Genomic DNA, 71,892 nt, shown 5'->3' on the forward strand with positions numbered 1-71,892 from the left:
AGATGCTGTCACCTCTCTCTCTCTCTTTTAATAGAGCAGTACTAGAGATGAGATACTTCCTACTAATGACAATGACTCTCCTTCCTCTCCTTCAGTGCCAGGGAGCCAGATGGTTTCACATGATAATGGGAAGGACATTTCTTAAATCTTAACATTCTGTTAATGTTTCTTCACTGATTTCTTTGATGCACACATAGAAGCTTAGTATCTGAGTAGCACAATGGCACTACACTGATAGGTTCAGCCTGCCCTAAAATCTCTTAAGTGCTATGAGAATAAATCTGCTGCTCTTCTTACTTTTTGCAGTTGGTAGTATTGGATGGGTTTCACACTTTCTTCTGTGGTGTTATTTAGTGAGTCATTCTGAAGCTAACATAAACTTCAGCTATGGCTTTTGGAACTTTCTGCTCTCAGTTAGAAGCAGATATAAATATCCTGAAGTAATTTATTAAGAAAAAAGTATTAGAAGATGATGCATAAGACTGGAGAGTTCTAAGGAGTGAAAGAAAAGAGAAACCCAAGCCAACAGTACAGTTTTATTTTAGTGCTGAGCAAACATTCACCTGACACTACAGTGAAAAAACCTATTCACTTCTATACTGTGAATATAGAGACAGTTCTGCAGTAGCTGCTGAGCAGGTCTATGCATGCCTGCATCAGTGGAAACTGGGATTAAAAGTGCTAGGAGTGCTGAATGCTGATGAGGACAAAGCTGCATTCAGCCACTCTTATTAGTGTAAACTAATACATTTTCTCAGTGTCACTGAATTTGCTTATGAGAGACTCAGTGGCAAAGAGTACATTTCTTCTTGTTGGTAATGCTGAACGTGATTCAAGCAGTCTCTTGTCTGACAAAGGCTGGGTGTGCACATCTTCTCATAACAATGATTAAGGTTGTAGCAATCATACTGTTCAGATTCTGTTTTAAATGACACTGGCCATAGGATAGTTTCTGGCTGCAGTGAAAAAAAACCAACAAACTGTAAGGTTGAAACCACAAGTCTTATGCCCCTCTAACATTGAAGGTGATGTTAAAAATGTGGTTTTGAAAGAAAAGTTATAAAAAGTATCCTTAGACATGGAAGTATCAAAAAAGAAGTAACGATTACGTACTGCTAGCAATTTGCATTGTGGTAAGTTAGAGAAATACATTTTTGACAGATGTTTGTTGAATCCCCATCAAAGTCATAGGGAATTATGTAAGAATTATCAATGTAGCCATATTCAGTGTGCTACAATGGTATCTCCATGTCAAGAAATGGGGCTGAGGCAACCAGCTCCTGGTTTTCTGTGTGAGATCACAGAGGCAGCCTTTGCAGGACTGGAAACCACCTGTAAGCTTCCAGACTTAAACAACTCTGTGTAACCAAAAAATTTTCCTTTAACCTTCTGTTCTGTAGGGCTCAGCAACTCACAGGTAAATTAAAAAGCTAAACAAAAATGAGAACTTTTTGTTCAAGCCTGATTAAATTTCACAGTTTGTGTGTAATGAGAGTACTGCTTCATTTTACATCTCCAGCAATTTGGGATGTCTTTTCTCTCTGTTGGTTTGCATGCAGCTCTCACGACTGTGTTACCAGAACGCCAACATGTCTCTGCTTGGAAGATACAGACACAGACTGCATATTCTTCAGCTTTGATACAGCTCCAGCTTCAGGCTTCAGAACAGACAGAGAGCAGTTTGCCTGGAAATAACAAGGAAAAGCCACAGACTTGTGGAACGCTATTAAAGAGTTGGGTGGCAAATTCTCATTAGGGATGTGTTAGCAGGAACTGAGGTGGTTGAGAAAAAAATTAATGTGTCATAAAACCTTCACTGAATAAAGGGAAATATGTTAGAAAAAAATATATTTATTGCTTAACACAGTCTTTGTTTGCTATATGTTCCTGAAAGGTTTTTTTCTGGTACTGTGTCTGGAACGCCTGGAGCTCTTTACAGGCAAAGGAGAGAGGAAGATTCTAGGAAACCGTAGTAAGAGCTTCTTTCAGTTTATGGTATTATTAATGATTTCCTGTATACATTTCACAATTAATCCTCTTAGGATATGTCCTTGTCTGATTAAGGTGAAGTTGTTCCTTCTGTTGTTCAGGTAGATGTGTACAAACATTGTGGGGGAAGGGAAGCTGCACAACTGAATAATCAAAATCCATGGGTCCTACATATAGGTATCACAGATCCGCTTTGCTCATGAGGCATTTTAATGGCTCTGTGAAACGGATGCAAGTGAAATAACCCCACAGCAGAATGAACTCATGGAGGCAGTCAGTAAGGAACAGAAACACCCAGACGGAGATAGGAACAAACCCAGTCTTGCAGAAGGAACTACATCATAATTTCAAAGCTAGGCCTGGGAGCTAAAAGTCATGACTCTTAACATTAAAGCCTGGGAACTACGTATTTGCTTAATGAATGTTTTATAACCAGTAAGTAATTTTTATAGGTTGCCTCATAGCTTGCCAACTATCAGGCCATTCCTGTTCACATAGATAAACTACCTATACCTGATCCACAGGCCTGTCATCTGTCTCAGTGGACACCTCTCTTTGCCAACCGTCTCCTCCCTCAGAATGTTGTTAACACTGTGTTATACCCAGTGCAGTCACTCCCAGCCTGATGTTTACTGTGTCTAGATCAGACTTACAGCAAGAATTATACTTTCTTCCCAAATGTCTGCTTACTGCAAATGTAGTAGACAGTATCTATCTCCACTATCTTGTCATTTTAGACATCACGGTTACCAAAGTACAATTAAGTCAGTAAAGTGCTAGGAAAACACAAGAATATGCAATCTATTCTACCAAAATACTGAACTGAACTAATGCACTTTGGCCTCGAGATGCTGGGATGGGGCCAGGGGAAACAGTGTGTGGGGTACAGTGCTCAGCCTGGCGTTGGGCCACAGGAGTTATGTTTGCCAGGGGCACCTCCTCATCTTCTTTAATCTGACTTTGGAGCTGCTGCAGGTAGTTTTAATTAGCAACTCATATTTATATGGCATCTGACACATGGTCTGAGTGACAGGACAAGGAGGAACAGTTTTGAACTATCAGAGAGGAGATATAAATTAGATATTAGAAGGAAATTCTTTACTCAGAGGGTGGTGAGGTGCTGGCACTGTCTGCCCAGAGAAGCCATGGATGTCCCATCCCTGGAGATGTTCAAGGCCAGGTTGGATGGGGCCCTGGGCTGCCTGCTCTGGTGGGGGCAACCAGCCCATGGCAGAGGGTTGGAATTGGATGATCCTTAAGGTTCCTTCCAACCCAAGCAATTCTATGATCCTAGGATTCTAAGATGCGTAAGAATCTGCCTTTAGATGAGAGTAAGACTGCCATTAGGTGAGATTAAGAATCAAATCCAAAACGGCAATTTATTCTACTATGAAACAAGTGAAGTATTCTCGTGCTTTCTTCTTTGTCATTTGCCAGTCTTATATCTCACTCAATTTTCCATTTGTCACTTGGAATGACTTCTTCTGGGATTCCACACATTCTTCCGTATGATGAAGTCCACCTCCTACATCTTCTGTTTGGGAAGTGCCAGTGCATGAAACAATGCAGATTTCAGCTAACAAAGAACGTTCTTTGTTTCAGTGTTGTGCCATAGATCCTGTGAATATGATGGTCAAAGTCATTACTATCTTCTGTAGTGTTGCATTGCTGAAGGAACCCTCTAATTCATTGTCCACTCTCATGATTTTTTGTTTTTCCCAGATACTCACCTTTGCTCCAGATGCATTCTCTGATAATTTCTGAAGAGGAATATTAACTCTAATTGCCTTCCCAGTGTCTCTGTCCTATCCTGTGACTCTTCTTATGCTTTATACCATTGCAGGCCTCACAAAGGACAGAGAAGACAATGACACATGAATTTAATTGCTGAGCCAGGATGGGAAGATAACTCTCCCCGCACTTTTTAGAAAAATTAAACAAAGAACTTCTGTGTCTGTTAGATGTCATTGAGCTTCACCTACCTGGAAGAATTGCTCAGACAAATGGGGCATGGATACATCTGCTGAGCTTGAAGTGACTAGATTAATCCAGTTTAATCTGATAACACAGGTAATACTTACTTTCTTGTAAATTATTTGGGGAGAAGGTTGGAGGGTTTACTGAAGCTGCAGCAGCAACTGATAATTTGCTTTGGAGTGGAGAACTTCAAAGAGATTGAGCCTCAGGCTGTATGTTCAGCAAAACCATTGCCGGTTTATATTGATGATCTAACATAAAACGTAATAAACAGCTTTAGATGATGGCCCCATGAGGAGACCACCGCATGTGGTCAGTTGATACAACGTTGAAGCTGAAGCCCAAAGAGAACTGCTACATATCAGAGCTAAACTGTTAGCCACAGATCCAGCATGCCAACCAGACTGAATGAGTGACCTGTTCCTCTTGGATTACTGGTATTGGAGTGGTCTCAACTAGATTGATGGAATGAATCTATGATCTGTGTATGACGTGGATGCTTGCAGAACAGGAATCATTATCCATCTGCTACACCCACCTTTCCAAGCAGATTAATACAACTAGATTGTTTATCACTAAGTACAGAACCACACCACCCAACATCACTGTGACCACCGGAGGAACAGTGTAGATTAGGGACAACTTTCATTCCAAAAATTGACAGTTGTCCTGCATCCTTACTTCTAGGGCAAAGGCTTGTCTTAGGCTTTGGAACTGCAAATAGATCCCAGGGTCTTACACCCAAAAGCCAGCCCCTATGCTGCCAGCTGGAGCTCCACCTTGTTTACGCTGGAGGATCACATACCTCCATGGCAGGATGTCCTCCCTCTCCCCATGGGAATTCCCAGGCTTTCCACAGGTTTGACAAATCCTGAACTTCCTCCTACAGCTGGCTGTTTTTGAGGTTTCTCCATGTGTAGAAGTCACACTTACTCTCTCTCTCTCTTTTTTTTTTTTTTCCAAGAGACAGGTGATGTCATTGTTGGCAATTCTCAAAGCCATATATTCTTCTGAAGATCCCAAATCTAAGGTTGGGTATATGATCCCAAAGGAAGATCAGCCAATAAAAAGAAAAATAAATAAACTAATGAGGGGCCCTGCAAAAGACAACAAATAAATAAAATTTACTTAGTTAGAGCATGATTAACCACCTGCCCCAAACAATAAAGTGGTTTTGGTGTGCTCAGTGAAACAGATAGCCAAGATAGCACAGATAGTTGTGCAAACAACCAGTGATCACCATGGACTGCAAAAGTGTCCTAAATGACTGGAGCAACCAGACAGTGACAACTAATCAGAAATAAATGGTTTTATCATCAACAGTGTATTCTTTAACCAACTCTGTAACTAAGGACACTGCAGGGTACTGCAGTAACTGGATATTTCTGAAGAAAGACTATGGGGAAGGAAGACCCAAATCTGGGATCCAGGATCATCCGTGCAACTTCTGGGGAACCCAGGGAGCAGAACATAGGCCAACTCAACCTCATTACCCCTTGTCAGTGCAATATACAGCATAGCAGGAACTACTACACTGACTCACCCAATCCCTCCAGGATTGCACCATCACTTCCACAGGATGAGGAGCTTGTGAAAGAAACCACAGATCCAACCCACACAGCTCCTATCCCTGGCTGCACTGTGGCACAGCGATGTCATGTAGCTTTTAAAATTGTATATGTCTGTGTATTGAACATAATTGGCAACCATTTTTTTTTTAGGAGGGACTGCAGTAAGCCCTCTGTGGAAAGAGGTCAGGGGTACCCTTTGCAGGACACAGTTGGTTCCAGCTGGCTTCAGTGACCCTGTCACACACAAGTGAGCCCATCAGCCAAGCTGGTGGCAAGTCTAAGCCCATCATATGTGTTTATAGTGTCTCTGTGAAAGACATAATTAAGAAAGGGTTCCTGGAAAGAACCAGGACAAAAGTAAAAAAACACAAGGCTGGAGCAGGAGGAAGAAGACCATGTCATGAGAGGCATGTCTGTAAAGGGACTGCTGCTGATGGAGGAGCCACCACACACTGATCCCAGCCTTCTGCACTGCCCATTATCTCACCTAACGGACTAGGCATGGAAGATGGGAGAACAAAAAGAGAGGAGAGAGGTGTGTGGAGGGAAGCAGGGTTGTTTTTCTGAAGGGTTTGCATGCCCTTGCAGAACCAGCTCTCTGAGGTCCCTTGCAGGAAGGAAGGATTTCACTTTCGCTACCCCTTCTGAAGCATTCTGTTACTGTCAGGGATATTGCGGTACCTCCAATCTAGACTGTTCTGGTTCAGAAAATATACAGACAAGCCTTTTGTCAGTGAAACCTCTTCACGTTCTGCCCCTGATCCCAGGGATGAAACTGAATGATCTCAGGGATGAAAATGAAAACTATTATCAGCAGGTGAAACCCTCACACTAACATCTGCCTGAGGTTTCTCAAAGACCACTTGAGCATCCTTGCCCTCAGCATTTCAGCTCTTATGGCCCAGAAATGGTCTGGGTTCACGAGGAAAAAGCTCCTTGTTAGAATAAAAGATTTGCAGGGGCTCTCAATGCTCAAATCCTGGAATGCTGCTGTGGCTGATTTGATACAATACATTGACACTAATGCAGATCTCTTTTTATCAGCTGGATTATAATGCAGTGAAGGAAAGGCAGCTCCTTGCCTATCAGATGAGCAGCACTACCCACCAGGTGGCAGTGGGAGACAGGGGAAATCTGGCCTGCGGAGCTGCTGAGGTGAGACGGAAAATGCTTCTGCCCAAATATGACCTCTAATTAGAAAGATGCTGAGATGTCCGGATGGAAAGAAACAGATATACTGGGCACAACAGGAAGTTTTGGAAGCAGGACAGGTACAAGGGTGAGCAATTTAGGTGAGGGTTGTGGCCTGTCCTTCAGTCACAACCAGTGAAACTACTTTTCCTTCCTCAGCACATACGCCATGGCCTGGCACACTGAGCAAGTGGGATGCATGCTGAGGAAATGGCTCTTTACTCTTTCAAAAACAATCACTAGCAATTAAATGGTTAATATTTAGCGTTAGCTACACTTGAATATTTTATACTGACACCAGAATTACAGATGGAACTTTTTAACAGAGGAGCATTTGCTCAACTTTACCCGCTCATTGTCATTATTACATGCCCATGCGCCCGCCTCCCTCGTAAGCGCGGGCTGAAAAAGGCGGGCCGCGGCAGGCGGGCTGCGGAAAAGGTGGGGCACGTTGGCGCGCTCGCGCCCTTTGTCCCTCCCCCGTCGCTGAGCGATGTGGTAAAGGCTTCATCTTAGCGCCAGGGGGCGCCCGCTGCTATCACGAGGGGCGCGCTGAGCGTCTTCCGTAGTGGAAGGAGAGGGGGCGATGCTGAAAATACGTCCTGAAGTTCAAATAAAAGTTTTTAAAGATAGACATTTTCTCACACAATGGTAGAAAAAGCCCATGTCTTGCCTGCCAAAATCTATGCGTTAATTTCAGGCATGTTCTGTTTACCCCATAGGTGTTCAACCTTTTCTCTTTCCTGGGCCACTTTGAGTGAAGACAAATTGTCATGGACTGCATCTAAGTATACATAATATACTTCATGTATATAAGTAACAAAACTTTTAAAATATTTTTTATTAAAATTGAACAATAGGGGAAAAAATTCCATAAAACTAGTGGGATATTTTGCCTTGTTTTTGTGAAACTAACACATCAGTCTGGTTCAATGGTAGTGCCTGCAGTTCTCAGTGAGCTCTCACAGTGCTCATCAGAGATTTCTGATGAAAGTTTAGTCTTCCAGTGCTTCATTCTTGAAAGTGGTTTTTCACAGATGTGCATGCTGCCAGAAAACAATGACATGAATGAAGCGGGGTTGTGAAGTGAGGGGTATTTTTCTCTGGTGATTTGAAGAAGTAGAGCACAATGTATTTTGCAACTTGTCTTTAGAAATAGCTGATTTGAATATCGTTGTTGAATTGTATTATATGATTAATTCTTGCTTGCAAAACTGTAATAGCTTTTAGATGTTGCGAATAGTATGGATGTAGTATTATAGAATAGAAAGCATGCTGTACGGCAATTCTGTTTTGATAAGAGACCCTCAGCAAAAAGAAACATGTTAATGAAAGCCAGGGCCTCCACACAAGGCTGAATTGTCTCACTCTGGGATTGGGTCAAGATACTCCCCTGTATCCTCCTTATCTTCTAAAAGACAGGTTGCCAAACTTATCTCTATCCAAGGCCGAGCAGATGTCCAGAAATAATGACCAAGTGCTGAGTGAGCAAATGTTATTATTTTGGCACCTATAAATTACTTATAATAGGCATTCTGCTACTGAGCATGTGTCAATGAAGAAAGTTCACCTAGAGGACAAGTGAGGAAGATCACTGGATGAAGTAAAAGACCATTGGTTGGACTGTCATGATGCTAAAAGGACGCTAGACGGTAGAAGAGACCATGGAATAGAAGACTGGAGACCTCATAAATCACTACCTGAGATAGGCGTGTATATGTTAATTGTCTCATGCATAATTGATGAATATGTACTATCTGTGGAAATATAATGGACCCTGAATCATGTAATCTTTGAAGTGCTTATGGTGGAAATATCCTCAGTGCTTCCCGGCACTGTAATAAACATACCTGCTTTATAACTGTACATGGGCTTTGGAGTTTGATTTCGCACATCACTGGTAAGACAGGGCTCTTAAGAATCTGGTAAAGAGACATGATCAGATCTTTCTTTGAGTTGAATGTCTGATTGCAGCTCTGTACATTCAATTTCAAAAATTCACAGGAAATGTATGTATGTCAACTGAAAATGGAGTCACAAGTATACAAAAAAACCTGGTGATTTTCCAGCAGTCTTGAAATCTATTCTCAGATTCCTTTATCAGAATGGAAAGTATGGTTGTTTTATTTTTTTATTTTTTGCTGTTCACAGGACTGTGTTTAGCCAACATATCAAAATGCATAAAATGATTTGCCATAACCTGAGCTTGACATAAGTTTCATTTTGAACACTGTTATGGTTTGAAACATAGCACAGGTAAGTTGATTTTCTCCTTGAAGACTCATGTCTAACTCCTTTAAATGAGTGGCCAAATCCATCAAAAATGCTAAATCTGTGAGCCATTTTTCATCTTCAAGCTCTGGCACAAATTTTGTAGTGAAGGATTTACTGGTATCAGTGGGCTGAGTAGTAAAGGAGGACTAAGGGATGCTGATGGATCAAGTGTGCCTGAAAAACTTGTAAGCTGAGCAGGCATCACACAGAAAAAAAACAAACAAGCAAACACAACAAAACTGAACATAATGAACTGGACACACACAAAAAATGGCAACTTTCATGAAATAGTCATTTTGTAGTAAAATTCCTGTAAATCAGTCTAGGCATTTTTTTTCTTCTCTCACAGGTGCAATAGAAAGTATTTATCTTGTATGGTATATTGCATACTCAAACAGAATGACAAAGCAATAGTCATAGCACTGTGTTACGTGGTCATTCAGTCTCGGACAGACACCAACTCATTGCTTGTGCATTTTCTGTGGAAAGACCTAACTTGTAGTGTCCATGACTGTTGGCCAGGAGCATAAGGAAAAGTTTTAAGAAAAAAAAAACTGAACAAAATTCTAGTCAATGTTACAAGTTGCATATCTTTGGGTAAGACTACTGAATTTCATAAAGCACTGCTATGTTGCACTGTTTTACATGAGATAAAATCCTGAACCAGGGAGCACACTTCACCATAAAACAGATGAGCTTTTGGACAGGAACACAGTTTATTTTGTAAACCCTCTCTCCTAACACATCTCTGAGGATAATTCCTTCATCATTTATTGGTTTTTCAATATAATATTGATTTTACTAATGTTGTGTTTATATGAAGACTATGAGATAAAGAGAATTCTGTGATCAATTTCAGTTCTAGGAATAGGAAAAGGAATGGCTAAAATAATCTGATTACAAAGTGTAATAGAAATGTATAGGAAAGCACTCCAGCACATAAAATACTTGACATTTAGCTTATGTGGCAGCTAAGCTTTGCCTGAATGTCTGGAAGAGAAAAAAAAACCAACCCTGCTCATTTTGTGTTCTTCTACAAGAACAAAAAATGTTAATGATATGTTAAATTGCAGGTTCAAAATGTCTTCCAATATCTAACAGCATGGTGAAATTTCAGCTAAATTAATGTTATGTTAAAGGTGCAGCTTGCATCATTTACTTATTAGTGGATTGTCTTGCCAAGATTAAAACAAAGAGTGGAATGTGGTTCCACAAGTCTGGTGAACACTCTTTAACTTTTGTTCTACTTTCATGAAAAGTTTCCTGCTCTCTCTTTACTTAAAGAAAGTCTTTAGGACTTCAAGAAAGAATTTAGGACTTCTGAAAATTTTAAGTATTCAAAGTAATAATATCAAAACAAAAATCCAATGATAACAGAATAGGCTTATATTTACAACAAAATCTTTGAATACTTAACAGTGAAATTGAATGTTCTAGAGAAAAAGTACTTTTTTTTCTAGGAGGGAATTGATGATCGTGTTATTTAAATAGATTTTTTTTTTCAAGTGGGCAATATGAAAAAAAATGGGTTTTGCATATGCAGGATGTTAGAGCTTTGAAAGGTCTTGGAGAACAGGAGAGGTTCCTGAGGACTGGAGGATAGCCAATGTCACTCCAGCCTTCAAAAAGTGCAAGAAGGACAACCTGGGAAACTACAGGCCAGTCACCCTCACCTCTGTCCCTGGAAACGTGATGGAACAACTTGTTCTGCATGCCATCTCCAGGCAATTGGAAGAGAAGAAGGTTATCAGGAGTAGTCAGCATGGATTCATCAAGGGGAAATCACGCTTGACCAACCTGGTAGCCTTCTACAATGCCGTCACTGGCTGGATAGATGTGGGGAGAGCAGTGGATGTTGTGTACCTTGTAACCTTCAGTAAGGTGTTTGACACTGCCTCCCACAGCATCCTTATAATCAAGCTTAGAAAGTGCAGGATAGATGAGTGGATGGTGAGGTGGGTTGAGAACGGACTGACTGCTAGAACTCAAGAGAATTGCTATCAGCAACCACTAGTTACAGGCCTCTAACTAGACTCTACACCACTGATAACAACTCTCTTGAGTTCTAGCAGTCAGTCCAGGTCAGTGCTGGGTTGTTCAACATCTTAATCAGTGACATCTTAAAACGTAACAAGGTTCAATAAGAGCAAGTGTAGAGTCCTGCACCTAGGGAGAAATAACCACATGCATCAGTATGGGCTAGGGGATGACCTGCTGGAGAGGAGCTCTGCAGTGAAGGACCTGGGGGTCCTGGTGTATAACAAGTTGGCCATGAGCCAGCAGTATGCCCTTGTGGCCAAGATGGCCAATGATATCCCGGGGTACATTAAAAAGAATGTGTCAAGCAGGTCGAGGGATGTGATCCTCCCTGTCTACTCTGCTCTGGTGAGGCCACATTTTGAATACTGTGTCCAGTTCTGGGCTCCCTAGTTCAGAAAAGACAGGGATCTCCTAGAAGCCCAGTGGAGGGCAACAAAGATGAAAAATGGCCTGGTGCATCTCCGGTACAATGGAAGGCTGAGAGACCTGGGGTTGTTCAGCCTAGAGAAGAGAAGACTGGGAGGGGATCTGATCAATATTTATAAATATCTGAAGTGCAGGAGGCAACTGGATGAGGCCAGACTTTTCAGTGGTGCATAGTGATAGCACAAGGAACAATGGCCAAAAACTGGAATGTAGGATATTCCACAGAAATACGTGCAAGGACTTCTTCACAGTGAGGGTGACAGAGCACTGGAACAGGTTGCACAGAGAAGTTGTGGAGTCTCCTTCTTTGGAGATACTCAATACCCGTCTGTCAGTACCCTGTGCAACCTACTTGAGGGAACCTGCTTTAGCAGTGGGGTTGGACTCGATGTTCTCTAGAGGTCCCTTTCAACCCCCGCATTCTGGTTTTCTTTTTTTTGAAAAAGTGTTTACAAGAGTTTACATCTGCATTATCAATCTAATAGTGATAGGACATGGGAGAATGGCTTTAAACTAAAAGAGGGGAAAATTAGGTTAGACATTAGGAAGAAATTCTTTATGCAGAGAATGATGAGGCACTGACACAGGCTGCCCAGGGAAGCTGTGGATGCCCCATTCCTGGAGGAGCACAGTGCCAGGTTGGATAGGGCCCTGGGCAGCCTCAGCTGGTGGGTGGCAGCCCTGCCCAGGGCAGGGGGGTGGAACTGGTTGGTCTTTAAGGTCCCTTCCAGCCTAGGCAATTCTATGATTCTGTGATTGCTGAATAAAGTGCAACACAGTCTGTAAACAGAAAACTCTAGGCTGTGTCTTTTCAAGCATTATTTTCAGTCATTAAAGCGATCAACTTAAAAAAAAAAATTAAACTAGTTTGTTTAGTCCAAAGAAGAGAAGGTGTATGTTGAAGAGGTCTTATTACAGGCTGCCGCTGCACAGATGGAAGTATTAAATGTTATTTCATGAAGCCACCAGAAGAATGTACTTCTGAAAAGTCAAAGCAATCTGTTAAAAGACTGAGAAACAGTTTTCTTCATTTCTAGGATAGAGTGTTTGGAACAAATTCATGTTATCAACATGTTCTAAGAAGATGAAAATGATGATGATCCTTGGGCTTTGTTATGTCTGCCTTTCCAGTGAGGCTGTAATCTCCATCTGCCCCTTGGCTCTTCTAGTATCTTTTATGATAGTGCCAGAGCTGGAGGACTGAACACTGGAGGCAGTTGTGTTTGAATGCAAAGCCAAGTGCTCTTTGAGATCTTGCTGACTATGACTGAAATTAGTGCTCATGTTGGCTCAGGCCTCTGGGGCACTATATTTGCAACAAAAACCTAATTTTTTTTCCTGGGGTCACACCTCAGATGAGCAGGCCAGTCCCAGAACATTGATGTTCTTAATGGTGAATGCTTGGCTCCCGAGATTATTTTCTGGTAACTTCTGCTCCTATAGAACATCTTTTTCAGGGCCTGATTGACCAACCAAAGGCAGCTGTGTTGCAAATATCAGTGAGGGACTGTCTTCTCATTTTCAGCCTAAAATTAGTAAACTTTAAGATATACATGCTTTTTCTTTACTACCAATCTATTTTATTTTTGAAAGTTTATTTCATTTTCCAGGGTTTGTTCTCAGTGCATTTTTTAACAGCAGCTTTGTCCAACTCAGTATCATTTACTAGAAAAACAAGCCATACTCCCATGGTCTCCTGCAGATCTTTTTGCATTTTTTGTATATTTTTCTTGAACATGGCTAACTAGCATGTATGCCGCATTTCAGAAGAAATCTTTCCAATGCTGTTGATATGCTAGTATATCTCTGTCTTGATTCCAGCTGATCACAGAATCTCTTCATCACAGGATGGTTGAGGTTGGAATGGACCTCTGGAGGTCACCTGTCCCAGCCCCTACTCCAGCAGGGACACCCAGAGCAGGACTACCAGGGCCACGTCCAGGTGGCTTTGGAAGATCTCCAAGGAAACTCCACAGTCTCTGGGCAGCCTGTGCCAGTGCTGTCAACTGCACAGCACAGAAGTGCTCCTGGTGTTCATAGGGAGCCTCCTGTGTGCCACTTTGTGCTCATTGCCATTGCGTGCCTTTTGTGCTGCTGCTAGACATTTCCATCTCATGGTCATCCTGAGAACAGCAAGTACTTCTCTGTCTTAGTTCCTAATTGTTTCCAAATAATGAGCATATGCTACAAGTATTTGTTACTAGTTTCCAGATAAGTGCTATCGTGTTTTGTAGAGATGAATTTAATCTCAGTCCTACTACTCAAGTTCCCAAGGTTGTGCAGTTCTTCCAAACAGCTTTCAAACATTTTTAACTGGCTTTTAACTTGGAAAAGTATGAAGACAGTCAAAAAGCAGCAGACAAAATCTACGTTCTATGCTCTTCTACTGTTTGATATGTATGTCCTGATTTGGGTCATTAGGCTTTATTTTTTTCTAAGAGAAAATTGGTTATGGTGGAGAAGTAGTGTAAGTTAATGAAAAATTAGAAATGTTACATGTGCAACTGTTGAACTAAAAAATAAAACAACATTTTATTTCAAAATAAAGCAGAAATCTCTATGAAAAATTCTGTTTGAAAAATCACCCTTTTTTTACCATAAAAATCTTCAGCAAGGAAAACCACTCTGTTACTCTAGGATTATATTATAGTGAAGAAAATAAATTTCTTTGTGGACAGTAATCTTTGTATTTAGCGCTCATATATTAAAAACAAGTAGAAATGATAATCTGACTACGGAGGACCTCTAGTGGTATAAATACTTTCAATAAAAAATCTCACCATTCTGCTTGCTTGTAATTCTATTCAGAATCACTTCAGCAGTTTCAGATTAAGTTCACCCATGATATTTTGTGTTTCCTTTTGTAGATAAAGTAAAAGCAGAAAACAGTAATATACAGTAAAGTGTCTGTGTGTACAATATAGCATTTCACTTTACTTAAAGCAGATGCTGTCAACTTAAAAATTAAGTTATTTATTTTAACCTGTGACCATTACAGAAATTACAAATATAGCCTAGAGAAAGAGTAGATTGACTGCAGACATTGAGCAGCTTTCTGCACAAAGAGAGGAGAGACTCATCCCCCTGGCTTTTATCACCTATCTCCTACTCAGATTCATGATTTTCTCCACAGGAACAGCTTGGTAGGACACACTGAAACAAACCTTTAACAAAAAGGACATGGAAGCAGATGAAGATAGGAGATAAGTCTGTGTCTCATTTGTTATGGCTGTGCTCATACTTTCATATCTTCTCTAAACAGAAGTAGTCTCCATTGGTGGGGCAGCACAGGGGAGCGGTAACGCCAGCTCCTGGGCTGCACGGAAGGTGTCCCTAGAGCCACTGGCACGGCTGGCACCTCGCTCAGGGCAGCCGTATGGCTAACATCCTGGAACATGCAGCCACGGTCACACCTGAGGCAAACACAGAATCATGGTAAAAGCAGGAGCCCGAAGCAGGAGTGTCTTATGCAAAGTCACGTTTAGATGTCTCAGATATTTCTGCATTCGTGGCTGTGCTTGTCCACAAGCCATAAAACCTTCCTCATTATCACGGTGTTTATCACACTGTGAACTGAACTTAGTCCCAAAGACTAACAAATGTACCTGTGAGATACAGCCCGCCTGGGCCGAGTGATTCCAAGAGAAGAGCTTAACTGGAGACAAAAAGCAGCAGAGACTCCATTCCCACCTCTGGAGAATCAGCAGAAGTTGGCAGTTGTGTGAAAAATGCCACGAAAGGCAAAGAGAACAGCACCGTAGTTGCGGAGATCTGTTGTGACAACATACGCAATGTCTGGTACTTTTGCTTCAGCTTTGCAATCTTATTTTTATTCTAGATTATGGAAAATCGTGACCAGCGTTACCTGACTCATAACCATCACAGCATTTAAGCTAATCTTGACAGACTGATTTCTTGTGAGAGTCACAGCAGGATTTTTTTTCATTAATTTTTATTAGGAACTTTGGGTTTGACTCCGTCACCTGTGACGCAGCCAGAGTGTCATCAGAAGTGAGTCACTAAAATAACCTAGTGCAAAATGCCACCGGGTCCTCCAGGTGAGCTGAGCGCTTTTTGCCAAGATGTGGGTGATGGCAACAAGGGAAGGAAAAATCCTTAGGGGTGGCTCTCGTCACCGAAGATGGGGACTGAAGGCTTAGAGGAGCTCAAGGCAGTGCAGAAATCTGGGAAAAATCGAAGGGTGAAGACCTGGGGCTACTGCTGGGACCGAGGAAGGATGGGACTCGGGCCGCCCCACAGGAGCTCAGGCCAGGCCTCCCTCCCCGGCGCGGCCGGAGCTCGCTACGGCATCGAGCCACCGGGAGCTCCGGGGACGAGCCATGCCCCTCCCGGGGGCGGCCCCTCGGCGGGCACAAAGCTCCGCTGGCCGCGAGGCGGCGGCTCCTCCCTTCTTCCCTCGCGGCCGTGCCGGGTTGCTGCGGCGCTCGCTCCGTTCCCGCGCGGCGGGCGCAGGGCTGCAGCAGCGCCGCGCCATGGAGGCGGCCGGGGCCGCTGGGGCTGCCGCTGGGGCTGCCGCTCAGGATGCTGCTGAGGCCGAGGCGCCGCCGACCGGGGCCGCCGCAGCCGCTCCGCGCCGGCTGCTGGCGTTGCTGCGTGACAAGATGTGCACATGGTGAGTCCGCGGCCCGTACCTTCCACGTGGAGCCGGGCCGGCATCCGGGGGAAGCGGGCCCGGTAGCGCGGACGGGCTGCGCTGGGCTCGTGTCTGATGGATGGGCTGGGAGCCCTGGGCGGGGAGGTGAGCGCACGGGAGCGGGACCGGCGGGGCGGCTGCTGCCGGGAGGGCGGCCAGGGGACCCGGCAGTCGTGTGCGCGGAGCTACGGCGGGCGCCGAGTCAGCCAGTGATGTGCGCGGGTCGGCTGAACTGTGGCTGTAATCTCACGTATCCGCTCTTGCACCGTGATTTTTTTTTTTCTGGGTAATTCTGGCTTAATGTTATTTTTCTGTTTTCGTCTGTCAACATCGTGGCAGTGAATGAATTGGGAAAAGGGAAACAGGAGGGAAGAAGGTAACAGAACAAAATAGCTGGGAGTAAGTGTGGATTCTGGAAAGACGGAGTTCCCCTTCCTCTCGTCTCTGGAATCGGCTTAGGGCAGAGTCCCATTAATGTATATCACTCACCATGGCAGCACTGGTCAAGCACAGAAAAAGTGGGGGAAAGCAAGTGGAGCAGGCATCACACGTGTCTCTGCACTTGTCAGCGCTGCCTTACCGAGTGCAGACTGCTTTCTCCTGCCCCCAGCCCTTGGGAGCTGCCTTTCACTTACAAATTCAGTTTTCTTCTGAGGGAGGAAATAAATCTCAGTTTAAAAGGCTTTTTGGGGCTCAAGACCCGGTCTCGGGTATCCACTGCACCGGGCACCCCCAGCTAACAAGGAGGTGCTGGCTCCTGCCAGCATCATGATTAAAATCCAGAGTGTGCTGGCTGGGATGTGCAGGGATCTGTGCTGGTTGAGTACAGACCTATTCCAAAGGATGAAACCTGCCTTTCTTTTTCTGGTTACAAGTTTTTTGTTCCTCCTGCATTTCAAGAGTGCCCCAAAATGCAAGATGGAACTAGCAGGAACTGCTCAGTAATCTCACTGGTACTGGTGGTGTTGCCAGATGTTGCCAGAGGGCTCTATTGTTCGAGTCTGGATGCTGCTTCAAAGAAAGTAAAGAGCTCTGTCTTTTTTTTTTTTGCAAAGGCTTCTCTGTGCTACTGAACTGAGTTTTAATTTGTTTTTTTCTAGGTGGTTGGAGGCTCATCCACTTGAGATTTAAGGGCCAGAGTCCTACAAAGGTTTAATGCATATAGTAGACTAAATGGACTTTTTTTTTTTGAGTAAAGTACATAGAAAAACCCACATGAGGTATACTTTCTGGTTCTTGGAACAAAACAAGTTGTTTTTTGTTGCTGTTGTTGTTTTCCCCCTGTTGTTCCCTGCCTTTTACAAATTAATTGACCTCAGTTTCAAAGCATAACACTGAAACACTGAAAAGGTTAACACTGGAAAACCCTTTTTCTCCTCAGCTCATTGTAATGGAATGGCTTCATCCTGTACCTGTGTTTCCTGTACCAATTCACATGACAGTGTGAGGTTGTTCAAACAAAATTGTCTCTCTCCTTTCTGTTTTCCCTGTTTTCAGGAAGGGTTCAGTAGTTGAAGCTGAAATGCAAGTAAATGCTCTGTATGAGGTGTGTTGCCTGGCTTTACCTATTAGTGTTTAACTGGCAATGTCAATAAAATTTTTAATTTCTGAAAAGAGTGATATTTTTTTGTGGGGAAAAAAAATCACATTACAATTAACAGAGTTTATTAAAATAGTAAGCAATAAAACTGTTAGCAGCGGGCCTATTAGGGTTTCTTCAACTTTCTTATCTATGAACTTAATATGTTCTAATGTTCTGACGTGTTTTTCCTCTGCATTTCACCCGGAGCCACAGAGCACCAGCCTGGTGTTCTCATGATGCTGAGAGCTGTATGCTGAGTGGGCTGGAGCAGCACTGGCTCTGGAGCACGTTGTGGCAAATCTTCGCTTGTTCCAAAAATGTCTCGTAGCCTCTTATAGGAATAGTTGGTAGGATATATGGCCTGACAGTGTATAGGTTTGGTTTGGTGATCTTAGACTGTCTTGTCCAACCTAAATCAGCCTATGGTTCTAAAGGGAGAAGTGACAACTGAATAGCCACTTGCCAAGCAGTTAAAACAAACAAACAAACAAACAACACAAAAAAATAAAAATAAAAGAACCCAAACCAACCAAACAAGAAAACCCCAGCAAAACAAAAACAACCACCCAAAAAACTAACACAAAATCAAAAATTACTGCAACAGCAAGAAAGCCCACGCCACCAAAAAAAACCAAACTATAACTAAAAGGCTGTCTCAGACCACTTTGTGTCATCAAAGCCCAGAGTGATTTAGTCCTTACCAATGCATTAAAAAAGAAAAAAAGAAAAGCCAATTTCTGGCATGGAAGAGTTAATTATTAATAATATTAAAAAAAAAAAACAAACAAACCTGATGAATTATTAATAAGAATCACATTAATCAATAACCATATCTTGAAATGAATGGAAACGGATGTCTTGCACGTGTTTTTCTGATACGAAGTTGTCTTGCAAAATGTAACCAATGGGATTTAAATTTTACTCTAAAATTTGGCAGAGGACAAAGCACTTTGTGTAAGGGTGTTTCATTTAACTTGCTGTCTAGGTTTGGTGGGCACTGAACTAATACAGCACAAGGAAAGCACTTGAGCACACGTTCAGTGAGGGTAGCCTTACCGTGATGAACTGCTGCCTCGAGCGCTGGGAATGTGCTGTTGGCCTCTCGGTTTGAAGAAGCTCATTTTGGCACGAAAATCTGTGAGTTAAAATGGAGAAAAATAAAGAAGGGAGTGAGGCAGCGAGAGTGACCCTGCCTTGCCACAAGCCTTCAGTGCTGTAGAAGGGAATGGGGTAGGAATGCCTTGGCATACATTAACCACATAGTGCGTCAGCCACCAAGTGAACTGCTCTGCAGGTTCTGGGCCTGCTGCTCTTCCCGTTGTAACAACGGGAGAATGTAATTCCCTGGATGCTTTAAGCAGGAGAAGCTTAGTTATTAGTATAGCTGAGGGTCAGCTCAATTGAGAACCAGGCTGGTTTTGTTAACTGGTGGTTGAAACTGAACGATTGTTAGCAGATTTGTGTGGCAGCAGATTTACCTCTCACTGGAGCGTGATTGTTACACAGTGTGCCAAAATGCTGCGTATAGAGACCTCTGCTCTAGACAAGTGCAGATGTCTGGGAGACGCAAGGCTGACTCTTGCAGAGCCTGCGAGAGGGCTGACAAGCTCGCCTCACAGAGGGCTGTGTTGAACAGGCCCAGGCCGGCAGGGTGGTCCTGCCTGTGCTGCTGAAATCCCGTTTCCCATTGCTCCTGTTCACCGTGTTGCTTCCTCCTCTGTGTTGTAGCAAGGCTTCTGTCCTCTCATCACCTATGGGGTGGCAACAGGAGAGCTGGGAGCAGTGTTCAGCCTGCTGGAGGGAGGAGGGAAATCTCATCTTTGAAACTTTAGCTCGCCTGTGTTATGTTCTTCTGAATGGCGCCGGGTGGCCTGAATTCTTCAGGTGAATGTCAAAAAGACATTTCTGCATCAGTCGGAAGGAATGGACAGGATGGAAGCAAAATCTTTGCTCGTATGTTAACTGAGTGATACAGTCAGATCTTTGCCAGAATAAAAAGAAATCCAATGTAACAGAAGTGGGGCAGCTTCACAGATTTTTTTTGCTTTTTATTTCTTTTTTTTTAGCAATCGCTCCTTACGTATGTGTGCAGTACAGCAGTACGTACTGTTAATTCTGTGCTACAAAGTAGCCATGATAAAATTCCAGCTGAAACATGGTCTCTGCTTACTTCAGCACTGAAAGTGCTAAAAATGAGACTGTTTTTTCAAGCACTAGAAAGAGGCATTCACACAAGGCTCAGTAGAATCTTATAAGGTTGTCACAAGATAAATGAACACTTACGGTGTGGATGCGCACCATTACTGGGATGCTCAAGGCAAGCTGCAGCAAAATGTGGTGCTTGTCTCTCTTGGAAGTGAAGCACCACTGGACTTCAGGGTGATTTGCTGTCTCATCAAAGTTGACTTGGAAAGAAATGTGTTTAGCAGCATTTTTAGATTTTTTAAGAACTTTGAGATCAGGCTGAACTGAAAATGAATTTCATGCAGCTGAATTTCAATCTATGCAAGGAAGTTGTGTTGCTTCCAAAGGGAGGCATGGTTTGAGTTGGCATTGGCTCCTCAGAACACACCCTTCTTTTAGATGACATTGGCAGCTGGATTGCACTTCATAGCTGAATCACACTGTAGCTGGATTGCACATCATAGCTGGGCTACCTGGTAATTACTACATTCAAGTCACACACACTGGAAAAAAAAAACAAGCAGTATTACTTTCTGGTAGTGTGTCTGGAATTACTTGCTGTATGTTGTCAGTGGAGAGCTATGGGCACAGGATAGATGTAGAATCCTAATGAGGTGCTCTTTCCTTGCTCAATTACTCTGTAGCAACAAATGAGTATGTTGTGCAGCCAGATAAATTGTCATCGGTAGTCTTCAGAGTAAACAATTTAGATGTGAACAGACCCGCGCAGGCAGTGCAGCACGGAGGTGATCTTGCTGTACGTTATTTGTGAGTGTGCAGGCAGTGAGTAGGGTGGTAGGACTCTGCATAGCTTCGGTGGCAAGAAAAGGATATACAGCAAGCTTTGCGTGGCTCTCTGTCTAGGAACATCTAGGTTAGTCACTTTATATTAGATGAGGAATTACTACTAAAAGAGCGTGAGGTTTTCTTTTCCCCTAGCTGTGGATTGCACTTTGGAAGGCATAGTAAAAGCTAGCATGCTTCTTGGCACAAATCTGCTCTTAACTCCATCCTCAGCTGCACTAGAATGTAGCAAAATATAGCAGAAAAAATCCACAGTAATTACTGATGTTTTTGTATTTCCATAGCATTGCTCACCTTAGGGTCTCAACTCACTTTCAATGGCTCAAGTCTCTTCTGAGATAACAGTTGTGCCATACTTCACACTGCAGATTCCTGTTGACCAAAGCTGAGATGAGGCAGTGGAGGACAGGAGGTGCATGTCAAAATCTTTTGTGATGAGAATAGATCCTTCATTGGGCTGAACCTGCCCAGCTGAGTTGTGTGGAGATGCTTGCAGGTATATTGCAGTCTTCATTAGCTGGTTTGGACCAGCCTCACCAATGTTTGCTGGCTGTCATGTGGTCGAGACCTTCTGTGTAGACACAACGCTGCTTGCTGGTAAAATGGAAAAATATTGATAGGTGGTTAAAAAAAAATCAATCTACAAAATGGCTTTTTTCTTGTAAAATAATTAATTATTAAAAAAAAATAATTGGAATGTTTAATTCTAAGCTTACTTTGTTGTCTTTTATATTTACAGGCATATTTTGAAAACAATACTTCTGGGCCAGATCCTGTCCTTGTTTATCTGTGGGACTGCTGTTACAAGCCAGTACCTGGCAGAACAGTACCAAGTGAATACTCCAATGTTTCAAAGTTTTATCAACTATTCTTTGCTTCTTCTAGTTTATACAACAATGCTGGCATTTAGGACTGGTATGTAAAATATGGGGTGGGAGATTCTGCTTCCTTTTTTTTTTCTACAGTTTGAAACTAAAGAACTTACTCAATGCTTGGCCTAGTTTTTTTAAAGAACCTGCAGAAATTTCTGCCTTGCAGTAACGCATGGGAGTGAATTTCATGGGTTAAACGTGCACATAACTTGTTTTCACTTCATATTTGTTTTATATTATTCTTTTTGATTTCAAGTCCTGTGTCATATTAGGGGAAAATAAGCATTGCTGTAAAAATTATTCTTAGTGAGAGGCTGTTTAATATTCCTTAATTGTATTAATCTACTCTTTAAACATTCCTAATTTATGTGTGTATTTCTTTTGGAGCAATGTCTGTGCTTTTCCCCATTTATATGGTCTTCTCCCAGGCTTTATTTTGCTTTTGTTATGCCTTTCTTAAGCAGATGCAACCGAAATTCAACATCACAATATTACTTATACTTCTAAAAGGCAAGATTCCATGCAATATTTGATTTGAAAGAAACACATTGACTGCTGCTCCCTTCTTCACAGGTGGTGACAGTCTTCTTCAAATTCTGAAGCAGAGGTGGTGGAAGTATATTTTTTTGGGACTGGCTGATGTTGAGGCCAATTACATGATTGTAAAAGCCTACCAGTACACAACTCTCACGAGCGTACAGGTGAGGACTGCTATCTCTATTTTGAACTGGTGCTTTGATTGCAGTTTTGGACTCATTTCTGAAATGAGATTCATAGGACAGACATGGAAGCTATTTAAGCCTGAAAAAGCCTTTCAATATCTATTTTCTCTGCAGTACAGAGAAGAGCATCCTGCATCATGAGTAACATTTCCAGGAAGCAGAGAAAATTGGCTGATATTACCCAGTGCCAACTCTTGAGTTGAACTCTAATTATTTTGATAGAAAGCACTTCTAAGAGTTTGCTGACAGCCACTCAGGCTTTTTTTTTTTTTCATGACACAGAATAAAGATTAAGGACCAGAATATGCTGGCTCAGCTTGGGGACAGTCTGATGGGAGTGAGGTGGATCTGCCTAGATACAGTGGGAAGCTTGGCAAGATGTAACCCCACATGTGAGGACATATTGGAAGTCAGCTGGTGTTTCTGGTGGGGAGCCAGCACTATGGCTTTTGTCTGTGGCACTTCAGAACCCTCTCTATAAGAGATGGGAGGGAGGTCAGTATGCCAAAATATCAGTCAGCAGTCATGTACTTAGCAGTGCCAGTGCTCGGGACTTCGATGCTGCACTCAGACACATCTGTTGTGAAAGAGCAGCAGGACTGTGGCAGCAGTTTTTGCCACTCTCCACAGACATGAACTGTTTCTGCCAGGACAAGGGAGGGGACAGTGCAGAAGCAAGAGTGGAAGGTGACGGGGCTGTGCTAGCCTATGTCTGCTCTTAACAATGGTGGACCTGTGGCTCGGGTCCTGGCCCATTTACCTAAATAAAGGCATAATGTGTCAGACAGAATTTGCTGTTAGTTGAAAAGGAGTGTGTTGGCATCGCTGTTCTTGAGTCAAAGTAACAAGGGTTAATATTTAAAAGAAGTACCTATAAAGCAATAAACACCTGTGGTATAGGCTCTGTTAGAGAGCTGTAGTTGTATTTTCTTGAGCTGTTAAAGGAACAGTAATGTTCCTTATGGGTTATTCTTGTCTCATTGCCTCTTCATAATTATGTATTATGGCTCATTAAGTCTTTAATTTACTTACAAATCATGCCTCAGAAACTACAGACTTAAGAATTACGTGTTTCAGGCCCAAGATCAAGCTAAGCTGATAATTCAGACACTGTTTGATCATACACTTTACAGCTGAAAAAGCCAGGACTTTGATCCTTCTCAGAAGAAGTAAAGCCGTTCCCACGATATCTTTCATAGACAGTAAGAAAGAATAGGTACAGTGGGTTATCGAGTCCAATTGCCAGATTCAAACATTTACTAGATGCGCATGTGATAACCTCCAGACTGGTGCTTCAAGTGCTAGTTCAGTGATTGTGAATTTGCTGTAACTACCAGCTGCAGTCAGGTTTCTTGCATGTTTTCTGAAGTTACCATGTTCTCATCAATGTCAGAAATGAGATTCAAGACAAAAAAGCCTGTGGTTTGCTCTCATACAAGGCATTTGCTGTCTGTCAGCAGCCAGCAGTTCTGCAGTTACATTAGAATCTGTGGTTCAGAGCCTCTGGCTTAGGAGTGGCTGTAAGTGGAAGCCCGGGGGTGTAAGAGCAAAGCAGGAGTATACAAGACCTTCCTGAATACAGCTTAATTACTATAAAAATTCTGGCTGGCTGAAGCTTCCCCTCAGCTCTATCTTTTTGTTCGAAGATAGGTTTCCTCTCAGCAAGGGACTTCCATGTATTTTCACACAAACACAGGAAAAAAAAATACAAACCCACTTGGTTTTCCTTTAGTTATGAAACGCTAGCATTGTAGGGAGGGGTTTGGGAGATTTCTAGAGATAATATCAGGATGGCAACTCTCCTTTCTCTGTAAATACAGAAAAAGACTTTGGTGCACAGCTGGAACTCCTGCTGGGCTGTGGCTGAGACTTCCTCAGTGTTGGTGTGCTCCAGGCTGGTGGGAGGATGTGGCTGTATTGCTGTCTGACCACGTATTTCATAGCAAAACACAAGCGGGGCAGCTATGGTTTCACGTTGTCAAACAGTTATTAGGCACAACTAGCATTTTCTCTGTTGATAATTCAGGTGGAGAAATTTTATAGGCGGAATATCAGTTTGTGGAAGGGTATGAACCTCAACAGGAGAAAGCACAGTCTGAGCGCTTGGCGTTTAGCAGGAACCTGCCTGTTGGGAACCATGTGGGGAGGTGTGCTGGGTGAGCTGCTGAGCTTTGGTGCTCTCAGAGCTGCCTGGAGCCAGCAGTTGTAACAAACCAATGACCTCTTGCAGTCCATGATAATTGATTAACCGTGTATTAAAACATCTTTTAATGATTTACTCACTCTACCCTTAAAACCTTACTATAAGCAGTGTGGCCGAAGCCTGGCTTGGGTCAAAACACTCATAAATCAAATCAACATGTTATCAGTTTTTTTTCCTCCTGTGTAAAAATACAAGCTAGAATTGAGTAAGGTGAGTTTGCTGAGGCTTTACTGACAGTAGTAATCAGTACCACAGTACTGCCATAAATGTCACAAAGCCTGAATAAATAAACTTTATTCTTTTAAACAGTTCCATCGACATATTTCATTGTGATGTTGCTACTGCTTTGTACCTCTTTGATCTTGATCCTCTGCAGAAGAGAGCATTTTCCACCAAAGAGCTTTGTAATGTGGTAGATGAAAGGAAGGTGAGATCCAGTAGTTGGAAATCAGATTTTTTTTTCTGTAACTGAGTGTAATTGCCTCCTGAAACAGATTGCCAGAGTGTGTTCTTCATCATTTGGTGACTGTGTGTCTTGACTGCAAGTCCACTAACCTGGATGCTGTAGCTCTACAGCATGTTATTGGTCTGGTTGCAGCAATTTCTGGTGTTACCAGAAGAGGTCATGGCTGATTATCTACTTCTTCCTTACATCCAAATTACCTTTTTTTCCCAAAGGTTTTGGTTATGTTCTCTGTTTGGGTTGGAGAACTGCTTGGAAGTTAGAAAGCTGCATGGTAACGTCTCAATAAACGGGGAAGCTAAAGCTTCCATATTAACAGAAGAGATGTCTGCTCTTGGGGAGATGTGTGTGTAAACATTTTTTTTAATTAGTATTTTTGCAGTATTTCTTCTCATCAGAGAAATCTTTGTTTAAGACTCTGTGCTTTCAAATACATTTCTGTGTTCAGAATTGATTCAGAGCAGAAGTGGAAAATCTTAAGTTATGAGAGCTGAACCATACGTGTTGGTGAAACAGATAAATGATTCTTCTTGATACTTTTCAAACAAGTCAAATTAGGAGGAAGTACCAGAAGGTTGTAGGGCTTTTTTTTCTTGTTGATAAGTTTGTTTCTTTTGTTTTGTTTTTTGAGCCCAGACAGAAGTGAGATAGAGAAAAGGGCAGAAGCTCACAGCATATTACTTTTTCAATAGAGCAAAGTTGTATTGAAATACATGATATGATGTATTACAACTTGTGTGATTCTAACGTCTGCTAATACAGCCTGGGCAAGTGCCTGTTCCTTTATGCAGACCTCTCAAGCTGGACAAGCTGGAGACAATCCAAAGAACAGAGGCAAATAGGTGGAAGGATTAGGGAGCACCATTAGGGTTTAATCTGTAACAACCTCTTTAATGCTGTGCTGGTAAGGCTTTAATATTTGTAGCTATGAATGTTCAAACTTGCAAAGCTTTATTGAGTCTGTCTTGTTAAAATCCTTTTGGGCAATGACTGAACTAATGAATACAAGACCGTGGTGATAGGTAGAAGCTGGCAAAAGCTGACCATGGAAGGACTGCTGGCTCTTGTCCTGATCTGTAATGGTTCTGCCATGGTCCTAGTGACCTGGACCACATACTTGGTACTGATTTTAGGAGGCCAGGTTTTAAGGGCTTAAGACTAGTTTGTGAGCAGACTTTGGAAGGCTAACTGCGTGTTCTGCTGTAAATTGATCCCTAATGTATGGCACTCAGCTCAACTGAGGCAGATCAGAAAATCCATTTCATTTTTCCATAGTCAAATTAGGGAACAATGTCTATTTTGTTGTATTAAATATTGAACCAATCATGATTAGCTGAATGTTCTTGATATTATTTGGTTATTCTAGAACATTATGTCCATTTAATGCTGCTACTCAATTTTTCTGCATTAAGTATACAGCTAACTCTTGTTTCTTTCTTTTTTTTTCCACTGCAACAAGGGAGAAATGGGTATAGCATGAGTGAGGCAAAGGTGTATAAGATTTTGGGAACACACAGGGAGGGAGTAATGAAGAAAGGAAACAGAAGTGAGTGTCATTGTTTGCAGTGGAGTGCAGACATCCTTGAACTTAAAATCTGCTCAGGGCAATGTCTGCAAACACATCTGAAATACATCTATACTCCTGCTCTCATGCATCTTTGCTGCTGTGGCATGGATGAATCACACAATTACCTTTTTCTGACTCAGAGTCAGCTTTAGCATAGTGGACTGAAAAAGCATTGGTGAATTGTGCATAATTTTAGGAAGCTAGAAGACTGGGAAGGTGACTTAAGAAAGCTGTTTTTCTCATCTTGTTTTCCTTTCACCAAATTTGCACATGGTTTCCAGCACATTACCAGTGCTTTTCAGTAGGATCCACTTGAAGATAAAATAAAAAATAAAAAACCTGCATATTTTTGCCTTATTTGCCGTGATGTAACGTTAGATCATCTGTATCCTTTCGCACTTTTGGATTTAAACACTGTGTAAATGTACCCCCAAACTTTAATTACAGATTTGAGGAGGAGTGAAAGATGGGCTAGACAAAACCTGGGGGGGGGGGAAAAGAAGTGTCAGTGAACAACCTCCTTGTATCAGTGTCATGGAAAGAGACGTGGCTTCAGTGCGATACCCTAACACTAATTTATGAAGCTGCAGGGATTGATTGGATCACTGGAAGAGTTTCCAGATTAGCGAGTTTCTTCCAGGAGGCAGTGCCCCACCTTTCCCTCCTCACTTCCAAAATGCATTTTATGGTAAAATGTGGATGTGATCCCTCCTGCATTCAAATGAATCCACGAGGGTTGTTTTATGTCTTTCAGTAGCATCTGGTTGTGATGGAAAATAAAAGCCTGAGCGTTTGCTTTCAGGATAGCGAAATCCAGATTGGAAGTGGCCTTCTACTCAAAGTCATTTCTCTGTGTACACAGCTACTGGATTGTTTTGGGATTCCTGTGCTGATGGCTTTGTCCTGGTTCATTCTCCGTGCAAGGTACCGACTGATCCATTTCATCGCGGTTGCTGTCTGCTTGCTGGGTGTCGGAACAATGGTGGGTGCTGACATTTTGGCAGGGAGGCAGGACAGTGAAGGTAAGGAATTCTGTATCACATAGGGAAAAATGGGGTCGTGGCTTCCACAGTGGTCTAACTTGCAGAGGAGGAAGAGAAGCAAATGCAGGGGGAATGGGTTTAGCTTTATTTTATAAAAAGAAGGGAAGACACACTGCTATTTGTATTTCTTTTCCAGGAAGATAGTGGCTGAGGAGATACTAGTTAATGTGGAGCTGTGAAATTTTGTTTGCTTGTAGATGGGGGTTAAAAGGGAAACACTGGTGTTAAATTTCGTTGCTGTTGATCAGACCTGCAGGCCTTATTCTTGCAAGCTTGTTCATTTCACACGTGAGATGGTCTGAGAAAAGATGCCTCCTCTTCCTACAGACCTTATCTTAATTGCACCCTGTCAGCCTATGAGCGGACTTTTCTGATGTGCAGTTTTCTATGTGCGCAAATAGCAGGACAGGAAAGTATCATTACCATCATCAGGCAGTGTAAGGCTAAGCCTTTTTAGCATTATTCTGGGGCCTCTGCTTTAGGTAAGGTAGAAAGACAAATTCAGGTTAAGCTTTAATTTTGTGACACAAATATCTTGGCCCTAGGGGAGAAAAATGCTCTTACTCTGCAGGACACCTGAGCACTACCCAGTGACTTTCATGTCGTTACTGTTCCTTACCCTCATACTGCAGATGTATCTTTGCAGTGATTGCCAGCTGGCTTAGGGAAGGAAGTTAGAAATCAATTCAAGGTTTTAAACAACAGCAGTTGTCTTGCAGAATAGCTGATGCGTGATGGCATTTATTGATGATCGCTGTATTACAGGGAGTCCCACTTGCACAGTACACACACATCACAACATGACACGTGCTACCACCCATCTAGAGTGCCTGCTTTAGATCTGCCATAAACCTGAAACTCAGTCCAGGTCCCACTCAGATGAACAGATGCATTTTTGCCTTCTGGCAAAATCAGGGGGATAGTCAGAAAAGCGTAGAGCATCTCTAACCTAGACTTTTCTCCAGTTCTTCTGCTTAATGTTGGCAGAAGCAGAATTGGCCTACATTGTACAGAAGTGGCTTGGTCAGGATATGATGTGTCAAGCTCAGCTCCTTCATGACTGTGCCAGAGGTGCGAGCAGTTAGCAGGGTCAGCCAGCAACCTGCTTGCACATAGGCATTTCCTTTCCCCCTACTTGCTAATAAAATAGATACTAGAGATACATTTGCTTGTCTATTTAAGGAAAGTTGTTTTTAAAAAAGTGTTTGCAGCATTGCCCTTATTGTGGATTAATATTTCTGTACAGGAAGTGACGTGGTGATTGGAGATGTCTTAGTTCTTCTGGGTGCTTCTTTGTATGCCATATCTAATATGAGTGAGGAATACATTGTGAAAAATCTGAGCAGAGTCGAGTTTCTAGGAATGGTGGGCTTGTTTGGGACTATTATCAGCGGTCTACAGCTGTAAGGATCTAATATTTATTTTAAAACTAATTAAGACTATTCTACAGATGATTGCTTGTCTTCAATGAAATGATGTTGTTAAATTAATTCTTTGTTGCCTGTCCATTTGGCCTACATGGGACTCCTTCTATATGAATTTTATTTTTGTTGCTGATCAGCATTCATTTTATATCCTTTTTGTTTGTACTGCTGTTATTACAGCAATTCTAAAGCTCAACTTCTGCAACTGAATACATACGATACTTGGCTTTATTTTCAATTTTGTTGACCTTCATGAGGACATGTAGTACACTGAGGACTGCTTGCAGGAATGTATTTCTTAATGGCTTTTCTCTGTGGAAAGGTTTAGGAGGTAATCGTTAGAGGTCTTCTGTATTAAACTTCAGTTTAAAATGAAGCCATGCATACACTTACAAGTAACCATAATAGACCACATGCACTTAAGCCGAACTAATGAATTTTATGTTCTTCATTTCTCATCATTATAGTTAATGATTTCCTCAAATGGTATATAAAATAAAAGTAAATCTCTGAAGGATGAAAAAGCCTGGGAAGAAGGCATAAGAATTAAATAAAAGTGCTCTTGTCTTTCAGGCACTTTAGTTTTCAAGTCTTTTTTCAGGCTTGTTAGATGCTGGAGTTAGTGGCATTCAATAACATTTCAAACATAAATTAAGGGATTGCAAATCAAAATGTTTCTTGTATATTCTGCTCATTGACTTCTCTACTTGAACTCAAGAAGGTGTGTTTCTTTCTTTCTTTTTTACTTGTTATTTCTTTTCTCTAATTCTAGAGCCATTGTGGAACATAGGGATATAATGAAAATTCAATGGAACTGGAAAATTGGTATGTGTATGGCAAAATGACGTGTATTTCAGAACACTGAAAAAATGATAATCATTTAGATTTGACATGCTGGGGTTTTCATTTTCTTTCTCTGGATGTTAAACACCATTCCTATTATACTGTCACAAATTTATTTTCTGTAAACTTTGAAGTGCTCAGCAAAGACACAAGATGTGCAGGGTTGAACATTAAAATTTGAGTTCAGATTTTGCATTTTCCACATGAAGGTCCAGCTTGTTTAATCACAAACACGTTTGGCATTGGAACATCGCAAGAACATTTTTCTGTTGTCCTTCCTACACGAAATACTGGGAGAATTGGTTTTGTGACACATTTTGATTTCAACAGAACTGTACGTTATTAGGAAATGTGACTCTAAATGTCTTCAGTCAGTTGTCGTGTTAACGAGGGAAGAACAAGAGCAATCTTGCATAGATACAGTCATTTTTGCAATACTGGGCAGTCTTGGAAAAGATGTATTTTTGCTGTGTTTTGCTTAAATTAACATTTCCATATATTTTAGCAGACCTTATCCTGAAAGATAAACATGCAGAGTTTTGAAACATCTGAAGAATACGAGTTGTTCTTTAAGATCATTATTCTCTGCCTTAGGAGTAAACTGTCATTATGTTTTTCAGCATTACTGTTCATAGTATTTGCCCTGTGTATGTTTGGGCTGTACAGCTTCATGCCAGTAGTGATTAAAGTTACAAGTGCAACCTCGGTCAACTTGGGCATTCTGACTGCAGACCTCTACAGTCTTTTCTTTGGACTATTCTTGTTTTACTATAAGGTAAGTAATTTCTCTCACTAAGGTTTATGTTAAGTTTTTACTCCAAAAATATGGAGAAAGCATTTTATGAGCCCTTGAACAATTGTTTGCACTTGCAAATTTCTGTAGCTCCTATCAGTCGTCATTGGCAGGTGTCAGTCAGGACTCATAGTTAATTACCTAGCATTGCACCATTAGGCAGTTAAGTGATTTTTAGAAACAATTTCACGCTTCATGGGATATGTATTCATTGAGAGGTAGTAATAATTTCCCAAGGTAAATGGTAGAGTTCTTGCCGTACTCCCTGTGCAGAGCTCTGTGGTAGATTTGGTTCATCTCTCCAAGCATCCAAAGAAAGGGTTTGAATCTGACTGTTCTGAAAGAGCAGCAGTTTGACTTGATTTCCAAAAATCAGTATTTTCTTTTAAAAATATAATGTGTTCATTACAAACATAGCAAGGATAAGACCCAAGCTCTCAGTACTGCTGAGGAGTGACTAAAGGAACTGAAAACAAGAAAAAAAAGTAGATAAATATATTATTCTGATTTGTGTCCGAAAGGCAATTGCTTCTACTGCTCTCTGAAATACTTTTTGTAGTGCCTATTCAAGCTTGATGACAGTACTGAAAACATTTCATCCCACCCAATACCTTCCATCCAGAATCACTTGTGGGAACATAGCAAATTACAGTGATTGGAGTAATCAAATCAGTCACTTAGTGACTGGAGGGGCTTAACAAGAAGCCTGTGAACTTTGCTTAAGATACTTAATTTGTATGTGGTTACTTTCTCTTCAGCATTACGGAGGACCAGTTTTGGAACAGTAGGACCTACTGACAGCTAGATTTTAATTTTCAGGAGACTATTAGCTCAGCTTTCCTCCTTGTTTTGGGTTCCAAACGTTACTCCAAACTGCTCAAAACTACAGAGCATCCATTACAGATGAGTGTAAAAAATGAACTGTACTTTCATGTTAAGAATTAAAAATATTCTTTCTAAGTCACTTCCAAAATGTATTTTGGAAAATATGAACTTGCACCTGTGTTTAGAAACAATGAAGTAGCCAAAAAAGGGAGCAATAATAATGCCACAACCCTCAAGAGATGTTAAATAAGGTCTCCAAACATTTTTGTTGAATAAACTCCTTTACAAAGAGTATACTGAAAATACAGACACTAGATGGAGTTACAGTCCCCTGTAACACTGCAAGTATTCTTTTGGCTTGGTATTGAACAAAGGGATATAACCTGCATGGTCTAAAGTAGGAATCTGCTCAAGGATGGCTTAATTCTCGACAGTGTCTGGAATCGTCAGCATCAGGTGCAGCCACTACTTTGTGTGCACTGTGAAAGGGGTCTGGCAGTGACTGTGACTTTCCCACGACAAGCATAAGGTGATATTCAGTCTCATCCTTAGCCTGTACCCTGGAAAAGCTCGGCAGGTGCTGTGACAGAGACCCAAGGAGAGAGGGAAGATATCACAAGGCCAGGGTGCTTCAGCTTGCTTTTCCTTTTGTGCGGTGATTTCTGGGGATTCGCGAGCCAAGTGATTACCAGCTAGGAGTTGGAGTGACTTAATTGTGGTTCCCTCAGTCTCTTTTGGATCAGTCTACTGCCATTTCAGCTCCATTCACTTCATCCAGCTTTGCTGCTTGACAAACTATAACATATTTTTCAAGGAAACCTTAGGAAGCTGACGAGATTTGGGTACATTTCGGAATTTGTCAGGCTGTGTTGAAAATATAAAATGTTGCAACCTACTGTAGGGAACTTGCTTTAGCAGGGAGTTGGACTAGATGATCTCCAGAGGTCCCTTCCAACCCCTACAGCTCTCTAGTTCTCTGAAGATGCACTATGTCCATCATTTTACTTCTTAATCTGTGGTTTGGCAACAGCAGTGCAGAAGATTTGAACAAACTTGATGAAAAAGTGTTCTTGGCTGTGTATAACTTGAGCACTTTGTATTATTGAATCTGATGTTATGAAGTAAGCATTTATTTTCCTTTCAAGATGGATGAATCTTGGCAGTTGTTAGACTTTCAACAGGCAAGTGAGTGATTGTGAATCAAATGCCTGATGTACCTCAGCAGTTCGTGTCCTTACCTCACACACTAACTCCTCACTTTCAGTGACGGGCACAGACACCCACCTTGCAAAAGGTGCCACGGTCTTCCTCTCTTCAAGGGCTTGCTGGGTGTAGGGAGCAAACCAGTTTTGGTTCCACTTACTTGGCCCTGTAGATGGTTGAGTTGTGCAGAGAACCAGCTGCTTTGGTGACTTCCTATAGGAGGGAGAGGTTCACTTCTTACCAGGAGGTAAAATATTTGTGATGAAACAAAATTCTCTGAGGGGAGCAGTGTTCTAGCCTTCACATGTATAAAAGCTTCCCTTAGGTATATAGTATAAATGGCACAGCTAGTGCCATTTATTCTATCTGTTGAGATTCATAGATACTCCCTGCCCAACAGTGTTGAGGAGAAGGTGCAGAGGAAAACAGCAGCTTGAGTCTATTGGAAAATGGGGTTGGTGAATTTTGATTTCCAGACTTGAGTATAGAGTGTGGTGATCATGCTTATTAAAATATATTTAAGAGAAAGGGGAGATTTTGCCTTCTTAGAAGAAGGCAGCATTTGCACCTTTCTGCATGAGACAAGACTTAACGCATCTTTTTCCTCTGCCAGTTTTCAGGTCTTTATATCCTGTCCTTTGTCATCATCATGGTGGGCTTCATCCTGTATTGCTCCACTCCAACTCACACTGCAGAGCCCACCACCGTGCCGCAGCCATGCAGCGCTGGCTTGGACAATGCTGCACTGAAGCTTGATGAAAACGACAGTGCAACGCCAGCTGTAACCGTACAGTTCATGAGCGGAGAATCCGTGGTGGTCAGCACTGACTGAAAAATGGCAGCATTTCAAAACAGACCTTTCATTTCATTGCCAGAATTTCCTTCAAATATTAATCTGGAGAACTGTTCTACTGCCAGGGCATATGTTGTACTGGGCTGTTTTTAATGCACTGAATAAACTTTTAAGGCCAGATCCTCAATCAGTGAAACCTTATTGATTTTCCCCTGCAGAAAATCTGGCCCTTCAAAGAAGACAGAGTAGTATTTATGTGGAGTCTCTACAAGGTGAGAGACTGTTATTTTTAAATGCTTAATTAGCTTAACAGCAAATGCTTCGGGAGAAAAGCTAAGCCAAAGAAAGCTCTCAGGTCGCTAACTGGAGTAGATACGCTTTATTTTACATTAGGGACCTAAATCTGCAAGGTGCTGTCTGAGGGCTGCATGGTTCCCACATCTCAGTGCCAGGAACCCTCAGTGTCTTGCAAGAGCCACTCATGGGATCCAGCGCTGCAAGACATTACGTGCGCACACCTTCCACATGCTGATGGACCTCATTTGCCCACTGGAGGCATTTTCTTCTTACATTCCAGCTAAACGTTTGTCTCTTCATATTGCTGCATTCTTCGTTGCAGCTGGGGCTGCTGCAGAGAACAAGTATTTTCTTTTCTATTTTATTTGTAAGGGCAGCTTGAGTATGCATGTTTATAATCTTTTTCTCTCAGTAGCTTGCTGTTTGGTGCGCTCCCACTAGGTGGAGACAAAGTCAGTACTCTGTTCCATAAGAACTGATTTTATTTCTTCTGAATGAGACAGCAAAAGAATCATAATCATAGAATCATAGAATGGCCTGGGTCGAGTTTCAACCCCCCTGCTGAGTGCAGGGTTGCCAACCACTAGACCAGGCTGCCCAGAGCCACATCCAACCTGGCCTTGAATGCCTCCAGGGACGGGGCATCCACAACCTCCTTGGGCAACCTGTTGCAGTGTGTCACCACCCTTCGAGTGAAAAACTTCCTCCTAATATCTAACCTAAATCTCGCTTGTCTTAGAGGAGTTTGAACTGAAAGTTCAAAGAAGTTTGAACTGACGTTCACTTCTCCGTGAAGTTCTCTGAAATGGGACACATTTCTGCAGAAATATTTGAATAAAAGTGGCATTTCATAAAACAATTTAAGGCCTTAGCCAATCCTTATTGCAATATTAATGATACAATCTTCAAAAGGTTATGTGCTATCAGGAGATTCACTGGTAGTTTCCCTCCCTCTCTTTATATTTTCAGTAAAATGATTAAAATACTCAAAGCTGCAATTTTAACATCAGTAAAATAATCTAAGGATCTTTTCTTGTATAAATCTTCACACTTCAGGAGTACAAAGTAACAACGAATAAAGTTTTCAGCAGCTGAAGAGCTGGCTCTTGATTTATTTATTTTTAAGCTCAAATTTCTTTTGTTGCTTAAAATTACATTATTTCATTTTCTTTACCCAGCGATTCCTTTAATGACAGAATTTTATGATAATGAGTAAATGTGACAATTCCTGAAGATACTGATAATCAAATGACACAGACTGTGTGCTTTTGGTGTAGTTCATTTGAGCAAAATGTTTCATCAGAAATCTCACTCAATTTTATTCAGCAGGAGCAAAACATTCAGCAGATACTAAAGCAACAGTCGCCACCTTTTCACTGAGTATTTTGTGCACGGAAGGGTAAAGAGGTACTGATGTTTTTGTGAAAAGCACTTAGGCTCAGTTATCTTTTGCTTTATAGTTTGGGTTAGATTCTGGTGATGGATTAAGGCACCTCAGTTGCTGCATCTATAGATATCTGTATATCAGAAGCTGAACAGAAAGCTGAAGAGCAGGTGGGGAAAAGTCTGGTGGCAGTGGATACCTAAGAGAGGCCATCTGGGTGAAGTTGTAGTTCTCTACCTAATTTTTGATGCCTACAACCTGGAGCTAAATGCCACCCACTGCTATTTGTGTCGTAAGTTAACTATGTGCAGTTAGAAAACAAATGGCAAGTAAGTCTCATAGAATCATAGAATCATTAAGGTTGAAAAGACTTCTAGATTATCTAGTCCAACTGTCAACCCATCCCCACCATGCCCACTAATCCATGTCCCTCAGTGCCACATTTCCACAGTTCTTGAACACCTCCAGGGATGGTGACTCCACCTGGGCAGCCTGTTCCAATGCCTCACCACTTTTTGAGAAGAAATTTTTCATTTCCAACCAGAACCTCCCCTTGCACAACTTGCCAACAAGCCATTGCCTCTTGTCCTATGGAATCTATAGATGAATGCTACAAAACTGCAGAGCTTTTGGCCTAGAGAGGGATTTAGCTCCTAGTTGTAGTTGGCTATATAGTCTGTGTAGAAGATCTCCTGAGGTCTTGTCAAAAGACACCCTATGAAGTCTGTGACATCTTTAGGGCCTGGCAGATAGGAGCCAGGGCCGAGAGGAGGCCTCTGGCCTGGAGCAGCTCGTGGAGGCCAGGCGACATGTCAGGATCTCCAAGACAGCACTGCAGCCTTTCCTCGGGCTGCTGATGCTTCCCTGATGACTGTTCTGGGCCATGTATGATCACTTGAAATGTTTAACGTTGACACAGCTGAAAGTGGGTGCGATGAATCCCGGGTGAAGGAAGCCTGCGGCCTAATCTGCTGCATTTTCGTTCTGTGGTCGCTGGGTGGCATTTCAGTATCTCCGTGGAGTTTGCTGAAGCAGCTGCGTGCGTCCTGTGGTGAGATGGGCTGCGATGTGCCCGCGCGTCCCGTACGCAGCGTGGCAGGAAAGTGTGCACAGGAAAGCAGCACGGCCCTTTGCACGGACACTGAACTGTGGTGCAGCCAAGGGACAGGCTGAGACAGCAGCTGGGGTTGTAGCAGAGCCGTGACTGAAAGTGCCTTTGGTCAGAGGCTGGCATCAGTGAGCTGAAAGTGTGCTAACCTTGGGAAAAGGAAACGTAAGTTATCTCCTAAGTTGGCAGCATCCCTTCTAATATTTCCCACTGCATGAAGACCAGGGGGAAGATTTTCCCTGTGTGCCAAAACACGGGAATCAAAGGGGATGCTGGGCCACCAGCTTGTGTCACAGCAGCTCCACCAGAGACCCAGCCAGTGCCCCTTAGTGGCCGAGTGGCAGAGCTGAGCCAGAGGGGTGTGACAGCTTCCAGAGGGGGAAATTTGCCTTATTGAGGAAGAAGGTGCTGGGTTCCACTGTCCTGAAAACAGCATGCATCCTTTGTGTCCTGCTGCTCAGCTGGTGGCTGCCACGCTCCAAAATCACATTTAGGGTGAATACATGGAAATAATAACACACCTGGAAATGTAACATGCTATACTCCCACAAGCATGATCTTTGTTCCATGGCAGTGACGGTATGGGATAACCATCTAATTAAAACAGGTTGGTGTGTGCAGTACAAATGGAACACCACCCAAACTTCAGTAATAAAATGTGTCAGTTTCTGCAGCAGTGCTCTTCAGTATCCGTGGTCTGGGTGCACAAGTGTTTTTGCAGCTATGATCAGAGAGATCTCACCTGATCTAAGAACATCTTTTAGAGAGATTTCCATGCAAGAGGTAGAAATCACGTTGAGGAGAAAAAGACACAACTTTCTCTTTTCCTCATTGCTCACCCATTTTGTGCTGGGGCAGTGACTGGCCACAGGTGGTTGTCTGTGGCGTCCTACCCTTCTTTTACTGCCTACAGTCAAGAAAAGGAGTTTTCCCAAGAAAAAAGAAGTGATTGCTCTTGCTGCATTGCCTGTGTGTTTCCATGTGACAGAACAGGTATTTGAAGCCTAGATCTGCAATGTCCAAAGCAAAAGGCACTGGACCCTGGAGCCTGCTCACCACGGGATGGGGGCTAGACTTTCCACTATCTGTCCTGTGGGTGGGAAGGAAGCAGGTACAGGCTCTTTGAAAAGACTTACTGCTTAAGAGCATAAGTGACAGGTACATTGCTCCTGAGTAAGTAAATATTCAGTTAGTTAATGAATCACAGATGACAGATCATCTGGAACCTCCGAGAGAAGGTGCATAAAAGTTTCTTTCATGTGTATCTTTTTAATAGTGGAGTAAGCTGGAGAAATAACCCAGTTGTCACTTGTGTTAAGCCCAAACATTTAAATAAAAATGCATGACATCCAGCCTTCCTTCAAGGTTTGGTTACAAGGACATCAAAAATTATCTGGCATCAGAATGTCATGACGTGTTGGAAAAGGAAGAATTAGTGCAGCAGTAATTGAATGGTGACATTATCTGCACTAGAGTTTGAGGGAGAAGATGAGCTTTTGGACATCAGCTATTTTAAGGTTTTTGACCTTTCGTACATCACACACACTCAGTTCTATATGATGTGATGTCTGGGACAAGCGTATCAGCTCTTGTCAGCAGCATTCACTCCCATGTTATGTATTGTATGCTGTTTTATTGAGTTATAAATATCTGTCTAGTAAATATCCATTTCAATCAATTTAAGAAGTTTGACAGACAGAAGCAGCACAAGTTACGAGATCAGTCACAAACCATTTTGGACTAGCAGACAGAAGATTCCTAAATAGGCAAAGTGAAGTCTCCTGGGACTGTCTTGATCTTTCACCAAAATATGTAAGTTCTTGTCAACTTCAGTGTTCGATCTGATGAGAATCTGATGTGCTGTGATTTTTAACTTTGGACTACACCCAAACCTGCATTTAACAGACAAACTGTGTCGGAGGTGTCAGAGCCTCACCATCCTGAGCTCTCTCTTTGCAGTCCTTGGAGGGATTAATTCAGCTCTCCTAAAGAGATGCAAATATTTCCTTATCAGGATTTCTTACTTAGGGTGTCTAGTTTTGGGTAGAACCAACCCAGGTCTGGAGATCCCAACCAAGCTCAATTCCCCATTCTTACAGGCATTAGTGTCTGTAGTAATGGACTATCCAAGATGAGAAACTTACACTTTATGGGAAGGACAAGAGAAAGATTAGCTTAACAGCTATGGGAAGCCCATAGCAAGTTCAACAAGATTTGTGTGCACCCTTCACTCGTCTTTAGATACAATTTAATTTTTCTCTTGTGTAAGGGTGTTCAAAACTGCAAGTTATAGATTTTTATAGGAAAGAGCCAAAGGAAAATTCTTTCTTGTGCTACAGAGGTCAAAACATTGCAGCTGATTGTTTCAGAATAAAATTTATTTTAGTTAAGCTGTAGCATCTCTTCAAAGTCTTGATATTATATTCCCAAAGTAATTCTCAATTCACCTTTTCTGGAAGTGGGAGAGTTGAATTTTTCATGCGCTGTCTTTTGGTCATAAAAAGAGTGAAGAACTCTCTGGGAGTAAGCAGCCTCTGAGAGCAGGTTCCCATGCCCTTCAAGACTGATGTATTTTTGTTAAGCCACCATCTGGGAACAGTTGTGATTTTTTCATCTAAGATGTAGGAACTGGGGTCAGTACTGACAAACTCAAGCTCATGACATCACTGTATTCAAAATAAACTTTACTTCTCTGCCTCATCTCCAGTCGATCTCTTTGGCTGTTGATACCAATGGCAGAACTTGCACAAGGCTGAGTGATCACGGCAGCTACAGCTGATGAACTAAGGGAAAATTGAGAGGGAAAACCTTTGCACCTGGCTGATTGGTGGGTCAGAGCACACTGAGGCTCAAAGCCGGGAGGAAAGCTTTTTACAGCCTGGCCTACATCCCACCAGTGGTAGATGGACCAGGTGAAATGCATTCTTCACACTCCCCTGTGCTGTGCCACCTCATGCCTTACCTTCTCCACACAGCTGAAATGCAGTTTGTCTTGGATGTGAGAACATCTCTAAAAATGCCAGCAGAAAGCAGTGAAATCATAGAATGGTTTGGGTTGGAAGGGACCTTTCAGATCACCTAGTTCCAACCTGTTCCCCCTGCTGTAGGCAGGGACGCCTCCCTCTAGACCAGGGTGCTCACAGCCCCATCCAGCCTGGCCTTGAATGCTTCCAGGGAGGGGGCATCTACAATGTCACTGGACAACCTGTTCCAGTGTCTCACCACCCTCACAGTGAAGAATTTCTTCCTAATAACTGGTCTAAATCTACCCTCTTCCAGTTTAAGGCCATTTCCCCTTGTCCTGTTGCTACATGCCCTTATAAAAAGTCCCTCCCCTATAATAATCATATATTGTAGAGTCATAGAATAACTTGAGTTGGAAGGGATTCACAAGGATCTTCGAGTCCAGCTTCTGGCTCCACAGAGAATCCTGTATGCTGTGCAGAATAAAAAGAATGAGATACCTGAGTAAAGCAAGACCACTGCATAAATGTTCCAGAAGGCAAAAGCAGAGAACTTGAAGGGAGCTTAAAGATGCCTCCACAACCAGCCCATCTCTGGAGTGAGCAATTCCCAAAACATGGCACAAGCACCCTTCTCATAAGAAGTTTGAATATTTATTTACATCAGGCAGTGCTGGTTGGTTGGGATATTTTCTGGCCAAGTTTTTAAAGCAATAAGTATATTTAACTTCTCTGTCTCCAAAGACACATAAAATCTGGGAATAGCTAGTTGAAATGTTGTAGTAAAGGTGTACTTCGCTCACAAAAAAACCCACTGTCAGAGCATTCAGAGTACCCTGAGAAAGCAGCCAATGAATACTGAAGGTACATTACAGATGATTTCCCAAGAAGGCATTACAGAACATGGCTAAAAAAAATAATAGAGACATATTATTGTACAAAATGAAACTGTTAAGTTTACTTAAGAATGTCAAAGTATCTTTATAGAAATACCAAGGCTTATTTTGTGTTGAAGGCTGGGAACAGAGCAGTATCTCCAGAATTACAGGTCACTGAAAGTTTATGTAAGCAGCAACTCTAGGAGTATTCTTGATGCTACAGCAGTCGAGGGTGATGTTGCTGCTTTTCATCTATCCACACCGTAAGCTGGTTATTTTGGTCAGCAGCAGAGCACTCTGACAGGCAGAAGTGCATCTTCCAGAAGACTGCAATGTAACTCAACTGCACACAATCAAAGGGATGGTTGTAAACAGGTTAAATGTGACCTGCACAAGTGCATGGATGCTCCTCAGTCCTCCAGAAAAGATTTCTTGCTTTAGCTCATTATTCCTGTTTTTTAAGGAACCAGATATCTTCACACAGATGTTAGTAACAATGGTGAATGTTTTAGATTTTAGCTTCGAACTATTGAGCCACTATAATGCTCCATCCTCAAAAAATTAACCAAAATCATGACAAAAATTAGAAATGACTAAAAAAGCTTGCTTGAAGTAGAAAGCCAACCAACCTTAAATAAGCCACCACTTCATTTTGTGATGATAATATGCACGTGTGCATAATATTTGTGCCCTGAAAAAATCTGTGAGTACTTAAAAGCTGGGCCAGTGCACAATAATACCAGCACTGTTACTTTGGTGAATTATTCACAGCAGAGCTCCTTCAAATCAGTCGTGAGGAGACTGCTATGCTCCTTGAAGCTAAAAAATCTTTGTAATTTTTCTCCCTCTGCCATTAGTGCAAGTGCCTGCTGGACTTCCCTGAAGAAATTACTTTCATTTAATAAAGTTTATACATTGCATGTGTTAAAAAAAAGAGATATCCTGCTGGGTAATCCTATCTCTTGTAACATCTGTAAATTAATTTATTTTATGAGAGCAAGAATGATTTATAGCTCACAACAAAACTAAAGAAGCATGACTAAATTAAGGGGAGCGTTCAGGCAGTTGAAATGCAATTATAGCTTAAATGCACATACTGTGTTAATGCGATATTAAGGTTATGAGTTTAGTCAAACAGGATTCAGTGTGCACAAAGATATGGTGCCTTCCTCCTTATGACATTTGTCTAGTTGTGCTAACATAAGAAATGTCTGCACTACCGAGAAGCAATCAGGGGGCTACCGTGGTTTTCATATGTGCATACACAAGATGCATTCTTATCTCTAAGATGCACCAACTTGCAAATGGTGACACACACTGTGCTCTGCTGGAGTTAGTTGGCTTTTATTCTGGTTGTCTTCCTTAATCTGAGGCACTGGGCAGGAGGGATCTGCTTGCTCTCCTTGCACCAGAACACTGCTGTGCCCACCGGCAGCCCTGGCAGGAGCCCCAGCGCCTGGTCCCAGCTGAGACACTCAGTGGGAGGATTCTCTCCAGTTGAGGGTCATCTGTCAAAGTAAGATGACTGTTAGGCTCTGCAGCTGGTGGCCACTGCAGCAGTTGGGCTGTTGTGCAGCATGGGTCCTCCTGCCAAACTGGTCTCTGCTTGTGGGAATGGGGTGAAGGTTTGAGGCCCAAAATCACCTTCATGTCCCGGCTAAAGTAGGGCCCAGCCTCACTTTTGGAGACAGCTTTGAAATCCACGGGTGGTGAATATTACTGGGTGGGATATGCTGCAGCAGGAAAGGCAGAGGGGAGGCCCATGCAACTGGTTGTGGAGCAACATCAGCCCTCTGTCCTACATACACAACGTGTGGAGGTGCTCCTGGAGCTGGTAGGCTGCCCCAGAGCCAGTCACTTACGTCTGTATAAGTACATACCCTGTACTTATGTACCAAGTACTGGTAACTAAGAGAGGCAAATCTGGGCTCCTAAGCAAATGGCACAGCAAGGCCCAGACCCATATAGCTCAGCAGTTTCATGCCCAGCAGAGTGGCTGCATTGCCTCTGCCTGCAGGGAATGGTTGTAGCCCATGATAAGCCCTGACCTGTCCCAGGGATGGAATGGAAAAGCCAAAACCATGCCAGCAGCCATGACAAAATCTGTGGTATACATGGCTGCAGGACACAGCCTGAGCTTGTGTCTGTTCAGTTTTTAGCACAAATGGAGGCTGCAGCTTCAGCCAGAGATGAGGGTTTGCATCTACAAAGAGAACAGCATTGCCATGCTCACTGTCAGTAGTATGTGGAGGGCTCTGGGAAACACAGAAGAACACCAAATTAACCCTCTACTTTGTATTTGATTTTTTTTCCCTCTTGTTCTGTCTGGTATGAGTACAGCTCTTGCTCACATAATGTAAAAATCGGTTTATCTGGGAGGCTGGTCTACCATGAAGGAGAAGGAAAAGGAACTCACCACCACCATGTATTTCCTCACACACAGACTTAGAGTAATTGTAATTCTGGAGAGCTGAAAAATGTCCTGTCGTGTGACTGGCACTCATGTTCTTCTTTCCTGGAAGGGCACGGCAGGGAGCTCTGCTGGAATGAAGCAAATTGTATCCAGTGGGGCGTGATGCTGGATCCTGCCCTTAAAAATGAGCTGCGTGCATTTGCCTTCCAGGAACAGCTGCTGGTCTGTGCTAGTCCTCCCCACATTTGTCGGGAGACCAGTAAGCAAAGGACAGCATCTGACAGCCTTTATTTTTATTGTCAATGTTCCGCTGGGTGAAAGCTGTGGTAGAAGCGATCTGTACCATCAGATAGCTCAGGGGAAGTAGAAGGGGAGGACCCAGCAGTTCCTCCCTGGGTCTGGATGTGCAGCACACTCCTGCTATGACACCATTTCAGGAGACTCCACCCACAGCCCAGGCGCCTTTTAAATATTCTTTGCTCCCCTCTGCTGTGTGGTTTCTGCAGTGAATCACTCGGGTTCCAGGAATCTACACGTACTTCACCCTGGAAGAAACAGTGGTAACTGTCTGGCCCATGTGCATGCCTGGTCCCGCTTTCTTTCACTGAGGTCTGTTTTTAGTAGAGGACAGCCAGGGAGTTTGCAGAGCACACACTCCTCATCCCTTAATGCGACTCTGCAAATTCTGTGGTACACACAGTGATAGGATGCAGTGGTTGGGGTGGGGGAGGCAGAAGTCACACAGTGGAGTGAGCGAGCCGCTTCAGAGGCTCTAGTGAGCTACTACAATTACTGCTAATCAAACACTACTGGAGCAAAATCTTGCACCAAACCATCTGGGTTGACTTAAAGGTGTTTTCAAAATTCCTTGCTATTTCAAGGCATCTATTTTCTCTACTTTCCCTACTCTATAGATCCTTTACAGATTTTCTGACAGTGCTTGGATGACTGCTGAGAAAAAAATATACTACATTGAGGGAAGAGAATGATTTATCCAAACATGAAAGACATTTCAAAAGACAAATACTCCAGCCCAGAGAGTTAACCTTAAGACTTCATTACCAGGATTATGATCTACTAAGAGCTGGCAACTTTTTAAAGAAAGAACCTTTCATCTCAGTACTGAAAGAAGAGAACTTACAGAACTGCTACTTTTTGTTTCTGCGAAGAGTACAAAAGTCTTTTAGAAGTATTACAAGGCTGCTGACATAATTTAGGGGCAAAATTATTGCTAGTGCTATGAAGTCTTCCACAGGGACCATCTCAGTTTGTCCCTAGTTCAGTTAGCAGAAGTGAGAGATCAGTGATATTTTATTAAAATGATCCAATATTCAGTTCTTACTGTAAATTGGAGATGTTGCATGTTGGATTGCTTGTTACTGGGTCAACCTGAGGCCTCAGGGAAGAGCTCCTCTGTGGTTTGTGCTCCATAACCTGCAGACAAAGCTGATGGGTTGTTGTCCCTGAAGCCTAGTCCTTCACACTCTTTCCATAAAAAGGGAAGAGAGAGCAGATGACAGCTGCCAATCTAATTTCTCTCAGTAAGGGATTGACCTAAGATTGCTTTTGCTGGATATGTTTGGTCACATTGCTGGTCGTGTTCGCTGATGTTGATTAAAATTAACTTGTGTGCGTGTTGGTCTCCCCTTTCCATGGCGGCAAGATTAGTCCTGCCTACACGTACTGGCTGAGCAAGCAGGGGCAACTGGGGTGGCTCCAGACATTATGGTCAGGCAGTGGGTATGGCCTCATGGAGGGGCATCACTGACACAGTGCATACCCCTACTCCCACCACCTTCTGCCTTTACTGCTGAAGGCCACACAGATAAGAGATGTTTGCAAGCACACTGTGGTGGGACAGATCCATCTGGAGTCACCCACCCAAACCACTGCTCCCACAGCCGGGGCTGTGCCATGCACAGACAGTCCTGGAGGCTTGCTAGCATCTTGGTACGAACACAAGAACATGGTGCTGTTGAACACCTGGCCACCCTGTTGCTGAAATGTAATCCTATGTCAGAGATGGGACGAGCTAATTAAAAGTCTTAATTATGAAGGCAACACATTCCTGTGCATGTTCTGATGCTTGCAATGAGGACAGAGCCCCACAGCAACAATGCCCCACAGCTGCATTTGCAGGAGCTCACATGGTTCCAGCTCTGCATGGCCCTTGGCACTGGTGGTCCAGCCCAGTACGGAGATGCAGCAAGTCTATGTCCTTCTGGGACTTCTTCCTCTCCAATTAAGCTTCTGCATACTGTGACCTCTGTCTCACTAGTAAGATGATCCTCTGGCAGGGGATTCAGTTGGAAATTAATTAGTGGAAGCAAAATGTTGTGAAAGCATACAGTGCTAAATTTTTATTCTAATGACCTAGTTAATAATTTCACTTCTTCCATCAAAGAGGGAAAGTAGTGTGAATTCCAGTGCTTTGATCATGCTGTGACATTTTAACGCTAATCTGCTAAGATAAGGGTCTGTACCAGTAGTGTTATGCAATAACAATCTGAAGGTCTTGTGGTAGTTTGGAAAGAGCCCCATTTGAAAGGTGGACCAGTCACCCAGAAAACACCTGTCCCCCGCTACAACACTGCTGAAGGGAGTTTTTCATTTTCCAGAGCAGGAAAATGCCCCCTCTTACACCACTGCTCAACTGAAGCAGAATATGCCCAGAAAAGCACGGTTCTGCTTTAGAGACTAGCAACTCTTCAGTTCTATATGCTTATTATTTTCATTGTTCTTCCCTGAAAATGTATCCAGACTTTATCTACTTAATAGAGAGCTTCACCATCTGCTAGTGACATTCAGTATTCTTTTTTTTTATTTTGAAATGGCCTAATTGACTCAAGGCCATGTTGCAGTGACAGGTCTGCAGGCAAGCAGACTGCTCTGGGTGTCTGATGAAGCTGTGGGAATCAACAGGAGCTCTTTCTTCTCATTTTGAAGCCAAGAACACATACCTACGAGGATATAATGAGCTTCACCATTTACAATAGTACTTACGTGAACCCATTTAACATAAACAGCAGAGCACAGGAGCTCCAGCATACCAATGCCCTGCATTTGTGTTCAGTGCTGGAATCTGTGCTCAGCAGATAATTACAGAAACAATAGATACCTGCGTTCAGTACAACAGTTTAACCATGATCATCTGCAGGTTTGCTGCAGTAACAGGAGGCACTTTAACTCTGGTATTTTAAAAGTGGTTATTTTATTGTGTTGGCACAAAGACAAGGATGTAGGAGGTGTTTTTCCACTTCTGGGACTCCATTTATATAAGCTAGCAGTTGCCACATTTTCAACCTTAAGGAAGATTTTTTTTGATTCTGTACTTCATTTTTTCTCACTTCCCTTTAATATGAGCCTTTTAATTATTTTTTCTTTTTGAAAGGGAACTCCTAGCGTTCAGTTCAGGTCAGTGGAACACCTGCTTTTACCAAGCTGCATCAACAAACAGCACAAAAATAATCATGATGGATCAGCTTGGAGCTGTTGGAAGCAGAGGGCATGAGACTCACAACAAAAGTTGCTCTTGGCCAAGTAGGATCATTCTTAGAAGAGTGAGCTTTGAGAGGTATTCAACTCATAAAGCTGGCACCAGAGCTATGGCATTTGTGCCCTCTGCTTGGTGGGAGATTGAGACGGGAATGCTCCAGATTCCTTGCAGTGTCCTGTCATCAGCTGATTGGAAACCTTAAATCTTTCCAAATAGAAAAACAATTGGAAAAGCTTTGTCACGTTTCCATGAACTTAAAAATACTGTTCTAATTACCTGCAGCCTCATGATTGGCTCCAGAAACAAGGATAGTATTCATTTATTAGATGCTATCAGCCTTGATACCCATAAGCTCTTCTTAAATGGAAGTGTAATAGGGAAAGTGATGTACTACAACTATTGTCCGATTTCTCTGCAGTGCCTCAAAGTGCCTTGAATAACGACTTTTTGTATTAGTTAGTTTGGAAATAATATGAATTTCTGCCTCAGACCATCTCTGTCTATGCTTGCATATTGCTGATGGCGGTGTTATGGAGCCAAATTTCTGGCATTTGTAAGCAGCTGACATTAGCTGGTCAAACACTGGGCAGATTTGTTTGCAGTGCCTTTGCTGTGCTCTGTTTTATCTGTAGATTTTCCTCCTCAGGAGTACTGCCTTGCTGACAGCACACTTCAGTTAAAAGTCCCTGTCTGGAGAAAGACTTTCAACTGCAAAGGTGTTAGACTATTTTCATAGCTTTTTTTTCATCAAAGATAAGATCTATACTTGCCTACAGTCAACATCTTCGAAGCAACATAAACAAAACAGAAGCCATCAACAAACTGCATTAATATTTTAAAAAGGTGTTCAATTATTTATGGTGAAGCTTCAGAGTATTCTTCACAGAAAACTTTAGTGTAAAAGAGTTGCCTTGAGATACATTTCTTCCTGATCAGTACTGCACCACTGGGAACAGTTTATAGGGCTTTTATTTATCAGAGAACATCGGCAACAGTTAGTTAACTTAGAAGAAATACATTAAAGCCACTTTGCATAGCAGGGCTGTGGTATCATTCGGTTGCTGTTTGGGGATGCAGAAGTCAGCATGGGCTTATTGGGTTACGGCCTGCAATACACACAGGCACAAAGGAGGTGCCTGAAGTACAGGTTTACTTGGAAAGCATGGAAATAAGCTATTTTATTACAACTTCTCAGATAACACAGTGGGTCTGCTGCACTCTGAAGAACCATGATGATAGCCATTTCCACAGGAGATGAGCCAAGAGGCTGTGTCACAAGACTGTTAGGTGGCTGGGGAAAGTCATTTAGTCTTCCAAGCACATGTTTCTCAGGTATTAGAGGGGGATAGGAAGATATCAGCTTCCTCTGTAAATGCTTCTGAAGGTAGAAGTGATAAGTAACTTATGAGCATGGTTGGCATAAGGGCAATCAAGCAATAAGGGCCTAATGGCAGTACAGCTTTGCAGGAGATAAAAGTTGTTTTCTCAGAAACACTCTTCTGACCACCAGCATCTCAGGTCTGAATGCTTACCCTGCCTCTCCATGTTAATTTCCCCCTTTCTGGAAAAGGATCTTAGCTTTTCTGCATTCATAGCATTGAATTCAGATATGTAATTCTACACTCGTAAACTTTCTGAGAACCTCAGGTTTATTGAGGAAGAAGATGCTAAATGTTCTCTGATGTATCAGCAGGTCATTGCTAAATGCAGAAGATCATCTTCTTGAGGTCCAAGCTGGTTTCCTCTTGCACAGCTCTGGTGTCCTTTGCCTGCTGCAGAATTGTGCAGACGTGTCATCTCTTGATGACATCTGGGTCACCGTATGAAGTGTGCGGTGGTCTAAATCCTGTTCTCAGGAAAAGCATCATAAGCACCAGGATACCAGGATAGTTAGGTTAAAAAGGCAGAAGCACAGGCAGATTTACTGCATATCTATTGGTGTAGACAGCACACAGAAAAAAAAAAAAGAGATTATTAATAGAGACTGGAGTAGTCTTACACAGTAGTTTATCTAAAGGGTATGAATTTCACTGCTTCTGCTGGGAGTTCATCTTTTCTTTGACTACGGCTAGCCTGTTCCCGCTGGGCATCGCTTTTATCTTTGACTCAAAGAACACTTCTGAAGAAGTTTCCTTAGCAATTTTTAAACTTGAAACTATCTCATAATCTAAGGCATTTCAAAGGGGAAAAAGAGATTCCAGACCTACTTCCAAGGCAGCTATCACACTACCCTCTGAAAAATGAGTGTTCTCCTGTATGTGAAACAAAAGAGAACTGAAGAGCAGAAAAGAAAGCCAACACCTACTCAGGCGCCAGGTTCAAAGAGAATAGGAGCCAAGTCAATGTACTTGGAAACAAAAACACTATTTGGAGATAAGTTTATTTAGCACTAATCTACTAATTAATAAGCACTAATCCAAGAAGAATTGGCTGCAGGATCAAACCCAGAGAGTGGTGGTCAATGACTCAATGTTAGCGACAAGTGGAGTCCCCCAGGGGTCAGTGCTGGGATAGATACTCTTTAATATTTTCATCAGTAACATCAATGGTGGGGTCAAGTGCACTCTCAGCAAGTTTGAGGATGACACCAAGCTGTTTGATGCAGTTGACATGTTCAACGGATGGGATGCTATCCAGAGAGACATAGACAGGCTTGAGCAGTGGGCCCAGTGGGCAGCCTTCACTACCAATACAAGATGGGAGATGAAAAAGGACTTGGGGGTACTGGTGGATTGCAAGCTGGACATGAGCAGCAATGTGCAGCTGAGAAAGCCAACTGTATCCTGGGCTGCATCAAAAGAAGTGTGGCCAGCAGGGCGAGGGTGGTGATCCTGTCCCTCTGCTCTGCACTGGTGAGGCCTCACCTGGAGTATTGCGTCCAGATGTGGAGTCCTCAGTACAGGAGAGACATGGACCCATTTGAGTGTGTCCAGAAGAGGGCCACAAAAATGATCCAAGGGATGGAACATATCCGCTTTGAGGCCAGGCTGAGAGAGCTGGGGCTGTTCAGCCTGGAGAAGAGAAGGCTGCGAGGTGACCTGAGGGCGGCCTTTCAGTATCTAAAGGGGAGTTACAAGAAAGAAGAGGAAAGACTCTTTAGCAGAGTCTGTTGTGATAGGACAAGGTGAAACTTAAAGAGGGTAGATTTAGGCTGGATATAAGGAAAAAGACTTTTACAGTGGGGAGTGGTGAGGCACTTCCACAGGTGAGTGCTCCATTCCTGGAGACATTCAAGGCCAGGCTGGAGGGGGCTCTGAGCAACCTGATCAAGCTGTGGATGTCCTTGTTCACTGCAGGGGAGTTGGACTACATGACCTTTAAATGTCCCTTCCAACTCTTAAGGATTCTATGATTCTACGATTCTAAATCTTGTGATTTTTTAAGCACCTTGGGGTGCTTTTAGACCTGTGGATCCGGGTGACCTGAGATGAGGTGGGGTCTTGGCTTTTCAAAATAATAACTTTCTTGCTCTTGTGCTTGCAGAAGAAACGTAATCTGAAGGAATAATAATGATTTAACTCAGAAGAGCTCTATATTTGCTGCTCTTTGAAGAAAATTATTTGTTTGGTTTTGAGAGGAACTGACTCATGATATTTAAATATTTGAAGCTGGCAGTACTAACTCAATTCCTTATTTCTATGCTTAAAACTTTCACAGGCTCTCTGTAATCACAGAACTGACGACACACGGGGACCTGAGTCTTCCCTATTTGTGCATGAATTCACAGTAATGGCACCCCCTTGACCTTGGTGTTTTGAGAGCAGAATGAGAGGAAAAACAAAGCTAATCTCCAACTCTGATTGTGCACTGATTTTACTGTTTTGGAGACCTCCCAGTGATCCAAGCATGTAAATTCCTGCAAGAGCAGGGGGCTGGACCTGATAATCTGAAGGTTTCTTCATATTTCAAATGGAGATCCAGCTTTTCTAGCAGCAAGACTACTTTGTATGTAGGAAATGGGAAGTTTCTCATTTTATTTTCAGTACAAGATAGTAGAATGAAGGACAATCAATTGTCATTTTGCAGATAACTTATTTTAGTGCTACCAGAAATGTATACTGTTAGGATTATTACCACGTAAAATATCACTATAGTATCATATTGAGGCATGGAAAAATCCAAGCTTGTTGAGTGGCTTTTGTTTCTCATGCGGAAGGCCCACAGAGAGACTGGGTTTGGTACAGAAGTCTTTCTTTTAGGTAAACTGATTATGTGAGCGCTTAGACTCCTCTACGGCACGTGGCAAATTGATTAGCACTATGGTAGCTCTTCCAGACCAACACTCTTTGTCAACACTATGTTCCCAAATAAAAATCACCTTATCCATACAGACAAGTACAGGGAGAGGCAATTGTCTGCTTATTTAGTCTACACCTTGTGCTTGCGCATGTTCACAGCAATTTTCTATATGTGTGAATTTGCTCCAGAGGTTCTATGGTACAAGCTTTTAGCCCTGTGCTGCTACTCTGTACGCAGCAGACATTCGTGCATATCTGCCTCAATTCCCGGGACTCTTTCTTGTCATCTTCTTGTGAGAGAGAGCCTGATTAAATTAAAAAAGGGTACAAGGGCATTAGCACAACCACGCTTCAGCTTTCCTGCAAGAAACGATTGCCTCTCTCTATCTCATCAAACTCGAGTGGAGGATGGGAGGTGTCTGTAGCTCAGCTGACCTGCTGCAGAACATGGTGCAGATTTTCAGGTTGTAAGTTCGTTTGAATTTACATCAACAGTTGTGTGTGTCTCTGGCTTTCCTCTAAACTGCAGAAGTGAGAGCAATTAGTCTGATTAAGAACATGACTGCAGAGCAGTCAGTATAGACTCTAATAAAGCACGTATGCTTTTTCATTAAAACAATTTTCATAATGTATTTCTACAAAGTATGTTTCAGGCTTGTTTTCACTCACTGAGCTCCATATTAATTGTTAACAGAAAGCAGAGCAAGAGTTTTAATCTTAATGGCTTCCTCGCCATCTTTTTTGATATAAAAAGCTCACAGCAAAATACAGTGAGATAACACGCATTCAGATATACCTCAGTGCAGACTCGCTTCCCATGTTAGAAAGCATTCTGAACAAGGCTACAGAGATGGGGAACGGTCTGGAGGACAAAGTGTGTGAGGAGTGGTTGAGGGCCCTGGATGTGCCCAGCCCAGAGTAGAGCAGGCTGAGGGGAGGCCTCATGGCGGAACCAGCGGGCGGTGGGCATGGAACAGGCTGCCCAAGGCAGTGGGCACGGCCCTGGTGCCAGAGCTCAGGGTGCGTTTGGACAGCAGTCTCAGACACAGAGTTTGGATTTTGAGTGTTCCTGTGTGGAGCCAGGGGTTGGACTCCATGGTCCTCGTGGGTCTCTTCCAACCCAGGTCATTCACAGTAGGCTCTTAGTGGCTGATTTTTCATGTTCATCATCACAGTCTGCAGCCCTGCAGTCCTTGGGATCACTCTGGAAGTGTGGTAAGTGCTCAGGCTGTCCTGAAGACGAGGACTGGTTAAACAGGCAAAACAAAAATGATACGAAGGATATTATTATCAATACACATCAGGCGACTTGCATATTTTCCAGGTATTTGAATGTGCAGGTTTTTCTGCTCAATGATTTGAATGAAGTGCAGTATATACGATTGTGCCAACAGAAAAGCTTTCCTCCCAGTCCCTCAGCCAGTAGCATCTTTAGACTTCTTTTATTTCCTCATTAATTTATTTGCATGCAATATGTTCTATATATTCTATGTTCTATGTGTTTTTATTTTGACACACATAGATTTAAATTCTTCACGTTAGGAATGTTCTTGTTGTTATTTAACTACTCAGCACTTTTTCAAGTGGTGTTCTGATCTTCAGATATGACCTAAGAAAATATAATGACGAAAATTGTTGCAATAAAATATAATGATGAAAATAATGCCTTTCAAAAGGCACATGTGGAAATGGGTTTTTGGGTGTTGTGAAGAACTTTTATTTACCAAATGGTTGAGAGATTTTATAAATTAGAGATAGCCATTAAGACTTTGAATTTATCCTCATGTACTTGAGGACATAAGGGGATTCCTGTCCATAAATCCACAGTGCTCATTCAAGAAGATGACAATCGTGTGATTCAAGTGATTTACCATACTCAAAAGCAGCAAATCACAAAGCCACCGCTGTTAATAACAGCAATCAGGTGACAAGGAACGACAGATAAAAACGTGTTTCTGCAAAACATGTCTCATATGAATGATGAGTATTAGTAAATATCACTGGCTCAATGCAAATAAATATCACATTAATAAATCTCACATTCTGCTGATGAGTGCTTCATATTTTAAATACAGTCTTTCTTTCTTGCTGTTGTCTCAGATGTTGGGATGAATTTTTAGCCATGGCCTATCAGGATATGTGCTTGGCCACCTTGAGTCTCCACAAAGCAGTGGAAGCAAGAAGAAAAAGGTGGAGGAGCACCATACCCCAGTTCCTGATATCAGGAGATCTCTGCACAGGGTCAGATAATGCTTTAAGCTGTGTTCCCTGGTGAAAATCTGGTGACAGCTTTAGTGAGAGTCTTATTCAATACTGATGTCTCTGCTTCAGCTTCCATGAAAATCCTGGCAGCACAGTGGGACTTGTCTTACCTAGAAGGTGTGTTATAATCCCAAAGATAGGAAAATAATAAAGTTATAACTAAAAAAGTAGAAAATCAAAGACATTCAGCTATAACCAGAAATCCTGCAAATGTGCTTGATCTCTGGAAAAACATGTTGGCAGCAGCTGAAAAGCCACAAAGCTCGAAACCTGCAGTGAAGTGATGGGAGTCGCAGGCCCCATCTTGCTCCCTGCTGGCATCAGGTGGGCACTGGGGAAGGACCGGAAGGGTCCATGCACAGCTGCTGACTGGAAGTGCCCCATGTTTTGCCAGAGTTGTGTGGATGGCACGGGTTTGGGTTAGGAGGGTGAGAAATAGGGGATACAAATGTGCCTAGGAATGGACCCACATTACACACACAGACACCTCCACGTTGGGTTGAAGAGCCTGGGAAAGGAAAGGGCGGCAGAGATGTCCAAGATGATAACAAGACTCTAGAAACCAAAAATAAAGAAGACACAGGCATAGATTTCTCCTCTTTTGCCACTTCTCTTTCTTGCTTTGTTTTACTAACCCTTAGGATGTGTTTTGCAAGGCCATTTTTAGGCCACAATCCTTTTAAAATGAATTTTCTTTCCCTCTCAATAAGTGAAACCTAAAAAAGGCAAAAGACATCTTGTAGATCTCCTTAAGTGGAAAACACCCTTGAAGTATGCCTGGTAGTGATCTCATGAGCAGCTGTCAGTCCTGGCAGGCAGCGGCAGCCCAGGACTTGCTATTCTTAGACCAAGAAAGCGTAAGTAGGTCAAGTTACAATTGGTTCTTGTAAACACCGTCCCTGCTAAAACCAGAAATTGATACAAGGTCAGAAATCTGTAATATGCTGAATCACAGAGATAAAACAAATGGGGGATTTAGTCTCCAAATACTCATTCTTTTGGTTCATCTCCATTTTTACCAAATGTGTTGTGACCCATATGTTGCATGTGGTCCGAGACCTCTCTGCAGAGGGGAGATGCCATGAACCCTCCCCAAGGCCTGGCAGAAACAAGACGGCAGTACATCTTAGGGATGCCTTTTTATTTACGCATCCTGTGGTAAAGTGAAATAGTTAATGAGACTAAAAAGGAAGTTGCAACTTGATAGTTCTTCACACTTCCTAATAAAACACAGAGTATGTGCGAGCAGGGTAGCTGTAGGCACAGTGCTGCTGTCCTGTTTTTCAGACCCGAGATGGATGCATGGATTGTGCTTGTCCGATCAGGTTCCTGACTCCTGGAAATGGAGCTCTTCTGCTTCTGCTTGTTCCCAACCAGCTCCAGCTGCCCACAGGCCCTCCCTCTAAGCTGGTAGGACCGACCATGCTGACTGAATATGAATTTCAGCTCTCATTCTTCCCTTTTGTCTGCACTAAAATTGAAGCTCCAGGGAGTAAGACATCAATGAGTAACCAGAGGGCCAGCAGGTTGTGCAGGTGCCTAGAACAGGGTTTCTCCTTGGTGCCCTCCTTAATTCCTGGTCTTCTCTGAACCCATTTATGAATTTTGGAGCTACTCACATCCGGTTGAAATCACACCAAGCAGCAGTGTGCAGCTTTTGTAGTGCTGTTGGCTGGAAGTAAATTTCCTGTGAAGGAGGGACAGAGCTGGGCAGTTGGGGTGGACATGTAGGACGCTGCCCTGCCATACTTCTGCCTCCTTCCAAGGGTGGCTGTGCTCCTGCCAGTGCCCTCAGTGCTTCAGGACACCTCGGTGTGGTCTCAGCTCCCCCAAAGCCACCTCACCTGCCTCTTCTCTTCTTGCCTTTCTCCTTCTCTGTGATGGAAACATTTAAACATGAAAGGAGTTCATCTGTAGGCTAAAAGGAAGCTTTGGGCTAAAATGCGATTAGTAAATGTGATGCAGATTGCAGTCCTGCATTTATTTATTTTTGATTTCTTGATTTTATTCTCATTTCTATTTGCTTTGTGGGCTGGTGTTATAAATTTGTTTCTACTCTTATTCCACGCAGGTATTATATTACAGCTCAGGGACCTCCTCCGCATCCAGCTGAGCACTGCCTAATTATAGCTCAAGCTGGCCTTTCTACAAGCATAACACCCTTTTAAATAACATTCTTCTCTGTCAGTTTTCTCTTGCAAAAGTAGAAGGTGCGCTATAGTTGTTTATAGTTACCTTGATGGGGAACTGAGGACAAAACATCTTCAACAACATCAAGCTCACTGTGAGCATGAAAAGAAGTTCTGTGCTTAATTGCAGTGCAGCAGAAGGTTTCCAGACAAACTGGCAGGCAGGGCAACATGAGGAGACTGATCCATGAGCTCCCAGCATAAAAGACTGAGTCTGAAATATGCTTTGCTGAATCTGAAATAAAGAAGAATTGTCTTTATTCTGAGGCTGAGTTTGTGGACTGCTTTAATACCTTGCCCTTGTTAAAAGAGATTAAAAAATGTAACATGGTTGGAATCCCATTGTATGTCAAAAAACAGGTTAAATCTTTAATAAATTGGGCTCTTAATTGGGATAGACTTGCCAATTCATGTGATGTACAATGATTATCACAGTGAGTTTGAATTCCTCCTTGCAGCTCCATCACCTGAAGTTATCCTAACAAACAAGAAAACTCCACTTTAACTGAAAAGCAAATATGTATCTACTGTAGTTAGAAGAGCTTGAAAATAGGACTCCTAGGGCATGAAACCATCAGACAAATGACCTCCTGCCCCAGCAATTGGTGTTTCACCCTTCAAGTCTTTCAGGTTCTAAACAAGGGGCAGCAATAATAACACTGGGAAGTTCACAGGTTGCCACTGGCTATACTGCAGCTTTTCACGTACAAAAGAAACTGTACTTATATATACTGACACAAGGTACAGCAGCAGCTTAGGTAGGTCCTACCTTCATATTAGCTAGGCTGCTAGAGAGCTCCATGATGAGAGTGTTTAGTAGACTGACAAATCAGGCCAACCTTAAACTCTTATGCTAAATTGCCTGCTAAATTCATTCATTAGCAGTACACTTGCTAATGGGCAATTCTTACACAATATTAACCATCATTACTACATGGAGAAAACGCTTAGTCCTTTACAGTCATAGCCTACATTTGTTGTGGAGCTAATAGTTTGGAAGCAGTCCCTGGTCACTCAGAGTCACCAAGGTCAGGTCTGAGAGTAGGAGGATTTTGGGCCCTTCTTTCTGCTTAATGTTTTTATGCTGCTGCCCCTCTCCAAAAAGGGGCAGCAGGTGTCCTTTGCTCCTATACTGCTTATCTCATTTGTTTTTGTCTTGCTATTAGTGCTACTTTGTCCTACCTATTCCTAGGCCCTTGTGCTTGTCTTGTATGCTGCTGTTAACTACACTATTTTATCATTCGTGATGAAGGCACGATAATATCAGTTATATTCTGACCTGTGCCCTTCTATATATGCCACAGGCCCCTATCTTGTCTGTGCTATGCTGATATGGAGGTGATTTAACTTGAATGTTTAAGTATGCAGTTCTATAACTGAAGTAGTAAAGAAGCTGACACTGAAGTAGATATCACAGTAATTAAAAAACAAAAACAAAAACAACAACAAAAAAAAAACCCCACAACAACACAAAACACATCAGAAGCCAAAGACTCACAAGGAAAAAAAGAAAAGAAATGAGGAGAGGCAGAATCAATTAGAAACAATGATCAGATTTTTTGTTGGCAATTTCAGCCTCCTCCTTCTGGCAAGGCCAGCCTGGCTGCGGGACTTGCTGTTGCTGAAGCTTAATGAGGACTCCTGGGAGAGTTTTCTTTGTGTGCTTTTCTGAAATACTTTGTCCTCAGAGAGAGCATCAAATTCACCTGTCCTCCTGGGTGTTTCCAGTGGGTACCAGTGCTAAAGCAGATAAAGCTGTGGTCCAAATGGCACTAACTTCCTGTCCTGACCCACCACCAGAATGGGGCGCCCAGAACAAAGAATGACTTTGAAGCCCTGTGGAAAAACGTTCCATGATCCCAAAATAATATCCTGCAGGCTACATGTGGTAGTGATCATTGGGATCTGGAGGGGGGTCGAGACAGAACTGAGTCACCACAACTCAAAACTGAGACCCAAGGTGTCCATCCAAGTGATCCAAGCCATGTCACAGTAAGTGCCTGTGCATCACCCATGCTCTCCAGGCTCCATACTGTTTGGCTCCAGGGACTTTGGCTCTGTGCAGGATCATAGAATCATAGAATGGCTTGGGTTGAAAAGGACTACAATGATCATCTAGTTTCAACCCCCCTGCTGAGTGCAGGCTCACCAACCACTAGACCAGGTTGCCCAGAGCCACATCTAGCCTGGCCTTGAATGCCTCCAGGGATGGGGCATCCACAACCTCCTTGGGCAACTGTTCCAGTGCGTCACCACCCTCTGAGTAAAAAACTTCCTCCTAATATCTAACTTAAATCTCCCCTGTCTCAGTTTAAAACCATTCCCCCTTGACCCATCACTATCCACCCTCGTAAACAATCATTTCCCTTCCTGTTTATATGCTCCCTTCAAGTATTGAAAGGCCACAATGAGGTTTCCCTGGAGCCTTCTCTTCTCCAAGCTAAACAAGCCCAGTTCCCTCAACCTTTCTTCATAGGAGAGGTGCTCCAGCCCTCTGATCATCTTGGTGGCCCTCCTCTGGACCCACTCCAAGAGCTCCATGTCTTTCTTGTGCTGGGGCCCCCAGGCCTGGACGCAGTGCTCCAGATGAGGCCTCACAAGAGCTGAGCAGAGGGGGACAATCACCTCCCTCTCCCTGCTGGCCACTCCTCTTTTAATGCAGCCTAGAACATAGTTGGCCTTCCGGGCTGCCAGTGCACACTGCTGGTTCATGTCCAGCTTCTCGACCTCCAGGACCCCCAAGTCCTTCTCCACAGGGCTGCTCTCAAGGAGTTCTTCCCCCATTCTGTATAAACACCTGGGATGGCCCCAGCCCAAGAGCAGCACCCTGCATTTGGCCTTGTTGAACCTCTTTAGGTTCACATGGGCCCACTTCTCCAGCCTCTCCAGGTCCCTCTGGACGGCTTCCCTTCCCTCTGGTGTATCCACTAGCTTGGTAGTAGTAGTGTGTAGCACCACTCAGCTTGGTGTCGTCTGCAAACTTGCTGAGGGTGCACTCGATTCCATCATCTATGTCATTGATAAAGATGTTGAAGAGCACCGGTCTCAAGATTGAGCCTTGGGGGACACCACTCGTGATCGGCCTCCACCCTGACATAGGACCACTGGTCACAACTCTTTGGTTGCATCCAGCCAACCAATTCTTAATCCACCGAACAGTCCATCCTTCAAATCCACACCTCTCCAATTTAGAGAGAAGGATGTGGTGAGGGACCTTGCCAAAGGCTTTTGAGAAGTCCAGGTAGATGACATCCATCGCCCTTCTCCCATCCACTGATGCCGTCACTCCATCACAGGAGGCCACCAGATTGGTCAGGCAAGATCTGCCCTTGGTGAAGCCATTGGCTGTCTCGGATCACCTTTGTCTTGTATGTGCCTTAACTTAGCTTCTAGGAGGTGCAGGTTGGCACTGCAGCTCACTTGGAGCTCTTCAGCTGTCCCATGTGGGTTCCTTGGCGATCCACACATTGATCTCTGTACCCACTGTAAGGGACATTTTTCACCCAGCGCCATAAAGCAAGGCATTTGATGCTCATGGGATGAGAGGTACTGGGAGAATATCAGGACAGTAATCCATGACGGAAGTGTCCTTCACCTGGCTTGACTAAATATCTGATGGAGTGTGGGGCCAGACTGCTAGGTGACAGTGTCATTTTTCCTGCTCTGCACTTCCTTGAGGTGATACGACAGCCTAAGCACGGAGCAAGACTCTCACAGATATATAGAGAAAAACAGGCCCTTTCCAGTGGTGTGTAGTGACAGGACAAGGAACAATGGCCAACAACTGGAACACAGGAAGTTCCATACAAACACATGGAAGAACTTTTTTACAGTGAGGCTGACAGAGAAGTGGAACAGGCTGTCCAGAGAGGCTGTGGAGACTCCTTCTATGGAGTTATTCAATCTGGATGCCTACCTGTGAGATTTACTGTAGGGTACCTGCTTTAGCAGGCAGTTGGACTTGATGATCTCTAGATGTCCCTTCCAAGCCCCGCAATTCTGTGATTCTGTAAAACCTTCTTCAGCTGTGAGCTTGTCAAAGATTACAGTAGACTTCAGTGCTTGTCTTCTTCCAGGGCCACAGAGAGGAGACACATTTCACCTCAACAGAAGTGTTGGGATGTGCTGATTGCAGAAGGAAGATAACCAGGTATTATTTTCCATTTGACCTCATACCTTTTGTAGATGAAACCCCTGACTGTTCCTTTTGGGGATTAGAAAACTATAAACTCTCTTCCACAGGATTTGGCCCAAAAAGATGATGATAAGAAAGGGTGATGTCAGCAGTGAAAGAGGGGATTTGAGCCAGAAATCACATTGTTTTTGTCTCTTCCACCTGATAAGCACGTACCCCACAAATGTGCTGGGAAATGCACTCCACACCCACAGAACACTGCATCACTCCATCCTTTCCCCTGCTGTCTGGTTTCCAAAATGAAACATCTTGGTACATCTGAGGAGTCTGCAGTTCTTTTGTGAAACAAAATGTACCAACTTTACATCTGACCATCTGTGTTTCCCTTCAACAAATGATGCAGCTTTTGGATGAGCAGAGATGTGCAGACAGAGCAGAGTTGTGCACTCCTCATTGTTACCATTTGACACGATGCATACACACGCAGCTTCTGGCTAACAAAATGGAAAAAGCTTTTAAAAAATTTAAACTGGTTACACTAGCTGCGTTTGCATTTGCATTTCCCTGCCATTTCTTTTATTGCAGAGATCTCCTCTGTTGGTCAATGGCAAAACCTCAAATGGTCAAAATAAGACTAATCTTTTTGTTAAAAAGGTCACTCTTTGAATTTAACACGTCCCTATGACAGTTTCCCTGGGGCCTGATTCATCAAAACCCCTGAAGAGCTTTCCACTTTCTATGTGAGAAGAGCTCTTCTGAAATCAGCAGCTGACTCATGCAGAGTGAAGCAAGCACTCAAGCACTCGAGGGGATGCTGTTGCGGCTCCTCGGCTCCAGGCAGCTCAGTGCACAGCCAGGCTGGGGGTGCATGGGTTGGCCGCCCGCCAGCCTTGTGCATTTATTTTTTTAGTATTATTTTTTGCCACTAGGCAGAAACGATACTGGTATCTGAAAGCTACAGATGCTGTTGAGCTTTCCTTTTCTTTCCTCAGCTTCTCTAACTTCAAATAGGTCTGCAGCTCTCAGAAGGCACTCAAAAGAAACAAGCTTTCTGTGGATTTAAATGCAAGCATTAGTGTCTGCTTGGCTGCGTGCCCCCAGTGGGCTGCACTGCAGATCCACCTTCCTCCCTCTGAATAATGAAGGCACCTTTTTACTGTCTTCAAACATATTTTACCCTACGTGGAGAGAGAGTTTTCAGGATCAGATCACTTGCAGTGTTATTTTTTGGTGTTGTTTAAATGATTTTCATCATCCACGCCCATTCTGATGCTGCCTCTGCAACCAGACCATGGCTTTCCTTACCTTAATGTGACAGTGTCTTATTTAACCAGACCTCTGAGTGAGGACTCGTCTAATCCTGCTCAACGTGTTCTCTTGCTTTCCATGTCTGAAAGAGTAAGGACAGCTGAAACATTATACTGCAGGATCCTCTCTGTAGAAATAATTTATCCAAACAAGTCCCTCTGCGATCAGACAAAGCCCAGCCCTTCCTTAATGAGGTTTTGAAGTAAGTGGTGGCACAACGCGACCCCGTCCGCTTGTCTCACAGCATTCTCTGGTTGCATGTTGTGCCTCTGTTGTTTGAGACTTACAGAGCGCAACAATGATCTGGGAAACCTGCCAGACCTTAAGCCTGTATTGGTACAGGGATGGTGTGAATGTATATATAACCATGTGCTGTAAGGGATACGTTAATGCTGCTCCAGCAAGGGCTAACGATTGAACAGCCAAGCTCTCCTGGAATTTTGCATCTACAAAGATTAGCTTTCATTCCTCAACAAATTTTTGCTTACCTGTCTGAAAACACCAAAGGATTCAGATTACCTGCCCTGTGATGAACTCCAGGGCTCTAGTAAAAACACCCCAATCCACAAACATGGAGGATCTGTGGTGCCAATATAATAGGGAAATCAATGTTACCATGTAGTACAAGGGCAGAGAAGTCATGGATTGTACGTTTTTTCTTTTTAAAAATAATTTTGAAATAGATTAAAAAAACCTTTATTAGATTACTACAGAAGATATTTACAGTACATGAAGTATATGCACAATGCAAATACTTATAACTTTGACAAGCAAGATTCATCCCTGCTGAGTTGGGATTGCAATTTTCAAACAAAGTTATTTCAGCCATTACAAAGGGGTTCACATTAAGCCCTGCACAAACTCACAGCCTTCATACTGAGACCTCCTTCTCTCCATGGCTGTCATCTTTCTGTTCTCAGGCAGGAATCTTGCTTTGGAATATGATGTTTGTTACATGGAGCTGAGGGCTATTTTTGTGTCCTTAGTGGTGTCCAGTCCTTCTGATTTTGCTGTCTCCAAGAATAGCAATAAAAATGACTTGTCTACTTTGGACTAATGCAGCCAGAAATTTGAATGTCTTGGTCTCATATACACTCACACTGCTACCTTTTTTCTACTCATCTCCATCTAAGATTGAAGCAGATTGCCTGTGAAGGTTGGAGATCTCGACTTGTTAAAGCGAAGCTACCCCAGCCCTTCAACATTCTCAGGACTTTCTTTTTGTCTTTTCTGCCCAACAGCTTTCAGAAACCTACAATTTGCAGCAAGACTCTTCATTTTTTGAAAATGCAAGGCAGGCAGGGAGCCTCCTGTCCCAGTGATGGGCTTGAGCAGGCACCAGAGGAGCACTCAGGAGCTCCCTCCCACTCCCAAGGGGCTGCAGGTCAGTCTGGAGCTCCAAAGAGACTGAGTTAGGTCTCACCCCTTCCACTGACTGCTGAAGCATTTCATGAAGATTGGTCACTGTGGGTTTACGATGGGCTTTGGCTGTATGCCTCTAAGCCTTACTCATGCAGACAGGTGAGCAAAGAAAATACCACGCTGGTTTTCGATGTAGATCTTATCTTTTTTGTCCCCTCTTCACTCTGGAATTATCTAGGAATAAAGAACATCCAATGCCGCTGTTTCATCGTCTGCGAACTGTTCACAGCAAAACAGCTTTCCAGTACGCTGTTTATCAAATGGACAAATTATAGCTTGGTCTTCAGTGATACAACAAAAACTTGAAATTCAAGTAAGGGAACTTGCTGTATGCAAAATAAATAAATAACACTGTTTTAAGGGAAATAAATATCTTTTTGTTGTTGTTGTTGAAGTAGTTCCAAGTTTTCCTCTTTCTGTCTGTGCAACAAAAGTCCACCATTCTCTTTCAAAGATCTTCGTCCAAATGAAATAAGGAGACCTGAATATATGTTCATTTTTTTTGGTGTGTTTTCTTGGCCTGCAGGTCCATCCAAATTTTACAAGAGCGTAAGTGGTGCAAGAGATGGGCAGAATAAGCATTGCTTGAACCAAAAAGCATAGAAAAACCTCTCTGTCTTTCCTGGGATTTAAATCAGACCCTCGAGGGATGTTATTCTGCAGCTGTTTCTCCCTCAGTGCACTGCAACTGCTATTTGTGGCAAACATTAACTATTTCTCTACTGAAATTTTCACATTTACCCATAAATAAACTACAGGAGAACAAAGTTCTGCCATACTGACAGAACAGCTGATATAAATGTATAAATGGTTCTCATGATGTGTAGTGGGAATTAAACTGTGAATAATTCCTCCCCATCCTACCAAGAAGGAGAAGAGGCATCTTATAATCTCACCCAAGGTGCTGGAGATTTTCCCCAGGGCTTTCTTAGCTCTAGTTTTTAGCAAAAGAAAACAGTCTTAAAAAGAAAATAGTCTTTACCAGCAGTTTGGTAAAGTCTTCCTAATGGGAAGCGGTACACTGGAAGCCCAGTGCAGTCAGTTTAACACTGCTGATGTTCTCTGGTCGCTGTGATTATACAGGATGAGGTGAAAGCCAGGTGAAAGCCATGCAAGCACACCTCTGGACCTGCCTCCTCTTACTGACTCCCTCCCTCCAGGCTCAATTCAGGCTGCGATGTACATATTAGGCTGAATGCTGAGTGGGAATTGGCTTTTTGTTCGTTTGGTCCTCCCTCTGCTTATACGAGCTTTCTGTGGACAGGATGTCCTTGTGGTGCAATGTCTGTGTGCCTCCCAGTACAAATTACCATCCAGATAACACTGCTACCTTTTATAAACATTTGAAATTGGAAGTGGAGGAGTGAATGTTTTGCCTCCTTGCTTATGCATTTGTTAGTGTATCACATCAAGTCACAGAATGGTTAAGGCTGGAAGGGACTTCTGGATGTCATCTAGTAGCTGCACTAGAGATGAGAAAATGCCATGCGATTCCTGAAGCCTGGATATCTGAGCTAGAATTTGCCTTTTACACCACCAAGAAACTATCAGGTAGACTCCTTGAGCACTGGGTGGTTTCCCATTCCCTTTAGCAGCCTTCACCCTCGATGGCTCACATGCTGTCCCCCTCAGACCAGCCCACAGTCACATCACTCCTGTAGGCATCTGGGGCAAAATGTGCTGCAAGAACCTCTATGGAGATTTATGTAGGATGCAGAAAAAGTGACACAGCAGTCCTCACTGGCAAGAAGTCAGCTGTTTTATACCTGGACCTACACACACTATGTTAGTGTCTTATGAGGAACACCTATGCTGTAAGAACAGTGCTCCCCTGTTTCCTAGTATCTCTTCTGCACCCTTCTTGCATCACTTTGGCTGTGTCTTCAAATCTGACTTAGTGGTGCCAAGAGCAAAAGCACTCATGTTTATCTCCTTCAAATTTGGGTGAAACAGTTTGCTCACTCACACATGCAACAAGCAGGTGAACACTGATTTAAAATTGGCCATTACAGCACTGAGAGACTATATCCCTTGAAGGGTCCCCCGTATGTTGCTTACAAGGAACACAGAGATGTTTGAGTTACTGAATACCTTTCTCTACTGGGGTGCTGTGTCTTAGAATCACAGAATTGCTCAGGTTGGAAAAAGGTCAATAGTGTGGGTCTGGTGTCAATAGCATGGGTCTGTTTGAGCCCAGTGGATTTCTTGCTTTAACAATGAAAGTCAAACCAGCAGAAGAGAGCAATGAGCTTTCCTTCAGATCCACTCTGCAGCAGGATTATGACCTACAGTTCTTCTAGTGCCCCATTAATCCCAGGAGGTGACATACTATTAAATGTTCTTATCACATTCCAGAAGTTTATTTTGCAAATATTTCATGGGCTGTAAATGGAGCAGCTGTTTCCTCACAGCACCATTAATAGCATAGATCCTCTTCACCATGAGGATCGTTCCCTGCAGTGCTATAGGGCTGCCGCCACTCTGCCTGTCCCCTGCGTTAGCAATGAGAAGATGTGTTGCTGCTCCTCCAAGCACAACTGTACAGTTTGCTTTTTATCTCAGTCACAAAGCAGCAGCAGAATAATGGTCTGGGCAGGTCTTCTGTGTGAATTCTGAGATTTCTGGATAAAACACAATAAAAGGTATATGAAAATTGCACAGCAGTGAATCTGGCAGAACTGACGTGCACCAAGGGACTTTTTGATGTCAGAAGGGCAAATTTAAAGGTGTGTTCAGCCAGTGTTTTCAGCACAGCACATTCAAGCATCTTGTAAACAGCTGTGCATTCACTCCTCCCAGGCAGTAGAGGTGAGCTGCATTCCTGGTGGTCCGAGTCACCATTTAAGTTTCATCATTTACATGTTCACAATGCTCAGGCTGCTTTACAACAAAGTAATGGGAGCAGATAGTGACCAGCTCTGAAGGCCCACTGCTGCTATCTGCCCATCTTCAGTGGCTCTCACTTCTCTGGGTTCATCATGGAGTTCCACCTCTCCCAGTTAGAAATTACCACCCACCGATGATCCATCTGCACAGGCATCCTAACCTGCCCTGAGCCACCGTTCTCCTTACGTACATGGTGAGAGACGCGCACAAACTGGAACAGTGATGAGATGCAGCATCTTCCTGGCAGAGTGAAAGGACAGTGAGATGTATGGCCAGTTTTGCCCACGGGGTCTCTTCTGCTAATGGGAAGCAGGATGCCCAGTATGAGTGACCTGCTTATACCAGTGTCTGATGGGAGTGGGCCACTCTCAGCCCCCTGCCAAGCACAGACCCTGCTGCTGCCAGACAGCCTGCAGAGAGTGCATAGGGCATGGAGAGACAAGCAGGAGACGTGCTCTGGGAACGTCACAGAGCCCCTGCGCATGCAGGCAGCACACTGAATTGGTGAGCCTGGAAACCCAGGGCTTCCCCTTAGGGAAGAGTGCAGCTGCTCACAGCTGCAGGGTTACACCTGTGGCCTGATCCATGGAAAGGAGGGCTGACAGCTGCTTTGGTAGCACCCAGGTATGATGTCAGTAGATGCCTAACCAAACGCTGCGTAAAGCAAGTGTTTTCCCATTTCAGGGAGAGAAACAAATAGTAATGTGTCAATAGAGGGTGTGATCCTTCCAAGGAATGTATGCTAGCTAAACAGGCAGTGCACGTCCCTGCTTCTCCCCTAGCAGTACCATGCTGCAGTCTGTAGGCACAAGCGTAGGTGTCTGTGCACTGCTCACTTGCTGCTCTCTGCCTGCAGTTGTATACCCTCAGGTAACACAGCCTCCATCTGCTCATGCTGAGATGTGTTAATTGATTTTGTAGAAAGCAAAAAGTGAATTTGACTGTTCATCAGTGAGGCATGAGGTGTGATTACTAAGACAAGAAGAGGGCAAGGAATATTTGTCACAAATGAAACAGAATTCTTAACCTTGGTGTTGTAGCTTGTGAGCATTATGACTTTGCTCCCTATGTGTTACTGGCCAGTAGTCCTGTTAAAAATCATTGTTTTCTCTTAACACAAGACTTGCAGTGAGTCCAAGCAAACATATGCCTAGCAAAGCAGATGGGGAGGGTAACCCCTAAATGGCTAATTATATCAGATGTGGGTTTTGGCCAAGCAAGAGGAAAGAAGCACTGGGGGAGCCCAGACGGGGGGAGGGTGCTGATTTGGGCTGCTTCATGATTTGTCTGTTCAGAACTTTGTTTCTGTGTCAGATACTGATGGTGCCTCAAGCTCAGCTGCATTAGTGGTAGCTGGGAGCAGGTCTGGGTCCTGGGCGGGAGGAGGTTGCTGGTTGTCTGTGTCTGACTTTCCTTTTATTCCTTAATAGCACTGCGCACCAAGAAGGAATAACAATTTCTTTTCACTAGGTATGTACAAAACTCAGGTCTGCATGGTTTTATGCCAAGTTTTGTTTCAGATTTGATTCCACTTGCTCAGGGTAAATGACCGATCTGATTAGAAAGTAATTAGAGACCTCTTGACTCTCTTTGGCTATGTATAAATGCTTCAAAGATGGAAGGCTGTGTCAGGGCTGAGTGGGGATCTGCCCCTGCCCTCCCTCCCCACTGTGTCACTGCTGACCCCATGGCCTTTGTTTGGCCCAGAGAACACAAACAAGGCCACCACATGCTCAGGGCTCAGTCCTGCCCCACTTAAAATCCATAGCTGGATTCCTCTTGAATCCAAGGAAAGAGAGAAGGGTGAGATCTTCCATGGGCTCATTAACAACAAACACACCCAGGTGGGAAGGAAAACTGATTAAGACTTGACTACTTTAATTAAGGTCATGTTTGCTATTGTATTTCATACTTTTCTCAGGAATCAACCACTTACTTGGGTTGCTATGGATACTTATTACTGTTATGCAAACCCAACTCAACCTATTGCTGGAATGCTGGATGTTGTCAATTTGAAAAATAAATACCACAAATACTGCATTAATCATTCCAGAGCTCCTCCAGCTGCCTCAAACCCATGAAAACAATTCTGCTTGTACTGAGGGTTGTCTCCCACTTGGTTTTAGCTCGCAGAATAGAATGTTTTGAGATGAGCATAATGGCTTTTCTCACTGGAGTGATGCTAATTTATACTGGCCTTTTATTTGGATCAATAAGTAAAATAAAAATGTGAATAGCAGCATCTCCCTGCAGAATTTTTTCTGAGTGTGGTGGGCCAGCAGGGGCATGTTTTAGCTACCATTCAGCATCATTTTATCTACTCTTTTTACTAGCAGAGTGCACTTACACTTGTAAAACAGGGCCAACAGACCTGTTGGCTTGCCTCAACCCAGGTATCTCCTGAAGAATTGGGAGTTATCGTCTACAGCATTGAGAAATTTGAACTACTGTAAGAAACTGCCTCATCAATGACTGCTGAAGCGCACTTACACCAGCACTCATGCTATGAGGCATTTATGGAGATAAATTTCCTTTTTTGTTTAAATTCAGCAGTAGTTCTGGTTCAGCTTAATTCAATTGCCTCTTTACCATTCAAAGCCTGGACTTGGAGCTCATTCCTGCACATCCCATCTGGAGACCCCTGTGCTTCCTTGCAGTGATTTTAGGCTGAAAATATGCTGCTTCTACCTCTGAGCTTTATAAATCCAGAAGCAGGACAGGTGCTTTCTATCTGGTATTTTTTCCCCAGTATGGGACCCAGGCAATGGTCTCAGCTTGTTGGCTCTGTTCATATGCTGCTCTGAGTGTCCCTAGGGGAGATCATGGTTTCTTTTCCATGTTCTCAGGTTTGGACTCTCTATCTTCTCATGGCGGGTGATATAAACTACGTACTACTGGCTAGATACTTAGAATCATAGAATCATAGAATTAGCTAGGTTGGAAAAGACCTACAAGATCACCTAGTCCAACCATCCACCTACCACCAGTAATCCCACTAAACCATGTCTCTCAATGCTATATCTAAACGTTTCTTGAACACCTCCAGGGACGGTGACTCCACCACCTCCCTGGGCAGCCCATTCCAGTGCCTGACCACTCTTTCAGAAAAGTAGTATTTCCTAATGTCCAGCCTGAATCTCCCCTGGCGCAACTTGAAGCCATTCCCCCTCGTCCTGTCACTAGTTACAAGAGAGAAGAGGCTGACCCCCAGCTCACTACAACCTCCCTTCAAGTAGTTATAGGGAGTGATAAGGTCTCCCCTGAGCCTCCTCTTCTCCAGACTGAACAATCCCAGCTCCCTCAGCCGCTCCTTGTAAGGCCTGTGCTCCAGACCCCTCACCAGCTTTGTCGCCCTCCTCTGAACACGCTCCAGGGCCTCAATGTCTTTCTTGCAGTGAGGGGCCCCAAACGGGACACAGTACTCAAGGTGGGGCCTCACCAGGGCTGAGTACAGAGGGAGAATGACTTCCCTACTCCTGCTGGCAACACTATTTCTGATCCAAGCCAGGATGCCATTGGCCTTCTTGGCCACCTAGGCACACTGCTGGCTCATGCTCAGCCGAGCGTCGACTAATACCCCTAGATCCGTTTCCTCCACACAACTTTCCAGCCACTCTGCCCCAAGCCTGTAGCGTTGCCTGGGGTTGTTGCGGCCGAAGTGCAGGACCCGGCACTTGGTCTTGTTGAACCTCATCCCATTGGCTTCAGCCCAGAGATCCAGCCTGTCCAGATCTCTCTGTAGGGCCTCTCTACTCCCAGGCAGATCAACAATTCCTGCCAGCTTGGTGTCGTCTGCAAACTTACTGAAGGTGCTCTCGATGCCCTCATCCAGGTCATCAATAAAGATATTGAAGACCTTCCTGAAGGTCTTCTAGCTACAAGAATGATGTCCCACTACTGTGCTGTTTCCTTTTTCCATTTTTCCCCTTTTCTCCCTTTTCTCCCTTTTCTCCCTTTTCTCCCTTTTCTCCCTTTTCTCCCTTTTCTCCCTTTTCTCCCTTTTCCCCCTTTTCTCCCTTCCCTTTTTTTTTCTATTTTGCCGAACTGCACTGCTATGTTCAAGAATTCGCTGTTGGTGTCTGTGGAGTTGTGAGAGGGGGAGGAAATGAAAGGTCATGCTAACAGGTAGAGTGTCACACAGAACTTGTTCCTTACTTGGCTGCCCAAAGACATTTGAGGCCCCAGTTTGGCTAGAACACAGCCAGAATTTCAGAGTTTGTGCTTTGCTGGGCTCAGGTGTGCCTCAAAGAGGACCCAGATTTCCCAGGAGCACACAGAGGAGTGCCCCAGTCCACACAGACACTGCAGGCTGAAGGTACCAGAGTGTGTTGGCACAACAGCTGGTGGGCACCTAGTAACTACAGGCAAACCTTCCTCACAGGGACTATTTACAGGCTGCCGTGTAAATGACTCCGGAGATTTAAGAACTCAATGACAGCTGTATGGGATGGAGCTGAAAGGTTTTCACATAGCAGTAGTGCTGATATGGTTGTTCACGGAGATAAAAATTGTATTTCTGTATGGTGCTGGCACATAATTTATTAAAGAATCACTTCATGTAGGAGAAGTAAATCAGGGCATGCAGTCACCTCACTGAGTCACAGTGAGGGGACAACCTGCTGGATGTTGGCAGCACCTCATGTCCTGCTCAGAAAGGAGTTTAAATCACCCCTTTGTCACAAACACCCTGATGTGCTTACACAGCTCCCAGGATGCAGCCAGCAGGCTCCAGGCTCACAGCCTCCCTCGCTGCCTGCGTGTCCAGTCCTGTGCCAGGATCGTAGAATCACAGAATCATAGAATGACCTAGGTTGGAGGGGAACTCAAAGATCATCTTGTTCCAACCTCCTGCCATGGGCTGGTTGCCACCCACTGGATCAGGCAGCTCAGGGCCCCATCCAACCTGGCTTTGAGCACCTCCAGGGATGGGGCATCACAGCTTCTCTGGAAATGGTTGGGATGGCTGGGCCCAGTGTTGGAAGCTTTCATCATGTTGATAGCAACAAAGGCATCGATCAGTCTTGATATAAGAGCACTGTGCAGTTTTATTCAAAATGTTTCTTCAATGCAATCCCATAAACAAGCATGAGCTGTAGAGAAGATCTTTATTGGGGTATCAAGCACAGCAGACTCTCATACTCATTTTGAGGAAGCACCACGGTGTAAAGTGCGGAGCCCATTGACAAGAACAGATGTCTATCAGCCTTCAAGTGGTCTCAGTGATGACCAAATCTAAAAGATTTTGGCTACCAGCTCCCGAGGATCTTTGCAAAGCCCCAGGCAGTGTTGGGGGAGCAGATCAGGAAGGGCTGATATTTGGGTGTCCTCACGGTCATCCTTCCCACTCCCTGCACTGTAGACCTCCAACCTGTACACTATAAGCAGTGCAACAAGGAAAACTGAGTTTCTCAGCCTAAACACTTTTCTGCCAAAGCTGCTTTTCAGTGTCTTCTCTGCTGGGCACGTGAAGCTCATCTGGACCACAAAGCCTGCATACAGAAAGCTGCTCTCCTCTGTCTGAGCCCTGACCCTGCTCCACCAGCTGTAAACAGGTATCAGTTCAGAAAACAAGATGGATCATATTTCTCATTTCCACGCATTCTCCTTCCACTACAGCTTCTACAATCAATCCCTCTCATGTATTTCTCTGCTACATTACAGATTGTTTTTGTCTGAACAAATGCGGAGCTGACTTTTTCTCTGCTCCCCTAGCACCTTGCATTTATGGCTGGAAGTCTGCCTGTTCAAACATACATTCTGGAGATTGCATCTGCTGCAGTAAGAAATTTTGTTGATGTGGCAAAGGCCAGAACAGCTCTGCCCTGAAGATGTTGCTGGCACAGGGGCCGGCAGCCCCAGGATTCATCCTGCGCCTGCCTTCCCCAGCTGCAGTGCTGCCTAGCCGCATGTTTTAAGCTTTAACACTAGGAAGAGTGTGACCACGGTAATCTCTGTTGCTGAGACCTTGACCCTGGCTGCTGACATAAGCCTTACAGAAGGTTAAGCCCCAAAGCCACTCCATAGCTTCTGCCCGTTCTGGCTGGACAGGGGACTGCAGTGAGAGCAAGTCTCAGAGCACAGCCCCTAATCCCCCGACAGCTTTCAGTTGTCTTCAGGGAGAATTCATTATTGCAAGGTCTAGTGATAAGCATCAAGGGACAAGTTGCCTTTTAATGCTTTTCTTTAAAGCCCGGTGAAAGACAAATGCTGTGTCCCAGAACACACATCTGTTCAGAACAAGTGAGATATAAAATACAAACATTTTGACAGAGCTTTCTGCATTATTTAACCTCTGATATTCAACCTCTTAAATGATGTTCTCTGTCCTGAGTGCCCTTGAGATGACTGGCTACTACTATTGTGGACGAACCTATGTTTTCTTCACTCTTCACCTGGCATTTGAAGCAGTTTGAAGGCAGCCAGATATAAAAGACAGAAACTGAGGTCTCCCTCTCTTTCCTCCTTCTTGCTTTCCCTCACGTTTGTGGTATCTATGAAGGAATCTGAGGTTGTCTTCTTTCCCCATTGCATTCAGGGCTGCATGCAGTCTTCCGTGGGCCAGAAACACTGACCTGGGCTACCTGTGCTGCCCTGGGGGGTTGTCGTCTGAGTCACAGTACTGCAGCTTTTGTCCAGATGGAAACGCTGGATAAAAATAACCGAGGAGTGTTTTCTGTCTCAGGACTTAATGTGAAAAGAAGCCTAGAAATAATAAAGCTAAAAATGAAAATGATAAGCATAATAAAATATAATAACAAGCCTAAAAATAAACGAAATCTGACAGAGAACAAGGGTCTGGTGACAATTATAAATGTTTATGGGAACTGTGGCCCACACTTTGACTATAGCAATCTTCTCTAAAGCATTTTTTTTCTTATTATCTTGGATTTTCTGCTCATATTCATCTCACATAACTTTAGAGACACAACAGCTCAAAACTTTCCAGAGTGCTGTAAATATATATTTTATGTGAAATAAATTGCCAGCTAGAGTTCTGTTTCTCCCCTCTGACTGTAGCATGATATTTCAACTTAGAAGAGATGAATCCCACTCACCAGACACCAAAGAATAGCGGTACTTTCCTGTTGTGTTCCCATTGAGGATCAGCCTTGCTAGCAAGTCAGCGTGAAGTGAAAGCTCAGTGTGAATGAATGAATCTGAAAGCATAGTGCCTGTTGAAATGTGGAAGTTTTATGAACATTTTCAGTGATTTTTAGAAGGACAAGAGTGGTGAGCAACAAGCATTAGCAATATGGGGCAATTCTGCTCTATGTGTCCAAAATATAAATCATGAAGATCCTCACAGTACTGCCATCTCATTCTGGAGATGCTATCCACTGGGGCTTTGCCTTGTAGATGGTGCAATGCTTTGCACAACTGCCCCAACGAAGAAGAGAACTGAATCTCCCACGTGCACCTATCACTATAGTAAATGGCAGGCCAGTTTGCTGTGCTTTGGAGAAATGGCAC

General features: G+C 43.3%; 1 protein-coding gene and 1 long non-coding RNA gene across 5 annotated transcripts; one reads left to right on the forward strand and one right to left on the reverse strand.

The window, feature by feature from the left end:
* On the reverse strand, positions 3,176–7,120 carry LOC110393703. The gene is made up of 4 exons (XR_002435129.1): positions 7,077–7,120; positions 4,071–5,063; positions 3,720–3,834; positions 3,176–3,607 (listed from the first exon to the last, which is right to left on the reverse strand). It is a non-coding gene; the product is annotated as an uncharacterized LOC110393703 (long non-coding RNA).
* On the forward strand, positions 15,794–33,630 carry SLC35F2 (solute carrier family 35 member F2). Of its 4 annotated transcripts, none has more exons than XM_021380400.1 (8): positions 15,794–16,101; positions 21,432–21,607; positions 22,138–22,265; positions 27,322–27,541; positions 28,809–28,965; positions 29,759–29,811; positions 30,450–30,604; positions 33,264–33,630. In XM_021380400.1, exons 1-8 carry the CDS (start codon positions 15,809–15,811, stop codon positions 33,480–33,482), a joined length of 1,401 nt encoding a protein of 466 aa, XP_021236075.1. In that variant the 5' UTR covers positions 15,794–15,808; the 3' UTR covers positions 33,483–33,630. The 4 variants fall into 4 exon arrangements, with proteins under 4 accessions (XP_021236075.1, XP_021236087.1, XP_021236096.1 ...); XM_021380412.1 differs by having other exon boundaries at positions 27,382–27,541; XM_021380421.1 differs by lacking the exon at positions 28,809–28,965 and having other exon boundaries at positions 27,322–27,443.

The sequence above is a fragment of the Numida meleagris genome, chromosome 1, assembly GCF_002078875.1.
Source record: "Numida meleagris isolate 19003 breed g44 Domestic line chromosome 1, NumMel1.0, whole genome shotgun sequence".
Classification (NCBI taxonomy): Eukaryota; Metazoa; Chordata; class Aves; order Galliformes; family Numididae; genus Numida; species Numida meleagris.

Excerpts from the sequence above, each read along its gene's own strand:
- SLC35F2 (XM_021380400.1), top strand. The coding sequence starts at position 15,809 with ATGCCCCTCCCGGGGGCGGCCCCTCGGCGGGCACAAAGCTCCGCTGGC. Across the intron at positions 16,102-21,431 it reads CGTGACAAGATGTGCACATG|GCATATTTTGAAAACAATAC; the intron begins GTGAGTCCGCGG and ends TTATATTTACAG. Across the intron at positions 21,608-22,137 it reads AATGCTGGCATTTAGGACTG|GTGGTGACAGTCTTCTTCAA; the intron begins GTATGTAAAATA and ends CCTTCTTCACAG.